Source organism: Pipistrellus hanaki, assembly GCF_964339955.1.
Source record: "Pipistrellus hanaki genome assembly, chromosome: X".
Classification (NCBI taxonomy): domain Eukaryota; kingdom Metazoa; phylum Chordata; class Mammalia; order Chiroptera; family Vespertilionidae; genus Pipistrellus; species Pipistrellus hanaki.
The window spans coordinates 5,108,922-5,168,023 of NC_140524.1; the positions used below are offsets into that span (position 1 = coordinate 5,108,922).

The following is a 59,102-nucleotide window of genomic DNA, read 5'->3' on the forward strand; positions in this document are numbered from 1 at the left end:
AGTTACTTTCATCCCGAATGTCCCAGGTTCCTTTGAAGCTGCTGCCCCAGTGCTGGAGCTCCTGGGATCCAGGGAAGAGGAGACTAATGCCTGGCTTGGCAGGCTGAGGGAAAGAAAGAACCACATAGTCTATGAAGAGATCAGTGACCCAGAGGAAGATGACTAAGTACGTAAGTGGCCTTTGCTTCCAGCCCACACCACTGCAAACCACACTGTTCTCATAGTCACACCTTGTCATTCCTTCCCAAAATCGTTCCTTAGCCAAGACGCTTGGAGTGCAGCATTGACACTAAATGACCAGGCTTCCCTCCCTCTTTCTACTCCCTGCTCTGTGTAGCAGGGATCTCCCTACCCAGGATGCCCTGGGCCTCCCCTCTGGTCAGCTCCTGAACTATAGGGCTCAGCTGTCTCTAGCCTAGCAACACATACAACAGGTGAGAGTCCCTGTGGCATGAGCAGAAGATTCACTTTGAGGAGCGGTGGGCGATGTGTGCACAGCATGTGGTGGGGAGGAATCTGAGTGCTCAGGGTCCTGCAGTCAGATGAGGGGTTGGGTATTAACGATCCGGCAAGGGGAGCTCACTGCCATTTCCTTTCCTTCTCTCTCCTTGTCTCCACCTCAGGGATGTGACAAATGCCTATGAAGACAAGCAGAACGTGGTGGCCCTTCGTGACCATGGGCACGACTGTGAACTGCTGGCCATCAGCAGTGCAGCAATTAAAAGAAAGGTTCCCAGTCATTAAGAGTTTGTTTCTTAATGCATGACAAATGATCTGTTAGATGTTCACTTTACAAGGTGTAGTAATGCCTGTTCTTAATGCATGTTTGTGTCCGTGTCTCCATGCACTTACCTTGGGAAACAACACTGGCAGGTGTTTCTGCACAGAGGTGACTTGTAAGGCACTCCAGGAGTTGGATTCCAGAAGCTTTCTCTGCATTTCTACACACCCACCCAGGTACATGCGTGCGTGCGCGCGCGCGCGCGCGCACACACACACTTCGGTTTGACTGTGGGCATCTTCTATTTGCTTTCTCTACTAAGTGTTCTGGGCATGCTCCTCTTGCTCTGTTCTGCAGTTGTTCTCTTTTGCAAACCCCAACTACTCATTTACCCTGTATCAGGTACTGTTAGTTAATAAACAAAAGTTTTTCTCGGTTGCTCCTCTTCTTCTTATGCACAAACCCTGTGCACATGTGTGAGTGGTTCATTTGAACACATAAATAGAAGTGGAATTGCTGCACTAACCAGTTTTGCTAAGTGGATAGAACATCGGACTGCAGACGAAAGTTTCCTGGGTTTGATTCTCACAAGGGAATGTACTTTGGATGCAGGATACTCCCCAGCCCAGGCCCTGGATGGGGCTTGTGCAGGAGGCAATCAATCAACGTGTTTTCCTAACATCAATATTTCTCCCTGTCTTTTTCCTCTCTCTTCCACTTCTCTAAAAATTAATACAAAAATATCCTCGGGTGGGGATTTTTTTAGAAAAGAAGTAGATTGTTACTTCAAAGGTTTCATTCATTCAACAAACACATACAGGCCCTTGACCAAGAACTGAATGCTGTCCTTGGTGCTGAGAAGACATCAGGGAACAAGGAAAAAATGTCGTCCATGTGAGCTTGACCTTCTTCTGGGGGATATTACTGGTTTCTTTGTGTTGAAGCCCTTAACTTCACTAACTGTCGGATCTCAGGCTCAGGAGCTGATATTGTCTATTGTGGGATGTGTGGGAGGAGACAGAATTGCTCTGGACTCTGTCCCAGAACTCAGGGGAGAAGATGGGGAATCATTTTCCCATGACTGGGACCTCCAGGGCAGAACATGCAGAGAGGGAGAGCCAGTGTCCTGGTGATAGTGTGGGCAGGTGAGGACGCAGGTGCACAGGGTGTGTGGGAGAGTGCCTGGCATGCAGGCAAGGGAGACCCAGGACCCAGTGTGTGCTATCACAGCCCCTGAAGGAGAGCGTGCCCGGAAGGAAGGTGTGAGGGCTCAGTATATCTAGGAGCTGAGGGCCCCCACAACTAGGAGCACGCTCTGGGTGGCTCAGCAGTGAGAGGGAGTCCTGCCTGGGTCAGTGAGGAAGCTGCTCCACCTCTGCCTCAGCTGAAACAAACTCTCCTTTACCCTAATACAGAGCTGCGTTCTTCAAATTCAATATTCTGATATTACACATTGGGTACATTCTTGTCCATGTGAAAACAGAAGCGAATCCCCACAATAGCAACTGAAAGATTTCATTTATCTTCCCCCTGGGAAGATGGGACCCACCGAATGGATGCCCAGCCAGTAGAAATGCAAGAAAAGACGACTTCAAATCACTTTGAAGTCAGCACCATAAATGTTTTTCCTCAGGTTCTGTGGGTATATAATGCTTTCCTCCCCCGCACCTCATGCTTGCTCCGTGAGGCAGGTCCAGATTTTGAAATCTCAGGAGACTTTTTTGTTTGTTTGTTTTTTCGTGGTTTTTTTTTTGTTTGTTTGTTTTGTTTGTGTGGTTTTTTTATATATATATTTTATTGATTTTTTTGTACAGAGAGAAAGGGAAAGAGATAGAGAGTTAGAAACATCAATGAGAGAGAGTCATCGACCAGCTGCCTCTTGCACACCCCCCTCAGGGGGTATGTCCGCAACCAAGGTACATGCCCTTGACCAGAATCTAACCCGGGACCTTTCAGTCCCCAAGCCGCCACTCTATCCACTGAGCCAAACTGGTTTCAGCAGGAGACTAGGGTTTTACCCAAACCCAGAAATCACCCTGTACATGGATCCAAGTCCACACCCCATTAGCCTTCTCACACACACCCCCAAAGCCTGATGCCCCATGTGGATGCATATGCTCTTCTGATGACGTGCTAAATGACTGTTTATACCCTCCTGTCTGTTTCGTTTGTGTTTCAATCATTTTTAGGCTGGGTCTATAGCTAATCCTTATTCCCAGCAGAGAACTGGAAAATGCAGGGATGTGTGACAAAGAGCAGTGCATGATCACAAGAGGGGCCTTCTGAGCTTTCTTCACCAAGACCCACAATACACAACACATTTCGCAGTGACTCTAAGACAAATGGTCCATGAAACTATACTGACCCTTTGCACATGTGATACAGCCTGGTATTTTCTATTCTGTTCTGCAATGTGCTATGTTATTCCTTTGTAATTTATTAAATACATGGAAGTCTGCTCCAGTAACATACAGCATTGTATTGGCCTGTTCATGAGTTACAACTTGCGGCTTGGAAGCCCTTTTGCATGGTCCCTGTGTGTGTCCCAGGTGACTTCCTGCTCTGAGTCCTGTAGAGAAGGTGAAAGGAGGCCACATGATGCTTTCTCAGGCCTGGGTCTCCTGGGGAATAAAGACTGTCTGTGGACTCAGGGCCTCCATACTGACAGCACCATGTTCAGGCCTCATAGTTCAGATTAGTGAAGTAGAAGATAGGGTAGAAAAAATTAAGCAATCAGAGAATCAAAAAGAAAAAAAAACTTAAAAAAAAAACTAGAGGACAGTTTAAGGGAGCCATGAAATAATATTCATATAATAGGTGTGACAGAAGGGGACGAAAGTGAGCATGGCATGGAGAACATGTTTGAAGAAATAATTGCAGGAAACTTCCCTAACCTGGTGAAGGAAAAAGCCACACAAGTTCAGGAGGCACCGGGAGTCCCAAGCAAAAAAAAACCCAAACAGGCCCATGCCCAGATACATAATTACTAAAATGCCAAAAATTAAGACAAACATAGAAACTTGAAGCAGCATGAAAAAAACAATTTGCTACCTACAAAGGAGCGCCCATAAGGCTGTCAGCTGATTTCTCAGATTCTCTGCAGGGGGATACGGAAAACTAAAAGGGGTCAGGGAAGAAAAGGGGGTACATATGTAATACATTAAAAAATAAAAATGGAGCCCTGGCCAATTTGGCTCAGTGGATAGAGTGTCAGCCTGCCGACTGTAGGGTCCCAGGTTCAATTCCAGTCAAGGTCATGTACCTTGGTTGTGGGCACATCATTAGGGGGTGTGCAGGAGGCATCCAATCAATGATTCTCATTGATTTTTCTAACTGTCTATCCCTCTCCCTTCCTCTCTGTAAAAATCAATAAAATATTAAAAATAAATAAATGGACACAAAACTCTGGGGGGGGGTATGTGTGGGAGGGGGCAATGGTAAAATATGTACACAGATAATAATTTAATAAAAAATTAAATTAAAAAAGAAAAAGAAAGATGGGGCAGGAGGAGGTTCTTTCACTAAGACCATCAAAAATGAGAGAGTTGAGTGGACAGGACATGAGGGCACACTAAACTATCATAATATTTGAGAGAGAGAGAAACCCTCTGCTCCGTATACCTATGAAAACCCTGGGGCTGATCAGGAAGAGGTAGTGGTCTATGACAGGGGAGTCCACACTTCCACACTTCTCCCAGGTCACAAACAGCACTTGAATCAAACCTCTTTGTTTTTGCTCCCGAACCTGCCTATCAAGATTGGTTTTCATAACCTCATACAGCTGAACCCACTTGTTCTGTTCCAATGGAAAGGAACAGAGAAGGTAGCCACCTCCTACACTCCATTTATTAAACTAAAACAATAGCTCTAGCACGAAGGCTCAGTTAGTTGGAGAGTTGTCCCAACATCCAAAATGGTAGCAGGTCTGATATTCCATCCTGGCGCATAAAGACAGGAAGAGCTGGATCTCTCTCTCTCTCTCTCTCTCTCTCTCTCTCTCTCTCTCTCTCTCTCTCTCCTGACAAGTAAACAAGCATATCTTCTAGTGAGATAAAAAACACAGTAACCGATTAATTTTTTTCTTTATTAAAATAAAACAGAATTAGATACATATTGGGGTGGGGGGAAAGCCAAAACCGGTTCGGCTCAGTGGTAGAGCGTCGGTCTGCGGACTGAAAGGTCCCGGGTTGGATTCCGGTCAGGGGCATATACGTTGCTTGCGGGCACATCCCCGGTGGGGGGGTGCAAGAGGCAGCTGGTCGATGTTTCTCTCTGATCGACATTTCTAGCTCTCTAGCTCTCTCCCTTCCTCTCTGTAAAAAATCAATAAAATATATTTTTAAAAAAAACAAAAACCATTACACATAGCAGAGAATAGGGCAGAGGCCAAGAGACCATCTGGGCGTGCCCATGAGGGAGCCAGGAGTGGCCCACTGCGCCTGCGCTGGCCACCTGGCTGCAGGCGGGAAAGGCGGCGGCGGCGGCGGCCATCTTGGAAGACGTTCCCCACTCCACACTGGCCTCGCCACTCTCTCCGGCTCCGCGACCCGTGTGTTCCCGGCTCCGAGCGCAGGTCACCTCAGAAGCGGTAAGGCAGCAGAAGGCCCCCACGTTGCGCTGAGGGGTGTCTCTCCTCCGGGCTGACCTGGCCCCGCTTCCCCCGCGGGCCTTCTCTCCGCCGGGCCGGACACGGGGGCGTCACGGAGAGACCGGAGCCTCCGGACTGCGCCAGGGGGGCTCCGCGGGCCCAGCAGCGGGGACGGTCACGGGTGAGGGTCTGCACGGCTCTCGCGGGGCTGCCTTCGGCACAGCGGAACGAGAGTTCCCTCGTCCGTCCGTCCGTCCGTCCGTCGGTCCGTCGGTCCGTGAGGAGCCGCCATGCTGATCCTCCGGGGGCAGACCCCGCGGTGAGCGGCCGCAGCCCGGGCCGGTGTCACCGAGCTGGGAGCCACCGCAGGGCTATTATAAGGAATGTGCTGTAAACACAGGGGTGCAAATATTCCTTCTGATTGGTGTTTCTGGGTTTGTACGATATATTCCAAGAAGTCGGATCACTGGGTCAAATGGCAGCTGCACACTGTTGTCCACATTAGCTGTACCAGTCTGCATTCCCACCCGCTAGGCAGTAGGGTTCCCTTTCTCCACATCCTCACCAGCAGTTGTTTGTTGTGTTACTGATGGTAGCCATCCTGGCAGGAGCGCGGTGATAGCTCATTGTGGCAAAGGCAGAATCTTAATTCCAGGACACTCTGAGTTTGACCCTGCCTCAGGGCTTCATCCACAAAGACCCTGGGCTGGGTGACCTCAGAGACTCCGTGTATCCCTTCCAGATCACAGCACACCCAGAGGCATGAGCAGAGACAGCTCCTTGGATAACAACCCCATGGAGGACTCCCAGGATTCAGAGGAGATACGTGAGGTGAGGGCACTGGGGCGTATCAAGAAGTGTCGGGGCACAGGGCAGGGTGACTACATCTCTGAGGACATGAGGTCACAGGCAGGGAGGACAGCGAGCAGCGTACCATGGTGGGCGGAGATCCCGAGCCTCAGGAGCTTCCCACCCTCACGTGGCACTTGCCCAGCACCCCTGAAGAAAACAGGTCATCCCTGTGACCTTGGCTGCACTTGGTGACTCTCAGTCCATTCTGGAAGGTGGGAGGAGAGCCCACCAGCAGCATGGATCACCTGCTGCATGCAGGGGAGAGGCTGAGCCTGGTTACCCTTGTCCTCTCAGTTCCCTGTGACATCACCAGGGGGAACTATTAGCTCCAGTTTACAGGTCCGACACAGGTTCTGCAGCGCAGGAAGAGGGCAGGCTAAAGGGCAAACATTTTCACCTGACCGGCTGCAGGGATTCATTTATTTCTCCTTTTCCTAGCAATTCGATGAGGTTCGCCAATATTTCTCTGAAGAAGAGTGTGCAAAACTGGGACGTTTAGGCCAAAGAATTTGTGTGTACATGAAGAAAAACTATGAGTACCTGATTGGGCAAGGTAACAGGAACTTCTGGATTTAGGCATGCCTGGGAACACAAGACCATTCTTCTTTCCCTTTATTTTTTAGTGTTTTTTTTTAATTTCTTTATTGATTAAGGTATTACATATGTGTGTTTGTTCTTCCTCCCCAATCCCCCCATTCATGCCCTCACCCACTGGTGTCTGTATCCATTGATTGGGCTTATATGCATGCATATAATTCCTTTGGTTGATCTCTCCCTTATCCCCACCATCCCCTACCTCCCTGAGGTTTAACATTCTGATAGATGCTTCTCTGTCTCTGGATCTGTTTTTGTTCATCAGTTTATGTTGCTCATCATATTCCATAAATGAGTGTGATCGTGTGATATTTATCTTTCTCTGACTGGCTTATTTCACTTAGCATAATGCTCTGCAGCTCCATCCATGTTGTTGCAAATGGTAAGAACTCCTTTTTTACTGCAGTGTAGTATTCCCATTGTGTAGATGTACCACAGTTTTTTAATCCAGTCATCTGCTGACGGGCACCTAGGCTGTTTCCAAATCTTAGCCATGGTGAATTGTACCACTATGAACATAGGGGTGCATATATCCTTTCTGATTCGTGTTTCTAGTTTCTTGGGATATATTCCTAGAAGTGGGATCATTGAGTCAAATGGGAGTTCCATTTTTAGTTTTTTCAGGACACTCCATACTGTTCTCCACAGTGGCTGCACCAGTGCACATTCCCACCAGCAGTGCACGAGGGTTCCTTTTTCTCCACATTCTCACCAGCACTTGTCATTTATTGATTTGTTGATAGCCATTCTGATAGGTGGGAGATAGTACCACGTTATTGTTTTGATTTACATCTCTCAGATGATTAGTGACTTTGAGCATGTTTTCATGTGTCTCCGGGCCTTCCTTCTGTCTTCTTTCGAAAATATCTATTTAGGTCAGTTGCCCATTTTTTTATTGGGTTGTTTTTTTTAATATATTTTTATTGATTTCTGAGAGGATGGGAGATGGGTAGGGAGATAGAATCATCAATGATGAGGGAGAATTACTGGTCAGCTGCCTCCTTCACACCCCACACTCGGGCTTGAGCCCACAACCCTTGCATGCACCCAGACCAGGAATCAAACTATGACTTCCTGGTTCATAGGTCTATACTCAATCACTGAGTCATGCTGGCTGGCCCCTCTTTCCCTTCACATGGCTTCTTAGGCTCAGGAAAATCTACCCCATTTCATTTGTGCAGAGAGAAATCCCTGGGCAGCTTCAGAACCTTCTTTTTTTATTGTATCCTGAACAGGGCTCAAGGTCAGGAGTCGCCACAGAGATGCTCATACCTGGACCCTGCATTTTCACTCCCAGTGGCCTTGTTCCATCCCCGCACCTCATAACCTTTCCCGTCCCTGTTCCCTCCCTGCATCCACCCTCCTCTCAGGTTGTCTCTTAAGCTTCTATTTTGCTTCTCCCAGGTCTCATTAACACCGTTACAGGTTCCATGCATCCAAATAATCAAACGACAGAAGCTCGTAAACATGATTCTGATGAAGCTCAGGACCCCGGGAATCATGGTTAGTAACAGGAAGGGCCTGGAAATAGTTCCTAAAGACCAACTTCTTTGAGATCCATTGCTCAGAAAAGGTTCTAGGGGGTCCTTCTTTTGCCATTTGTAAGCCATTTTATTTTAATTTATTTTATTGTTGAGAGTATTACAGATGTCCCCCGTTTCAGCCCCTTTGCCTCCCTCCAATCCTCTCCCATCATCCCAGACCTTCGCCTGTCTGTTTTCTGTGTGCATGTTCTATGGCTGATTTGTACTTCTGCATCCCTTTACCTTTTTCATCCATACCTGCAAACATCTGGCAACTGTCAAAATTTTCTCTGTATTTATGAATCTGTTTCTGTTCTTGTTCATTCAATTTTATTTTTAGATTCCATTGTGTCCATTGGTTATGCTTATATGCATACATAGAAATCCTTTGGTTGATCTCTTCCCCTCCCCCACATCCTTCGCTGCTTTCCCACTGTAATTTGACAGTCTGTTTGGTTCAATGCTTCTTTGTCTCTGTATCTATATTTGTTCATCAATTTATAATGTTCTTTTTATTCCACAAATGAGTGAGATTGTGTGATATTTATCTTTCTCTGACGTTTTTTTTAATATATTTTATTGATTTTTTACAGAGAGGAAGGGAGAGAGATAGAGAGCTAGAAGGGTCGATGAGAGAGAAACATCGACCAGCTGCCTCTTGCACACCCCCCACCGGGGATGTGCCGGCAACCAACGTACATGCCCCTGACCGGAATCGAACCCGGGACCTTTCAGTCCGCAGACCGACGCTCTACCACTGAGCCAAACCAGTTTCGGCCTCTGACTTTTTTTGTTTAGCATAATGCTCTCCAGGTCCATCCATGCTGCTACAAATGGTAAGAATTCCTTCTTTTTTATAGCAGCATAGTATTCCATTGTGTAGATGTACCACAGTTTTTTAATCCACTCATCTGCTGATGGGCTTTTACTCTATTTCCAAATCTTAGCTATGATGAATTGTGCTGCTATGAACATAGGGGTGCATATGTCCTTTCTGATTCGTGTTTCTAGTTTCTTGGGATATATTTCTAGAAGTGGTATTACTGGGTCAAATGGGAGTTCCATTTTTAAATTTTTGAGGAAATGCCATACTGTTCTCCACAGTGGCTGCACCAGTCTGCATTCCCACCAGCAGTGTATCTTTTTTTCTCCGCATCATCCCCAGCACTTGTCCTTTGTTAATGATAGCCATTCTGGCAGGTGTCAGAGGGTACCTCATTGTTTTGATTTTCATCTCTTGAATGATTAGTGACTTCAAGCATGTTTTCGTGTGTCCCTTGGGCTTCTGTATGTCCTCTTTCAAAAAGTGTCTAAGTCCTTTGTCCATTTTTTATTGGATTGTTTATCTTCCTTTGTTTAAGTCATATGAGTTCCTTATAAAAGTTGGAGATTAAACCCTTATTGGAGATAACATTGGCAAATATGTTCTCCCATGCAGTGGGATTTCTTGTTGTTTTGTTGATGGTTTCTTTTGCTGTGCAGAAGCTTTTTATTTTGATGTAGTCCCTTTTATTTATTTTCTCCTTAGTTTCCCTTGCCTTAGGTACTGTATCAGTAAAGTTATTGTTACAACATATGTTTGATATTTTGCTGTCTATGGCTTTTTCTAAGATTTTTATGGTTTTTGATCTTACGTTAAAGTCCTTTGTCCATTTTGAGTTAATTTTTGTATGTGGTGTAAGTTGCTGGTCTAGTTTCATTTCTTTGCATGTATCTGTCCAGTTTTCCCAACACCATTTATTGAAGAGATTGTCTCCACTGTATGTTCTTGCCTCCTTTGTCAAATATTAATTGAGCATAATGGCTTGGGTTGATCTCTGGGTACTCTGTTATGTTCCACTGGTCTATTTGTCTGTTCTTGTGCCAGTGCCAGGCTGTTTTGAGAACAGTGGCTTGGTAGTATAGCTTGATATCTTGCATTGTGATCCCTCCAACATTTATTCTTTCTTAAGATTACTGCAATTATTCAGGGTATTTTTTTTCCAGGGTCTTTTTTTATTCCAGATGAATTTTTGGATAATTTGTTCTATGTCTTTGAAGTATGCCATTGGTGTTTTAATGAGGATTGCTTTGAATTTATAAATTGTGTTGGGTAGTATGGACATTTTAATGATGTTGATTATACCAAACCATTAACATGGTATATTCTTCCATTTGTTGATGTCTTCCTCTATCTCTTTTTTTAGTATCCTGATATTTTCTGAGTATAGGTTTTTTGTCTCCTTGGTGAAGCTTATTCCTAGGTACCTTAATTATTTAGTTGCAATGGTAAATGGGACTGCTTTTTTTAATTTATCTGTGAGTTCATTATTGGTATATAGAAAAACCATAGATTTCTGGGTGTTAATTTTTTATCCTGCTACATTGTTGAATTGATTTTTTAAGTCTAGTAGTTTTTTTCTGATGGAATCTTTGGGGTTTTCTATGTATAATATCATGTCATATGCAAATAAGGACAGTTTTACTTCTTCTTTTCCAATATGAATGCCTTTTAGTTCTTCTTGTCTGATCGCAATGGCTAATACTTCCAGTACTATGTTGAACAGAAATGGTGAGAGTGGACATCCCTGTCTTGTTCCTGTTTGTAGGGGGATGGTTTTAGTTTTATCCAATTGAGTATGATGTTGGCTGTGGGTTTGTCATATATGGCTTTTATTATGTTGAGGTATGATCCTTCTATTCCCACCTTGCTGATAATTTTTATCAAGAAATGATGTTTGATCTCTAACCAGTTTAGCTCAGTGGATAGAGCATCAACCTGCGGATGAAAGTTCCCAGGTTCTATTCAGGTTAAGGGCATGTACCTTGGTTGTGGGCACATCCCCAGTAGGAAGTGTGAACTAGGCAGCTGATAGATGTTTCTATCTATGTTCCAAATTCTCTATCTCTCTCCCTTCCTCTGTAAAAAAATTTAAAAAAATCAATAAAATATATTTTATAAAAATTATCTCTAAAAAGAAAGACATAACAAAGAAAGGATATTAGCTTTTTCTGCATCAATGGATATGATTATATGATTTTTATATATATTTTATTGATTTTTTACAGAGAGGAAGGGAGAGAGATAGAGAGCTAGAAACGTCGATGAGAGAGAAACATCGACCAGCTGCCTCTTGCATACCCCCTACCAGGGATGTGCCCGCAGACAACGTACATGCCCCTGACCGGAATCGAACCTGGGACCTTTCAGTCCGCAGACCGACGCTCTCCCACTGAGCCAAACCGGTTTCGGCTGATTATATGATTTTTATCTCTAGACTTATTTATGTGGTGTATCACATTTATTGATTTGCGGATGATTCTTGATTTGTGGTGTATTGTCCTTGCATCCCCAGAATAAATCCCACTTGGTCGTGGTGTATGATCTTTCTAATGTAATGCTTGATCTGATTGCTAGAATTTTGTTGAGAATTTTGGCATCTATGTTCATGAGGGATATTGGCCTGTAAATCTCTTTTTTTGTAGTATCTTTATCTGGTTTTGGGATTGGGGTAATGCTGGCTTCGTAGAAAGAGCTTGAAAGTTTTCCTTCCTCTTGAATTTTTTGGAATAGTCTGAGAAAGATAGATTTTAGTTCTTTGAATGTTTGGTAAAACTCCCCTGTGAAGCCATCTGGTCCAGGGCTTTTGTTTGTTGGAAGTTTTTCTTTTATTGCTGTTTTAATTTCCCCCACAGTTATCAGCCTATTCAGATTTTTTTATTCTTCCTAATTCACTTTTGGAAGGTCGTATTTTTCTAAGAATATGTCCATTTCTTCTAGGTTGACCAGTTTGTTGGAATAAAATTGCTTATAGTATTGTTTTATGATGCCTCATATTTCTGTGTGGTCGTTGTCATTTCGCCACTTTATTTCTGATTTTTGTTTATATGGGTCCTCTCTCTTTGCTTTTTGGTGATCCTGGCTAGAGGTTCATCAATCTTCTTTATTCTTTCAAAGAACCAGATCTTGGTTTCATTGTTCTTTTGTAATGTTGTCTCTTGTTTTTGGTTCTATGTCATTTATTTCCGCTCTGATCTTTATTCCTTCCTTCTGCTCACTCTGGGCTTTTCTTCTTGCTCTCTTTCTAATTCTTCAAGTTGAAGAGTTAGATAATTTATTAGCAGTTTTTCTTTTTTCTTTTTCTTTTTTTTTTTTTTTTCTTTTTTTTTTTTTAGGTAGGCTTGTAAAGCTATGAACTTCCCACAGTGAAAAGCCACTGGAAATGGCTTGGATGAGCCTGCAAGTAGGGAGGGGCAGAGTCTCAGAGGATCACCAGGGTGGGTCAGAAAGTGTGAGCCAGGTGATAGAGACTCAGATATGGTTCCCTGTCTGCTGGTTCTGTGGCTGGAGGGATCAGAAGAGGAACAAGGTCCTCTGCCGGGATTTCTGTCTGGGAGAAAGCTGCTCCTCCAGCTCCCGTCCTCATTTCAGGTAAGTTACTTTCATCCCGAATGTCCCAGGTTCCTTTGAAGCTGCTGCCCCAGTGCTGGAGCTCCTGGGATCCAGGGAAGAGGAGACTAATGCCTGGCTTGGCAGGCTGAGGGAAAGAAAGAACCACATAGTCTATGAAGAGATCAGTGACCCAGAGGAAGATGACTAAGTACGTAAGTGGCCTTTGCTTCCAGCCCACACCACTGCAAACCACACTGTTCTCATAGTCACACCTTGTCATTCCTTCCCAAAATCGTTCCTTAGCCAAGACGCTTGGAGTGCAGCATTGACACTAAATGACCAGGCTTCCCTCCCTCTTTCTACTCCCTGCTCTGTGTAGCAGGGATCTCCCTACCCAGGATGCCCTGGGCCTCCCCTCTGGTCAGCTCCTGAACTATAGGGCTCAGCTGTCTCTAGCCTAGCAACTCATACAACAGGTGAGAGTCCCTGTGGCATGAGCAGAAGATTCACTTTGAGGAGCGGTGGGCGGTGTGTGCACAGCATGTGGTGGGGAGGAATCTGAGTGCTCAGGGTCCTGCAGTCAGATGAGGGGTTGGGTATTAACGATCCGGCAAGGGGAGCTCACTGCCACTTCTTTTCCTTCTCTCTCCTTGTCTCCACCTCAGGGATGTGACATGTGCCCATGAAAAGAAGCAGAACGTGGTGGCCCTTCGTGACCATGGGCACGACTGTGAACTACTGGCCATCAGCGGTGCAGCGCGCACACACACACACACACACACACACACACACTACGGTTTGACTGTGGGCATCTTCTATTTGCTTTCTCTCCTAAGTGTTCTGGGCATGCTCCTATTGTTCTGTTCTGCAGTTGTTCTGTGTTGCAAACCCCGACTACTCATTTACCCTGTATCAGTTACTGTTACTTAATAAACAGTTTATTGCTCCTCTTCTTTTTATGCACAAACTCTGTTCACATGTGTGAGTGGTTCATTTATACACATAAAGAGAAATGGAATTGCTACATCAAAGATTTCATTTGTTCAACAAACACCTGAGAGCCATATCCTGGGTACTGAGCGCTGTCCGTGGTGCTGAGAAGACATTAGGGAACAAGATACAAATATCCTTGCCCACCTGAGCTTGACCTTCTTCTGGGGGATATTACTGGTTTTTACGTGTTGAAATCCTGACTTCACTAACTGTCAGATCTCAGGCTCAGGAGCTGGGAGAGTCCATTGTGGAATGTGTGGGAGGAAACAGAGGTGCTCTAGACTCTGTCCCAGAACTCAGGGGAGAAGATGGGGAATCATTTTCCCATGACTGGGACCTCCAGGGCAGAACATGCAGAGAGGGAGAGCCAGTGTCCTGGTGATAGTGTGGGCAGGGGAGGACGCAGGTGCACAGGGTGTGTGGGAGAGTGCCTGGCATGCAGGCAAGGGAGACCCAGGACCCAGTGTGTGCTATCACAGCCCCCGAAGGAGAGCGTGCCCGGAAGAAAGGTGTGAGGGCTCAGTATATCTAGGAGCTGAGGGCCCCCACAACTAGGAGCACGCTCTGGGTGGCTCAGCAGTGAGAGGGATTCCTGCCTGGGTCAGTGAGGAAGCTGTTCCACCTCTGCCTCAGCTGAAACAAACTCTCCTTTACCCTAATACAGTGCTGAATTCCTCAAATTCAATATTCTGATATTAGACACTGGGTACATTCTTGTCCATGTGAAAAAAGAAGCAAATCCCCACAATAGCAACTGAAAGATTTCATTTATCTTCCCCCTGGGAAGATGGGACCCACCGAATGGATGCCCAGCCAGTAGACATGCAAGAAAAGACGACTTCAAATCACTTTGAAGTCAGCACCATAAATGTTTTTCCTCAGGTTCTGTGGGTAGACAATGTTCCCTCTCCGCCCCCACTCCTCCGTCCACCTGCTCCGTGAGGCATGTCCACATTTTGAGATGTCAGGAGACTAGGGTTTTGCCCAAACCCAGAAATCACCCTGTACATGGATCCAAGTTCACTCCCCAATTAGGCTTTTCTTCCCCCCCCCCCAAAGCCTGATGCCCCGTGTGGATGCATATGCTCTTCTGATGACGTGCTAAATGACTGTTTATACCCTCCTGTCTGTTTCGTTTGTTTTTCAATCATTTTTAGGCTGGGTCTATAGCTAATCCTTATTCCCAGCAGAGAACTGGAAAATGCAGGGATGTGTGACAAAGAGCAGTGCATGATCACAAGAGGGGTCTTCTAAGCTTTCTTCACCAAGACCCACCATACACAACACATTTCGCAGTGACTCTAAGACAAATGGTCCATGAAACCATACTGACCCTTTGCACATGTGATACAGCCTGGTATTTTCTATTCTGTTCTGCAATGTGCTATGTTATTCCTTTGTAATTTATTAAATACATGGAAATCTGCTCCAGTGACATACAGCATTCTACTGGCCAGTTCATGAGTTACAACCTGCGGCTGGGAAAACCCTTCTACATGGTCCCTGTGTGTGTGCCAGGTGACTCCCTGCTCTGAGTCCTGTAGAGAAGGTGAAAGGAGGCCTCTATTTTTCTCTGAGGCGGTTTCTTGTGAAATGGTGACTGTGAGACTTATTTCTCCCCTGGGCCAGGCCTGACCAGGGGTGGTCGTGGATGGGGGAGGCATCTCTGGTGTCTGGGCAAATACTCCAGTGTTTCTTCTTTAGTATCATGCTACGACCACAGTCAGAACACTTCTGGCTTTTCCCTCACACTAACCTATTCTCTATAACAGTGGTTCTCAACCTTTCTAATGCCGCGACCCTTTAATACAGCTCTTCATGTGGTGACCCCAACCATAAAATTATTTTCATTGTTACTTCATAACTGTCATTTTGCTACTGTTATGAATTCTAATGTAAATATCTGTGTTTTCCAATGGTCTTAGGCGACGCACAGGTTGAGAACCACTGCTGTAGAGCCTAAGACCACTCCCTTCATCTTTTCCATCTATCCCTCCAGCCCCCTCCCCTCTGACACCTGTCAGTCTGTTCTCTAAGAGTCTGATACTATTTTGTTTGTTAGTTTGTTAGTTCATTTTGTTCATTAGATTCCACATATGAGTGAAATCATATGGTACTTATCTTTCTCTGACTGGCTTATTTCATTTTGCATAATGCTCTCTAGATACATCCATGCTGTTGCAAAAGGTAACATTTCCTTTTTTATGGCCGAGTAGTATTCCACTGTATAAATGTACCACAGCTTTTTATCTACCCATAAGGTATATTTTAGAATCTGCTGGTCAAGCTCCATGATTTTTTAAAAACTCTATTGGGATTCTGATTGGAATTCCTTTGAATTTATAGATCAATGGGGGGGGGCGGATAGTGACATATTTACATTGCCGAGTCTTTCCATCCAAGAACCTGGGCTATGTCTCCATTTTTAAGGTATTTTTGTGTTTTCTGTAATGTTTTATTATTGGTTGCGTCCACAGTTTGTACATTTTTTTTGTTCGATTTAGTTTCTGTTGTTAATCTCTATTTCTCCCAAGAACCTATAAGGGTGGTGGGAACCTGAGGATCAGAGAAGTGCTCAGACCCTGCATCCTATTGACACCTGAAGGAACTGTTAGAGAAAACAGATCTTCAGTTTCTCCATTAGAGACAGAGGGTTGGAGGGGCACTGCTAGGGGTGTATGACCTTTACCCTGAAAATCAGCCAACCAACCACATATGAGAAGCACAGTCATCATAACTTTTCTACTTTTGATGGAACAATAGACTTTAAAAATCAGGAAAGTACTGGATGGGGGACAGAGAAAGAAAGAAAACTGGGCCGAAACCGGTTTGGCTCAGTGGTAGAGCGTCGGTTTGCGGACTGAAAGGTCCCAGGTTCGATTCCGGTCAAGGGCATGTACATTGGTTGTGGGCACATCCCCAGTAGGGGGTGTGCAAGAGGCAGCTGGTCGATGTTTCACTCTCATCGACATTTCTAGCTCTCTATCCCTCTCTCCTTCTCTATGTAAAAAAAAAAAAAGAAAAGAAAGAAAGAAAGAAAAAGAAAGAAAACTGGGAAACAATGAGAAAACTACACTGGCTCCATAATATTGCCTACCCTGTTTCCCCGAAAATAAGACAGTGTCTTATATTAATTTTTGCTCCCAAAGATACGCTAGGTCTTATTTTCAGGGGATGTCTTATTTTTCCATGAAGAAGAATATGGTACACATTTATTGTTAAATGAAAATAAAGGAAATTTATTACCTGTATACGGTATAGTAGTACGGTAGTTGTCAACAAAAACCGGACAAACTGTGAATCCTACAGTATCAAGAATTTACTCATTTATTCAATGACAATCATGTCATCATCTTCTGGAACATCATCATAACAATCCAATTCCTGAATTTCCTGGTGAATTTCTTGTGACTCCATTTCTTTCAGAATCAGTGAACCAAATCTCTCATGTTTAGCCTGGGGGGGGGCTTATTTTCAGGGGGATGCCTTATATTTCACTCAGAAGGAAACCTGTAAGTAGGTCTTATTTTCGGAGGATGTCTTATTTTTCAGGGAAACACAGTAGATTTAGTCCAGTTCATTTCACTCTGTTGGCTTTATTAAGATGTATTCTTTCTTAGGGAAACGTGCTTATTAGAACATTGTTTTTGCGCCAATGATATAAGCCTATGGTGCTTTGAGCAACATATTATGTGTTTTATAGTTTTATGTGAATATTATATTCATAAAATGTATGAATCAAGATATCATTGTATGGGCCAAAACCGGTTTGGCTCAGTGGATAGAGCGTCAGTCTGCGGACTGAAAGGACCCAGGTTCGATTCCGGTCAAGGACATGTACATTGGTTGCGGGCACATCCCCAGTAGGGGGTGTGCAAGAGGCAGCTGATCAATGTTTCTAGCTCTCTATCCTTCTCCCTTCCTCTCTGTAAAAAATCAATAAAATATATTTTTTTAAAAGAAAGATATCACTGTATGGGACCTGGTTCAGACACTATATAAGAGGGTAGGACACGCTGACCATCCTCTTTCCTTTAGGGTGATTAACCAGGTAACAGATAGGCTGAAGTAGTTCCCTCTCTACACATGCGCTTCTTTCCATTATTTCTGTGATGGGTTGAGGGTTCCTCAGACCCTGATGTGCTCCTTTCTTGGCATCCCCCACACCTATCTTAGGGAGCCCTTCCTAGGTAGTAGGTAGGAAGTTCAGTCATTAAAGGTTATTAGAGTGCCACCTGCTGGTGTAAGAGTGTTATAGGCCCAACTAGCCCTTTAGTTCTGGAGGTAGTTCTTGCTTTTTCCATCCATTTATGCTCTGCTTTGAGTTTCTCTGGATATACTCTTATCTTCTTAGTTGGTTCCTCCTGCTTATTTTGGCTTCTGATTCCTTTCACCATTTTATATCTTATCTGAACTTCTTTCTGGTTTTTTTTTAAGGAATTCTTCAGAATTTCTTTTTTTTAATATTTTTAAAAAATATATTTTATTGATTTTTCACAGAGAGGAAGAGAGAGGGATAGAGAGTTAGAAACATCGATGAGAGAGAATCATCGATCAGCTGCCTCTTGCACACCCTCCACTGAGGATGTGCCCGCAACCAATGTACATGCCCTTGACCGGAATCGAACCTGGGACCCTTAAGTCCGCAGACCGATGCTCTATCCACTGAGCCAAACTCGTCTCGGCGAATTCTTCAGAATTTCTTATTTTCCAGTACAGCTGGTTTCCCCACTAATGATGGTTCACCTTACAAGTTTTCACATTTACAATAGTGCAAAAGCAATATGCATTCAGTGGAAACCGTACTTCAAATTTTGATGTTTTCCCAGGCTAGCAATATTTGATACAGTGCTCTCTTGTGATTGGCAATGAGCCACAGGTTCATCAGTCACACAATCATGAGGGTAAACAACTGATACTCTTATACTGTGTTTTCAGGGTGTTTTTTAATTCTGTTTTGTGTTTACACATAAATTACATGATAGTCAAAACTTTATTATAAAATAGGTATTATGTTAGATGATTTTGCCCAACTGGAGGCTAATGTAAATGCTCTGAGCGTTTGAGATGGTCTACTCTATGGTATAATGTTCAGTATTAAATGAGTTTTCAACTTATGATGGGTTTATTGGGGCCATAGCCCCATTATAAGTTAAGGAACATCTGTACTTTATTAATTCTTCTGTCATTTCAGTGGATCACTGGGGAGGTAGACAAGTTAACTCAAGCAGCCATTTTCAGATAGACTTTAAGGATGTTTTATAAAACTTCCTACGTAAGTATGAAAAGTTGTTTTAGTTTGATTATATTGTGTTCAGAAAATCTCCCTTACATTTTTCTACATTACATGGGGTTCTCAAAGTTGTATTTGTGGCCTATGACATGATCAAATGTTTTAATGTTCATGGTTATTGGTTGGGCAGATAAATTGTTCACTTTCGTTAAATAACAATTCTTGGAGTTTCATTATAGAGGTGAAAGTGGCAGCTTCTAGCCAATCTATGAGGTGCTGGAGGAGAATCTACAAATGAACTTTTTAAAAATTATTTTATTTCATTTTATTTTATTTTATTTTATTTTATTTTATTGTTGACAGTATTACAGATGTCTCTGATTTCACCCTTTTTGCCCCCTTCCACCCAATAACTTACCTAAGGCCCACTCCTGCTCTTTCTCCTTTTTCTCTTTTTTTAATTCTTTATTGATTAAGGTATTACATATGTGTCCTTATCCCCCAATTCCCCCCCACCTCCAAGTTCATACCCCCCTGGTGTCAGTGTCCATTGGTTAGGCTTATATGCATGCATACAAGTCCTCTGGTTTTTCTCTTCCCCTTCTCCCCACCCTCCCCTGCCTTCCCTCTGAGGTTTGACTGTCTGATCGATGCTTCTCTGTCTCTGGATCTGTGTTTGTTCACCCATTGATGTTGTTCATTATATTCCACAATGAGTGAGATAATGTGATATTTATCTTCCTCTGACTGGCTTATTTCGCTTAGCATAATGCTCTCCAGGTCCATCCACGCTGTTGCAAATGGTAGGAGTTCCTTCCTTTTAACAGCAGCGTAGTATTCCCTCTTTCTCCTTTTTCATTCTGAGATTGGAGTTTTTTTAAAAAAGACTGTTACAAAGAACAGCTCTTGCCTCTGGTGATTTTAACTGCAATTTTATCTCCTTGGATTTCTCTATCAATTTGATTCCAATTTTCTGTCTTCCAGGAGTGCTTCAGTATTTCTGGTGGCCCACCAGCACCTTTTCTTGTTTTCCTGTACTGTTAAAAAATTATCCTTGTCCAGCCATCGTGGCTCAGTGATTGAGTGTCGACCAGGAGGTCATGGTTCAATTCCAAGTCAGGGCATATACCCAGGTTGCAGCTCAATCCCCAGTAAGGGGTATGCAGGAGGCAGCAGATCAATGTTTCTCTCTCATTGATGTTTTTATTTCTCTAGCCCTCTCCTTTCTCCCCTCCTCTCTTTTTCTCTCTCTCTTTCTAAAAATCAATAAAAATATTTTTTTTTAGTCTCCAAACAAACAATACAAAGAAACCATACGCAGAATAGTGCGTGAGAGGGAGGAAAGAGGGAGAATTGCTTGGCTCATTCCCAGTTTCTTTTCTTAATGGTCAAAATGTACCCAACAGATACTAACTCCCCCATATTTCTAGATTGCATCATCTGGCCCCTGGGGCAGCTGTTTTGGAAACCAAACACCACACTTCAAGGTGTAGTGTTTCATACATTCCAAAAATGGTGGAAAGAGCTGGAAAGTCCAACTGTGCAGCTCATTGACCTGTCTTCACAGCAGCATCCAAGTGTGAGAACCACATACCCAGGCAAGTCCTAAATTCACCTGTTAATTGTAGTAGTCAGCTGTGCTGGCTAATTGCCTTAATCTAAAAGAAAAATTAAACTATCTTTATGACAAGTGACTGAACTATTTATAGCTTTGAGCCAGGCACCCAAGTTAAACTCCCAGGTGAGAGAGTGGTGGGGTGCTTATCTTCCTTGACATTATATTTCAAAGAGATGGGTCCAAGGCTCTTAAGAAAGTCATCCGTGGGTTATGGGCTGGCAAGAGACTTATTTAGCTTTTAAAAAGATGTACATAACCCTAACCCGTTAGGCTCAGTGGGCCTGCAGACTGAAGGGTCCCAGGTTCTATTCCAGTCAAGAGCATGTACCTTGGTTGCAGGCACATCCCCAGAAGGGGGCGTGCAGGAGGCAGCTGATTGATGATTCTCTCTCATTAATGTTCCTAACTCTCTATCCCTCTCCCTTCCTCTCTGTGTAAAAAAAATAAAATAAAATAAAATAAATAAAAAAAACAGTAAAATATACTTTTAAAATCAGAGAAAAATAAAATCTTGGCTATTTAAAAAATAAAATAAATAGCCAAAGCCGATTTAGCTCAGTGGTAGAGCGTCCGTCTGCGGACTAAAGGATCCCGGGTTCAATTCCGGTCAGGGGCATGTACCTTGGTTGCAGGCACATCCCCGGTGAGGGGTGTGTAGGAGGCAGCTGGTCGATGTTTCTCTCTCATCGACGTTTCTAGCTCTCTAGCTCTCTCCCTTCCTCTCTGTAAAAAATCAATAAAATATTTTTTAAATAAATAAATAAAAATATGTACATACATATCAAAGTGAGTGGTTTGTAGCTGTCTAAATATTCAGTAAGGTTCAAAGTAAAGCAACTATCAGAATTGCAATAGAATGAATTTTTAAATTCGATATAGTACTCTCCTTGGGGTCAAAAAAGAACTTTAAATTTAAAAAGCGTTTACAATGGTGAATGATTAAAGCAGATTCTTGCTTAGCAATGCACAAAAATTCTCCTTCTTCATGTCACCAGGTTGTGCCACCACATCATTAGTTAATCTTTAAACTTCTACTTACTTTCTTGTATTTCTCCAACATATCCCCTGACAAAAAGCAGGCTGAACTAGAAAAAAAAAAAAAGAAAGAAAGAAAAAAAAAGACATAAATTCCAGGGCTAGCCAAGCCTGCTCACAGGAATCAAATGAGAAATCCAAGGACCACCCTCAAGAAATGTTTGCACTGGAAAATCCAAGACTGCACCTAAAACCCCTTCCCAAGCCAAGGCGGGAGGAACTTTTCTTCATTAGTATACTAAAAATTACATCCAGGGGTGTTTAACATTAAAATGAGACGTGTTATGTGTACTAGTAGCTAGCTATGTTCCAAACATGTTTGGGAACTGCACATGCTCCCTTGGAAATCCAAAATGCCTCTGCCTGTTAAGGACAGCTTCTGCAAGGCAATGGGAGGGGGGCTGGTCCTACCCCTGCACAACAGGGGACCTTTTGAGTGTCAGAGGACCTCCAGGTCCTTGACTCACCCAGGAAAAATGTCGAGGAAGAATTGAAGTGAGAACAAAGCAGGTTTATTCAGACAGAGGAAAAGAAAGAGGCCAGGGTGTGAGCACCGCTGTGAAAGGAGCAAGAAATATGCATTCAAGTGGACATAGGCCAAACCACAAGTTAGGTGTTCTGTGGTCAGTTACTTCTTGGAATTTTGTTTCTAAGGGGAGGGTTGTCTCCAAGCTTTGTGGCGCCAAATTCTGACTCCACCTTCTGGTTGGGAGGGGGCCTTGTTGTGACTTCAATGACCACCACAGGAGTTTCCTGCCATTAACTGTTTCCCTTTGATCTAGGCCAGAGGTGGGGGCTCCAGTGAGAGGATATGGGCTCTTACTTCCGCACGTGTGTACACTTGCCTGTGTGCATTAATAAAGTTCAGAACTTAGGGCTAACTTAGGACTCTTTTCAATTTGAAAATTCAAGTCTTTCTTCGTATAATTTTCAAGTGTCAAAAATTATTCTTTTGATTTTTTTTTCAATCAATTGGAAATATACAAACCATTCTTAGTTCAAGGGCCAAAAATAGATCGTGGGTTGAATTTGGCCTGTGGGCCATAATTCTCCCATTCTGGTGCTAGAACGTCAATTCCAGGGCTAATTGTCTGCTTGATTTGCTGCTGTACCCCTGCACCTAGAACACTGCCTGGCATCTAGTAGGCTCTCAATAGATGTTTCTGAAATGAGCAAATGAATGAAACAATGAGTTGGGTAGCAAGTTACTGAAGGAGTGGAGAAGTGAGCAAACATATGAGAGTCAGCTCAATACTCCTCTCAGGGTCTCAGTTTACCCCTGTCTGAACCTAAGCAAGCTCCACCAAGAAGTTTTAGAAAGATCAGAAGGCTGAGGCAAGCGTTGCAAGTAACATCTTTATTTTCCCCATCTTTATTACACTTGAGTGTAATCCTGACATTCTACCAGGAGAAGGCAATACAGACTGGGTTGGGCAGGGCCTCTCTGAGGACCTGGCCTCCTCCTGCTCCTGTGGAGTTGAGATTAAGACCGTGATCCAAGCTCAGGATCCCTGGGGAGGACACTGGACCACTCTGCAGTCTCTGTGGCCGCCTACTTCTGACAGCCATGTTAATGGGAACCAGCCACCTTCACACACCAGACAGGAGGGACCTGGTAGAGTGGCCCCATCTTCTTCCACACACAGAGATGCATGCACACAGGAGTCTTGCTGGAACAGGGCACAATCAGTGTCCAGACACATGGCTCCGGCCTGTGGCCCAGTTGAAAAACATGAAGCCTAGACTGATCACCATGAAGAGGACCCCTAAGACACCAAAACACAGAGCCTGTGGACAAGAGGGAGAGATGAGACTGGATGGGACACCACAGCAGAGCTCCTCCTGAGAATGTTCTTCAAGGCCCTCCAGAGAGTCCCCATTCATTTCTGACTCTCTTTTGTGCTCCTCTTTCCTTAAATCCAGACCATTCCTTGAATCTTCCTTCTACCTTCCTAGAACCTTTTAGGGAGTATTCTCCTCCATCTTCCTTGAAAGTTCTCCTGACTCTATTCTAATAGTGCACTTTCCATCTGGAGAACACTCCCTCAATGCCAGGCCTCATTGAGTGCCCCTTCTGTCTTCCCAGACCCTGATGGTGCTGTTTGCTCAGCTCCTTCCTAAGACAATCTTCTTCATTCTTTCAGACTAACCACTTTTCTGAATGCACCATCTTCGCCCAAGCCCCTCTTGAAAAAGTTCCTTCTATCTCTAGCCATCTTGGAGTGCTCCATCCTCAGAACACCCACCTTTCCCCAGCCCTCCCCTGGAAAACTCACCTGGATCTTGGGCCAAGAGGAGAGAGGCTCCACCTCAGAGGGTACAATGCGGAGATAGAAGACACTGGGAAGGATGAAGATGAGGCTGGGGGCTGAGGTGGACCCTGAAGTATAAGCAGGAGGAATAAGAGCCTATGTAAGTTTGGGGTACAAGGCCCATATTCAATGGGGACTGAGGTTTGGGTACTGACCGATAACCCCAAAGATATCCCGGATGGTGGGTACGTAGATGACAAGGACATTAACCAAGACGAGCAGAATCACGGCTATGGCCACGTGCCGTAGCCAGCTGAAGGCTTTGCTTGGGAAGAGCAGCTGCTGTAGGGCCCGGCGGATCTGTAGCCAGAGTAGGGTGGGACACAAGTCAGTGCCAAAATGCTGCCTCCCTCTCCTTGTGGTCATCTGTCTTTGCCTCCACCCTCTGTCTGAGATCCCTGATTTCCCTTCCATCTGACTGTCTCCACTTTATCTGACCATCCATCTGTGCCTTCAACTTCTGAGTGAGCATCCACCTCCCTTCTGATAATCCATGCCTTTTTCTTTCTGCCAGATCATCCATCTATGCCTCTACCCACTGTATCTCTATCTCTCCTCCCCTGACTACCCACTTGTCCTTCCATCCTATCTGAGATCCCTGCCTCTTTCCATCTGACTATCTCTCCCCTCTTTCTAATCATTCCACCTCCTCATCTGAGAGCTTTGTCCCTCTTACACCTTGTTACTTCTGCCTCCACCCTTTTTCTGTCCAGCCTGTTTCTTCATTCTGACTGTCCATCTATGCCACTACCCTGTCTGACCATTTTGCTTCCCTCTTCTGTCTAGGCAGACATATGTACCTCCTTCCTTCAACTACTACCCCTGTGCTGGGGCTGACTGGCAGACCCTCAGTGATGGATGAATGATTACTCTGACATATGTTTCTGTGAAAGAGAGGCTAAGGGGCTAATTGGCATAAGGAGCCAAAAAAACCTTGATTGCCTGCCTCATTAGCCGTTTATTGTAACAACAGCTTGAACTAAAATTAACCTCTGGATACAATCAGCAGGGCAAGTATCCCTGAGGAACCACATGCTTCTACAAGGTTGTGTCTAAAGACTAAACATAGATATTCTAGTAAAATACCTGGGGGATCAGACTTGTTTGGAAAAGTCAAGGCAGGGGCTGCCGCCTTCAGCAAGGTCCCTTCAGAGGCCCCTGACCTTTCAAAGAATCCTCCTCACAGACATTCCAACCAAGTCCTTTCCCACACCCCTGTCCTCCCAACTGTCCTGTGCTTTCCCACACCCCTGTCCTCCCAACTGTCTCTGTCCTACCATATATTTTTGCCTTCTCTGTCAATCTGACAACTGCCTTCCCTGTCTGTCCATCCCTGCCTCCTCCATCCATCCCTTCATCCACTCCTATCTCCAACATCCATACAAACATCTATGCCTGTACCCTCTCTACCCATGTCCCTCTGCTCCATGGCCCCCCTTGGTCCCCACGCACAGGGAATAACACAACTGGCACAGTGAGAGTGACTGCAAGCAGCACCGCCAGGCGCACACAGAGGATGAGCAGGTCCTTCTGGCTGTACATTTGTAGCATCTCTGCCTCCACACTGCCTGGGCCATGGGACATGGGACAAGGGATGCTGGATGTGGTAGGAGAACCAGAACCAGTGTCCCTCCTCCCACCACCACCCCCCTACACACACACACACACACAGAGTAGCAAAATATACATATGTGATGCATACCGTTCATTTGGAAACTGATGAGTCCGGAGTCATGGAGGGAAAGTGGTCAGGCTCCTGCCCCACCAGCCTTCCCAGTCCCCACCCCAGCTGCCACCCAACCCTGGATCCGGCTCCACTCACTGTAGAAGGTAAGGTATCCAAAGGTGGCTGTAAGTGCATACATGCAGAACATGGCACCGATGGACACGTTGGCTACAGCTTGCATTCTGCGCTTGGAGGGCCTAAGGTACAGAGGTCATAGAATTCTAATGCCCATATCCCTGGACTTAATCCAGGCCCCTCAAAACCAGCTTCCACCCTCCAGGTCCCCTTCTCCCAGAGCTGGCATTCAGCTGGCACACTCTTGGATTCCCATCTCTACCTCCCTTGTGTAACTAGCCAAACCTCCCCTCTCTGTCCATCCATATCTCATCCCATAGGACCATCTTTGCCCATCTCCTCTGTCTGACCATCTCTGCCTCTTCCTTCCATTTGACTGTCACTGCCCTTCCCTTATCTGACCATCCATACCTAATTATCCACACATCTCCTATCATATCATCCCTGAGCCCTTTTGTCCTGTCATATCCCTGTCCCCATCTGTGCATGCCACCACCTCCATCTGATCATCTCTGCTGCTCCACTCTGTCCATTAATAACTGTATTGGATGTTTAAAAAGTAAAATATTTGAGCCCCAATCAATAAACAGTCACTTTCCTGTGTCTCCCAAGACCTCCTGACCACCTCAAAACCCCCCCGCTTTGCATAATCTACAATCAACAATCAAGTTACAGTCCCAGAACTGCTGTAGGGGTTGTCAGGCATTATGTTGGTTCATCACACGCCCACTTTCCTGTCCACTCACCGGCAGAGCTCCGTGTAGATGGGCAGCACCTCAGGGTGGCAGACAAAGGCAAAAGCCATAATGGGCACTGTATAGAACATCTGGGGGAATGTACATCAGATCAGAACCTACAGGGTTCCATCCCCTACTCTCCATATTCCTGGTCCCACCACTGTTCTTCATATCAGATATTTGGAAGCCCCCAATGTCCAATACATGGCTCCAGAGGGCCTGAGTGTGGTGCAAGCCCTACATACGCACCTGTGAGTCCATTGTGAACATCTGGGCCTCACAGCTTATGTTGAGCCCCTGGATGGAATGGACTGAGGGGCTCTTACTCTCTGCTGCTGTCTCATTGTGGCCCACATCACAGCTAATATGGAACTTCTTATAGATGACCTGAAGAAGAAAGGATGGGAAAATGAGGTTACAGGGAAGAGTGTGTCCCAATGCCCCAAACTCTCTCTCCGCTTCTTCAAGTCCTTCTCTCAGACTCACCGAAATGAGGAAAAACAGCATGCAGGTCAGAGAAAGACCACTGGTATATCCAAGGTAGCCTGTAAATAGCAATAACGCAGAAACTCAGAAATCCAGGGACCCCCTACAACAAGCATGTCAAACTCTCGGGAAGCAGGTCAAATGCCTTATTTATGTGGCCCACCAACAACGAGTTTGACATGCTTGCCTTACAGCAAATATTAAACCCCTAGTCTAGCCTTCAAGACCCCCTCAGCCCAATTATGCCACACCTTTGCATAAGTTTTTACTTCTGCCTGGACCAGCCTTTCCTCCAGAGCAAACTCTTATTCATCTGTTAAAACCCACATCAAAAAAGCTCTCCCCTAGTGTTCAATAGCCCTTGAAAATGGGGTTCTCTCAATCTGGCTACCCTTCTCTAACCCCACTATCCAATGACCAACACAGGAAGCCTCTTACCCAAGTGTCTCATGAGGGCCAGTGGCAGGATGATTAACACACTGACCATGATGATGAGAAGGTTTCCATTCAAGAACCAGCTCCTAGATAGATAAGTAAATATAGTGACTAGTTGCCAGCCAAAAAAAAATTGTCAGGTGGACATAGAAGATGGCTGGACAGACAGATTTCTGCCCGTAATCAGGAGATGAGCCAACACCTCAGCTGGGAGAAGTCATTCAGGTGGTTACAATGATGGCACAACAAGATTGATAGAAACAGCCAGACTAATTATCAGACTATCTGCCAGACACTGTCAGAGAGGTACATCTAAGAACACATGCACAGCTAGACAAAACTGTGCTGTCAGACTCACAAGTGAATACACAACCAGATGGGTAAACAACACCTCCAAATCAGTCATACTCCTGTAGTCCAACACAAAGTTCCAGACACAGAGTGAGCCATGACCCTGGTGTCTGACAGGTAGAACAATAGTCTGATGATTTGGCTGGCTGGCAGACAATGATGCAGAGTCAGACAAAAAGTGAGAAGCACATGTGTGGTTGTTTGAACAGCTCAAGGTTTGTTGAACACCTGAAAGTAGCTGGGCTAATTTGGCCACGTGACCAAAGACAGAAATAGAGACCATATGAATCAGCCAGCTGGCCACACTATTGGAACCACACTCAAAGAAAGACTGGGATCTATATAGATATTGGAGGGAGGTGCTCAAGCAAGACAGTTAATACAGAATCAGTTGAACAACTGCTCATTTGTTCAAAAAAATTTTATTGAGTGCCTACTAGGTTACATCTCATACATACACATAATTACACTGACATAAACCTACAAAACATCATTGGCCACGTATACAGTGGGAGCTAATTAAATAATTAGACACACCTAGGTACACAGACTGCCGGCTACCTGGATGGTTTCAGAATCAAACCAAAAATCTAACAAGATACACAGAATCAACCATCATATCCAAACAACTGGACAGATTCAAGCCAGTATATGGATCCAGGATTTTAAATATGCAGTTATTTGAATGCATACTCAGAACAACAATCAAGCGTACATGGTTGGAACAATACAGAGGGCATGTACAGTTATAGGTGAGGATCACTCACACACAGCCAGAGAGAATTTGCCATAACAATGGTCACTAAATTAAACAGAGATGTAGTCTATTGGCACATACATTTGGAGGAAATCACATATACATAGTTGGCACCTCAGTATACATCACACACATACATACACACTGTTGGAGTCAGTGACCACACACTTATAAGCGAGACAGATTCAGCCAGCCTGATGGACCCAGAATCAAACAGAATCTGTTGAACATGGAAAGTCAGAGAAAACAACAGTCACAGAAATCAGCACAGTCTATTAGACTCCTATAGTCAGAGCAACAGTCACACATACTGCTGGCATCACAATACACAGGAATCACAGTCTGATCAAAGTGGCCAACAGTCTCAAAGTAGACCATTTGGGACACAGAGTTGAAGACAGCAGCCAGACCTGACAGGCGGAGTCAGTGACCTGTGAATCTGAGTCAAGGGGTGTTGTTCACTTACCCATTAGGGTCCATCTCCAGGAAGGTGCCAATAACCAGGGGGAGTTCGGATTTGATGATGAACAGGTAACTGGACATGGCTGGTACAGGTGGGGGGAGTTTAAACAAAAGGATTTCCCTCACCCCCTTACCCCATTTTCCCCAGCCCAGCCTGGGGAAGCCCACCACACCCCAGCCTCTTCCCCCAAGCTGATCCCTCCACCTCCAAGAATCCTCACCCCCAACATTGTGCAGACAGATGACCATGGCCACCACCACCTTCCCCACAGGCCCCAGTGCCCTCTGTCCCAGCTGCTCATAGGCTCGGATGCCTGCAGGGGGGACAGGAAGGAACAGGTTATGGTCCAGGAAGCCAGGGGTTGGGGGCCAAAAGGTCTGGGAGTTGGGGAGTTGGGGTTTAGAGTAATTGCATCTGATTGATGGGGGCTGGGGATGAGAGTTACTTACAATTGGGCTTGGGTGGAATCTGGGAGGTGGGCTCTGTGATCAGGAACTGTGGCCAAGGAGAAGGTAGGAGGTGGACTGGAGTTAGGTAGTGGGGATTTGGGGAGCAAAGCACTATATACATAGTCTGAGACCACATACACATGGTCTGAATCCCTCGTCAGAGTAAAGTCTGAGATCTGGAGCAATGAAAGCTTGGGTCTGAGGACCAGGGGGTCTCGGGGTTCTACAGCTAGCTGGCTTCCATGGTTGTGGGGACTAGAGACTGAAGGGAGGAGTTAGAGGAGGAATGTAGTGGTCTGGGGATGAGGAGGGTCTGAACAATGGGGTTTATGGCCAGACTGAGGGCTGAGGGCTGGGGATTGGGAATTGCGGATCTGGGAGATGAGGTCTGAGGGCCAGGGCCAGTCTGGGGTCTGGAGTCCAGGAAGTTAAGTGGGTTTTGGGGTCCTGGGTCCAAGATCTGGGGTCAGGGTGGTATGTCCAGAGTCGGGGGTTTGGGTTGAAATCTGGTGTCTCAGGTCAGGGGAGTGGGGCAGGGGTCTGGATTGAGCTCAGGGGCTCACCTACAACGCCAGCACAGGTCAGCAGGAGATGGATGGAGTAGGAAGACAGAAGAGCAATGCACAGCAGCAGGACCCTGTGGCAGATGGCACAACTCAGACTTGGCCCCAAGGCCTCCCGCCTGCCCCCAAACACCCCTGCCCCCCAGGCTGCTTAGGACTCACAAGAAGAAGAGGACCCCTGTGTGGGCCATGGCATAGGCCAGCCCCAGGATGCCGCTGCCCATGATGGCGTTGCTGAGGTTGAACACTGACATTCCAAATGATGTCTTCCCCTCGAACTGTGGTTAAGGGGCAAGGCCCAGGAACACATGGATAGGGGAGGGAGCAAGTCAGGAGATCAGCTCTGGGGCCCAGAAAGACCAGGGAGGAAGTGACTGGGACAGGAAGAAGCCCAGGAAGGGCCAAAGGAGAAACCAAGAAGTTAGTAAAGAAAAGGAGTTGAAGATGGGAAGGAGCTGGGGAAAGGAGAACCAGGAAGGGGAAAACTAGGAGAAATTTTGGAGGGGAGCATCTCTAAGTGGAGAGGAACCAGAGAGGGTGGAGCAGCTACCAAAGGCAAACAGCTGGGGAGGGGAGTAGCTGGGAAGAGGGAAGAGTAGGGGAGGAGATGAACTGAGCAAGGTGCAGCTGGGACAGATCCTGTAGGGTCACTCACATCCATGAACTCAGCTGACTTCCTCCCAGGAGCAGAATTATGGCTGTGCAGAAAGCCCTCACGTTCCTGCCTGCAGCTGGAGAGGGCAGAGAAATTGGGGCTGATGAGAGGTAATCCTGACCCTCTGGCCCAGACCCTCAGGCCCTGACTCACCCCACAGCACCCGCAGGCAGGTCTCCATTCATCTTTGGGTCCTGCAGTTCCATCCTGTGGGCAGGAAAAGGGGGTGGGGGTCAGAGGTGGAGCAGGGGCTACAAGGTGGGAGAGCTAGGTGGAGGGGTAGGGGTTCAGCTCGATGCAGACAGGTAAAGAAACAGAAACAGAGATGAGGTGAGGGGGAAGGGAACAGAAGGATGACAGAGACAGGGAAGTAAATGGAGAGAACTGAAGAGTAAAAGGCTGAGATGAGTATTTGAAATATCAGGGGGATCGCTTTGTCAAGTATACAAAGCTATACACCTATGATGTACACCTGGAACTGACACAAAGCATACTGAATGTAAACTATAAAATTTCCTTTACAGCCGAAACCGGTTTGGCTCAGCGGTAGAGCGTTGGTCTGTGGACAGAGGGGTCCCAGATTCGATTCTGGTCAAGAGCATGTACATTGGTTGTGAGTAGGGGGTGTGCAAGAGGCAGCTGGTCGATATTTCTAGCTCTCTATCTCTCTCCCTTCCTCTCTGTAAGAAAAATCAATAAAATATGTGTGTTTTTTTAATTTTCCTTTACAAAGTAAATTTTTTCAAAAGAGTGAGAGGCTGAGAGAAGAGATGAGAGCGAGAAAAGGGCATCAGAGGAGAGCTACAGTTACTCATACTGGGAGAGATAAATATGGAGGAAAGAGAAAGACAGAAATAGAGAGAAAGCAGCCGCACCACAGACGAGATGGCCATCGGGAGCTGAGATAGCCTCTCCCCCAAACCTTCACACTCTATCTTCTTGCTGTGCTATCTCTTCCCTTGCCAGATCTCCCTCCAACCGACCCCCACCCCCAACATCCCTTCACCCTCACCACATGGCAGATCTCCACTCAGGCCACGTGTCTGCTGACTGCCCCACTTCTCACAATGCCTCCTGCCCCCCTCCTTCCCGCCTGGGCCCCAAGCTTGGGCCCCAAGCCTAGCCCAGAGCTGATGCAACCTGTCCACTGGGCTGGGGGTAGGAGACCCCAGCCCCTGACTTGGCGAGCTCTCTGCCACAACTCTGAATATCCTCACTAGATGCCAGAAACAATTTCCCAACTGAGCCCCCTTCCAGGAACAGAAGTGCCCCGGAAACCCCCATGAGTCTCCCTTGTAGGAACCAGAGGTGTTTTCTAGATTCCCTGTCAAGTCTTAAACACGCTTCTTCTGGCAGAAGGAACTGTGGTCACTTCCAGACTTGAGACCCTTCCTGGACTCAGGGTGTCTCGGGAATCTTGCCTGAGCCCTAATTTCCCCTCCTGAGGAGGAGCTGTCTCCGAGACCTCATCAGAAACCCCTTCCAGGACCTGATGTGTTCCTGGAGTTGGGGGTGTCTCTGATCCCCAGGCCAGCCTACAGTCCCTGTCTTCCATGCCCCCATCATTGCTAAAACTGCCTCCAAGAGACACCCGCCCCAAGTCTTGAGTCCCTTTCCTGGGACTGGGCGGGCTCTTATGAAGCACCATCCTCAGCCCTGAGCGCCCTCTGAGGACTCCTACCCACTCCTGAATTCATTCTTAGGGACCAGTTACCAAAGGACCCCTCTCCCATTCAATTCCCCACTAATGCTAAAAAGATCTCCGGGGATCCCCCGAGGCCCCTCCCGGGACCTCCACTCGTGCCTTGAGGTCTCCAAACCCCACCCCCACCCCGGCCAGAGCCCCCCTCCTCACCTCTCTGCTCTTCTCAACTCCAGATAGAGTGTTCAGGGACAGCTGCCCCGCGCGCGGCTCTCTAGAACCTGCCCCCGCCCAGCGCCAGTGGCCAATCAGATCAGAGCAGCCCCTTCTGGCCCGCGTTTTTTGTGTGTGTGTTTTTTTTTTTTCAAGGAAGCAGTTTTCATTTTAATTCTGTTTCCCTCCTTGTGGCTCTGGGCGGGCAGTAGTGAGGAGAGGACACACATGGAGGGAACCTGAGGTGTGTGTAGGTCTTGGTTGTGGGGAGGGGCAGTGGACAGAAAGACAGAGGGAGGAGATCTACACCCAAAGAAAAGGCCAGGCAGGCAGAGAGAATTGACTGAGGGGTCAGCCCCACGGTGGGATGGGAGATGGATGGAGGGAAGAGATGCGGAGAGGAGAGACAGAGATAGTAAGAGAAACAGTCACAAATATAGACAGGCAGGCACAAGGACAGACAACAGAGAGGACAGAAAGATAGACAGGGTATGGGGGGTGGTAGACAGACAAAGGGGCATTCACTGGGAGAAAGAGACTACAGACAGACTCAGAAATTAACGGGATGGGCCTGTGCAAGCACTGAGGGGCAACAGGCAGGCCCAGTCGTAACCAGGAGGCACAACTGGCAGATAGGTGGACACAGCCAGATACATTCCCAAACAGAGGTTGGAAACAGGCACACCAGCCCAGAGAGACAAGGGGACACGGGAAGTGATGGAGGCAGAGGGACAACTGGGGGGACAGATGACAAGAGGCAGAGAAAGTCAGATTCAGGCAGAGGGGTGCACAGGGTAGATGGACAGACCTGGGGACAGTAGTGGGAAAAGTGTGGGATAGACAGACACAGCCAGGCCACTATAAATTGACCTGGCCAAGAGAGGACCTTAGATCTTGGAAGTCCCCTTGGAAGTCCCCAGAGAGAGGCAGGGAAGACATTTATGGTTGCATAGGGAGGGTGGACACACACAGTCTGCAAACTAGGCACACCCTGAAGTCCTGGACCAAGCCCAGGCATTGGGTGAGGCCTACCCACACCCTAACCTAAGAGCTCTACTGTGTGTCTGCCTGTTGTATACGGGGGGGAGTGTCTGTGCACTCCCATCCAGGCATGTGGCAGGCATATGTCACCAGGAGGAAGTCAGACAGGGTGGACTTGGGGTCCCAGCCCAAATCTACTGAGCTGCTTAAGGCCCTGGTGGACAAAAGGCCCCTCCACCCACCTGTCCACCCCCCACAGAGAGCACAGAATTCCCGGAAAGGCCAGGGGCTGGCTGGGGTTCAAAGCTAACCTAGATGCCCCCACCCCAAGTGCAATTGGAGGAGGGCAAGGGATGGGGTGTTTACTTCCCCACCGCAGGAGAGAGACTCCCCCACACTCAGCTCCATCCAGGGGCTCAGAGATACAAACTTTCATGCAGACCCACAGCCACACACACAGAATATGTGCTGACAAATATGAATGGGGAGCCCAGGCCATGGTAGTCACACACTCACAGCCACACAGAGTGACTTAGTCTCACAGACTTCATCACCCACAGCCCCAGACCACACCCAGAAAGCAGAGAGTGGCACAGGAGTAGGCTCACACTGAACCACCATAGACTCATGGACACCATGGCCCACGGACTCACAGCCACACACAAAGTGCATAGACAAGGCTGATTTCACTCAGCCAACAACAGCATACACAGACCTAGGGCCTCACACACACACACTTCCTCGTTCAGAGAGCCCTCGGGCCAAAGTCCAGATTCAGGCTTTATAACGATACCTGTGTGCATATGAACTCATGTGTGAACTTGGGACCACATGCGGCTCTGGTGGCAGAGAGAGATACTCACAGCAGACATGATTGTACAGACAGAGAAGCCACAGCCACAGACTCGCACACAACTGTATTCAAGCAGGTAGCTGCACACACAGTGTACACAAGTAACTATTGATATATCAAGTCAGAGAAGAAACATAGACAGGCACGCTATCAGGAAAATCAGAATATAGAGTATTCTCTTTCTATTGTTATGAAACGGAAATACACCTAAAGCTGCATAAAGAAGAAACAAGGGAATCAGATGGTACATATACAGTGGCACCAAAGGAAACATCCATAGTGCCCTGATCAGTTGATTAGAGCATTGCCCCCCTGGTGGCTTCGGTGTCCAGTCAGGGCACATACAAGAATCAACAAATGAATGAATAAATAAAGCGGAACAGTTGATCTCTCTCTCCCTTCTTCTTCTCCCCTTTAAAAAAAAAATCTACCAATAAATAAAAATAGCAACAAAAAAAAAAAGAAAAGAAAGAAATAGCCATAGAGCACGCATACCTGTAGCAGCCACTCACCAAGAAGAGACAGAAGCACAGTGGCAGAGAAGAAAGATGTGCATACAGGCGAAACCGGTTTGGCTCAATGGATAGAGCGTCAGCTTGGGGACCAAAAGGTCCCGGGTTCGATTCCGGTCAAGGACAAGTACCTTGGTTGTGGTCATATCCCCAGTAGAGGGTGTGCAAGAGGCAGCTGATCAATGACTCTCTCTCATCAATGTTTCTAACTCTCTATCTGTCTCCCTTCCTCTCTGTACAAAATCAATAAAATATATTTTTTTAAAAAAGATGCACGTACATAGGAGACAAACACAGTAGAAACACACTAATCACCCACAAGCATTATAAAGGAGACACATAAACATTCAAGGAGCTCACACACACACACACACTCTCCCCTATATATCCTGACCTTCTCTGGTGTCTCTCTCCTCTGATACCCCACCCCCTCAGAGCCATTACACATCTGTGCCACAGGCAGGCCTGGGAAAGAGACACCTGTTAGCAGAGGCCTTGACCCAGATGGCTAAGGGGGGAGGGGGCGGGAGCTAAGCAGCTGTCTAGATTTCAAGAAAAGTCTGTGGCAGAAACTGGTTTGGCTCCGTGGATAGAGCATCGGCCTGCGGACTGAGGGGTCCCTGGTTCAATTCCAGTCAAGGGCATGTACCTTGGTTGCGGGCACATCCCCAGTGGGGCGTATGCAGGAGGCAGCTGATCAATGTTTCTCTATCAACGATGTTTTTAGCTCTCTATCCCTCTCTCTTCCTCTCTGTAAAAAATCAATAAAATATATTTTTTTAAAAAGAAAGAAAAGTCTGTAGTGCCCAAAGAACTAGGTCCTACCTTGGACAAAGGAACACATACCCCCATCTACCACCTCCCCCAGCAGCTTCCTACTCTGATCACTCCCTCCCCTCCCAGGCCCTCCACCATTGCCCAGCACAGGGCCACCAGACACGTAACAAGTGCGCAATAGATGCCACTTATTCGTGTCATATTATCATCATTATTTTGTTTATTTCTGCCAAGTGAACTCTTCTAAGAGGGGGACTAACCTTCACCCAGCTCTACACCCCATAGCTCAGCTAAGCCTCAAGGCACTGCAAACAGCAGGTGCTCAACATATGCCGGTAGGCAAACAAAGAGAAAGGGAAGTCTGACTGTGCAGGGAAGCTTGCTTTGGAAGGAACAGATGTCTTTAAACTTGACCTAGGTATTGACGCTGTGTCAGGGATCAGAATGCTTTATTAGTCCATCACAGTAGGGCCCTTCCTCAGAGTCATTTAAAAGTTTTATTGGTTCAGGAAAGCAGGCCCTTGGGTGACATTTGGAATTCCTAGTGCATCTTTTAAAAGTCCGTTTGGGTTCTTGTCAGTCCTTCCAAGTAGACCCCTATTTTTCATTAAAACGGGTCTCTACTCAGCAGCCTTCAGGGGAGGGAGCAGAGCGCAACAGTTAAGAGAGGGAGCTTTCACAGCTCTGCCACTTTGTAGCTGCGTGGCCGGGAGCAACTTTGAAACCCGACTGTTTCAGCTTCCCCTGGGGCGAGAGCCGTGGGGGAGGTTGAATGAATACTGGTAAATCACTCAGAACAATGCTTGACAACGTCGTAATTGCTCAATAACATATTTGCTAAAGGAATTCATGAAGACAACTCCTGCTGGGAAAGCCGCCTCTCAGGGGTTGCCCTTAGGGTTCTTATCTCCCCTTTCATGCAGGCCCCCCACTGAGTGACTCTTTGGTCCCTCCAAGCAGCCCCAGGGCAGCGAGGCGGCTGAGTCAGTGAGCAGCCCCCACACCTGGACCACCCGCGTCCTTCCCTCCAGCTGTGAGGCGCTCTCTGCTCTCGGTGCAGAGCCGGCTTGGCAGCTTCCCTTCCTTGACCGCTTCAGGAGGCCACGGAGAGGACACCTTTATTCTCAGTGGGGTATCAGGTGGAAGCTGCATGCAGACACCCTACTTCAGGAAGAGCCTGGGGGGTTCAGAGCCGGGTTCCTGTCCTCCTATCCCCTGGCCTTGCTGGAGGAAGCAAGTTTCTTTGCAAAAAAAAAAAAGAAGAAGAAGAAGAAAAAAGAAACATCCTCTTTGTGGGAGGCAAGAAAACAGGACATGGAAAGCACCCCACAGGGTGCACATGTCTGCAGGGTCTCCCATGCCTGGCAGCCTCTCCTCTCAGTGGTTCAATGGCTGGTGCTGGACTCCTTGCTGTCTCACAATTGTTTACTTCTTTCTGCAGGCACCCGTGTTCCCACCCCCCCCCACCAGACCCGGGGCTCTCCTTGCAAGCTTTTACTTCTTCCCTGGCTCTCAGACTCCAGGAGGTGTCTCTCCCTGTCTGGATCCGTCTGTCATCTGGCTACACCTCCCAGGGCCCCACATAAATGCAAAAGACACTGCTGAGGAAACAATGAAGAAAAAAGTAACCAAAGGATGGATTCAGCCAACGTGCTACCTAACCCCCACTGTGTGCCAGGCCCTATTCTAAGTGTTTGGGAGGTAGCAGTGAACAAGAAAGTCCACGGACGCTCGCAGTTCTAAGGAATGATGGTTCAATCATTCAGTTCTTTTTCTTTTAATAGCTTTGTGTGATTTATTTTTTAAATATGTTTTAGCGATTATTTGCAGAGAGGAAGAGAGAGGGACAGAGAGTCAGAAACATTGATGAGAGAGAAACATCCATCAGCTGCCTCCTGCACACCCCCCACCTGGGGATGTGCCCGCAACCAAGGTACATGCCCTTGGCTGGAATCAAACTTGGGACCCTTGAGTCTGCAGGCCGATGCTCTATCCACTGAGCCAAACTGGTTAGGGCCATTCGGTTCTTTTAATACTCACCAAGCCTGCTTCAACTTCAGGGTCTTTGCTCTTGGGGTTCTCTCTGCCTGGAGGGTTCTTTCTCCAAATGTTGGTAGGGTGTGCTCCCCTTCAGGTCTCAGCCCAAAGGTCACCTTCTCAGAGAAGATTTCTCTGACACAGAACAGCTCAATTCCTCCCCATTTCTGTCACCCTCCCTTATGATTCTTCATAGCTTTTATACCACCTGATACAACATTAGATACTTACATATTTAATAGTATGTTTAGCCCTGGCCGGTTGCTCAGTGGTGAGAACATGGGTTTGATTCCTGGTCAAGGGCACCTACCTCAGATTGCCGACCCAATCCAACCCCTAGTCAGGGCACATGTGGGAGGCAACCAATTGATGTGTCTCTCTCATGTGGATGTTTCTTTCTATCCACAGGTGAAGATTTTTTAATGGTATATTTATATTTAGTACAGCGATTTTAGTAAGTAAATGTATATTGGAAGGGCATACTGTCCAGGGTTGGGTCCTACCTTCCACCCTGAGCTATGGAGATAGACTCTACCCACCATGACCCTGACCTGGACTAAGTGGGTTAGAAAATAAATCTCTTACTTATTTTTATTCATCTTCCCTTTTTATTATTATCATTACTCTTTCTTACATGTATGGCTAGCTCACAAGTATTTCAATGTTTAGTATTACAAGTGTTTGGGGTCTTTGTTTTAGAAGCTTGGTCTTTATTTCAGGAATTGATTTTTGCTGTAGAAACTTAATTCATGTTATGTCAATTAGCCTATGGTAAAATTGGTTTTGTTGATTATATGTCATGTCACTTAAAGTCCCAGTTTCCAAAAACATATTTGCAATGTTAAGGGAGGACTTACTATACACCCTCCCTTGTCTCCTTTTCCTCGTCTATAAATTGGGGATAGTCACAGTAACTTGCTCATATGGTTGTTGTAAGGATTAAAATGAGTTTAAGGAAAGGGTTCAGCGCTGCACCAGAACCTACTTGTACAGATTGTTTGATCGATTTTCAGGAATTTTGTGAACTGGTTGTTAAACACGCTGCTATTAAAAGCAAAACGATATAAACTTACAGTTAAATAAATTATATATTTTTAAAGATAACAAATACTCAAAACTCACTTTCTTATTTCACTATTCTCTATGCTCTTGGGTTTATGTACACCTATTTTAACTAAGATAAAAAATATTACACAATGGTGCACTTCAGTGTACTGTGACAACATATCAATGACTTGAAAACTAGCAAGGTGACAGTTGTGTAAACCATGGACATTGGCAAATGTTTGAAAGCAGGACTTCCTCCCTCTCTCCCCTCAAACAGTTGTTAACCATTTACCAGCACACCACTGAGAGCACTTAGCCTAGTGCCTGGCACACGGTAAACTGTGTAATAAATGCTTCCATTATATTTGCCTTTGCTCTGGTGGGGATGTATAGGGTTGGGTTTTGTTTGTTTGTTTGTTTGTTTGTTTTTGTGGGTCACAGTTAAAAATGTTTGAAGAAGACAGAATTGCACAAGGCCAGTGTGTATAATAGTTACGCCCTCGGCCTGTAAGTTCTTTAAAATATATATAAATTATTGATTTTTTTTTTACAGAGAGGAAGGGAGAGGGACAGAGAGCTAGAAACATCAATGAGAGAGAATCATCGATCAGCTGCTTCCTGCACCCCCCCTACTGGGGATATGCCCGCAACCAAGGTACATGCCCTTGACTGGAATGGAACCCAGAACCCTCCAGTCCGCAGGCCGATGCTCCATCCACTGAGCCAAACCAGCCAGGGTGACCTGTAAGTTCTTTAGTGAAAGGTTTTAAGCCAGCCCTGTCCATTATTCTTGTGCATCTAGATTAACACACCTTTGAGATATCAGAAGTAATACCCTCTGAAGGGGGTATTCACCATCAAGAGAAGACATAATCTTAACTGTCCTGTAATGCAACCCCTGCCTTGCTTTCTCCAATTTTCCATGTAAGCTTGCTGCTTAGTTTCAAATGCATAAAAGAAGCTGCAAAACTGTTATCCTCAGGAACATTTGAGATCTTGCTCCCCGGCTATGTTGTCGGTTTGGCTCAAATAAACTCTTATAAAATCCTCCACGGAGGTATTTAGTCTCCTGATAACTCTGTGAAATCTTATTTGTAGTACTTATTTCCCCATTTCACAGGTGGAGAAACAAGTTCTAAAACAGGCAGCATCACGTTGAGGAAGTGAAATGCTAGTGCACTTGAACTCACATTCCCTCCCTAATTTCACTTCGCGGCACTCCTAAAATGAATGGGTGCTGTCATGTCTCGTTGCATTCTGGGAAATGTAGTCCGCACACCGCCCACTGAGAAGGAAGGAGCGGGGGAGAAAACCGATCTTCGCCTTGGGACAAAAGAACAAAGGCAGTTTGTGTGTGTGTGTGTTTGTGTGTGTGTGTGTGTGTGTGTGTGTGTGTGTGTGTGTGTCCCCGGTGACGTTTCCATCACGCATGCGCGAGTTCAGCAGCTTTGGTCATGCCCTTTGCATGCTGGGAACAGCAGTCCTCCCGTCCAGCTACGTCGACACAAGGTGACGGGACACGCGCTGTAAGTTCGGGTCGGTCCGGACCTCGCGGGCGCCTTGGCATTCCGCGATGACAGGATCGCCCCGCCGCTGAAGCCCGCAGGCGTGCGCGATCGGCGCTCAGAGCAACTAAGAGCAGAAACTGAGGCACTCAGATTTCCCACCGATCGGACTGGGGCTGCTGGCGGACCGCACTCTTGCGTCCCGCTCCTCCCCACTTGGAAAGCTACGGTAGGCCCTGGGGCACGGAGGGCAGTTGAGGCACGACTGCACTGTCCCGCCCGCGAGGGAAGGAGAGAAGTTCGCCGTCGTCGCTGCAGCTAGTCGTCTGGCCGGCTGACAGCGGGGAGGCTGCAGACCCAGGTTTGCGAGTAGAAGGGGACTACTATCGCGGGGTGGGCTGGGGGAGGCAGGGGTCCAGGTATCAGCGGATCCGCCCTGAGGGGGATCTGAAGGCCACAGTAGGGACATGGTCTTTGAGTTACTACAGAGGGAACAGTGGTGAGACCAGAGGGCTGTTCATTGGGGAAGGCATGAGCGTACGGAGCTCTGGTGGGGCTGTGACAGAGGGGCCACTGGGGGTGTGGTTATTGGTTAATGAGATGGTGGTAGAGTGAGCAACTAGAAGGTAATGGAAGGCAAATGGGGGTGTGATCCCTAAGGGCGTGATGGAGGTATGATTTCTACAGGTTAATGAAGAGTGCAGGGGCATGGTAATTGGAAAGATAACGGTGAGGCTAGGCAGGGAATAATAGAGACCAATGGGGGGTCATGATCAAGGAACTAATGAAAGCAGCGATCAAGAAAAGGAAATGAGAAACGAACAGTATTGTAGTCAAAGGCTTTTAATGGGTGATCATGGTATGATCATTGAGGAATTAATGTTAATTGAACAAAGAAAGGGTAATAGTAAGTGTAGGGAGGTGATCATCAAGTAATTATTGGGGGGGGGCAAAATGTGCAGTGAGGGGAGAATGGGAAACTGATCATCCAGGATTAACATTAGTGTGTGGTAATGAAGGAATTACGAGGTACAAATGGTGTGATCTATAAGAGATCAATTGGAGGGCTGAATTAATGGGGATTGATAAATCATAGCAATTGAGAGCTTAATGGGAACTAATAGCCCATGATCCTCCAGGCATTAATGGGTATTGATAACAATGTAGTAATAAAGGAATCACTGGGGGCCTAATCATTTCAGGGATTAATAAAAAGTTAGTAGGGAGAGAGATATTAAGGGGAATGAAACAGGGATTAATGAGGGATGAATAGGGCTATATTAATCTACGGGCAATGAGGACATTTGGGGAGACAGTGAGATGTTAAGGAGGATAAGGTGGGCAGAGAAGGGTTATAGAGTCTTGGGGTGGAATATGTGGAGTGTGGGTGACAAGAGTGGAGGTTGACAGGATCAGTAATGATTCATCTCTGCGATAAGTTTGGGGTTTGGGGGGGGGGGGGGTCTGTGCGGTGAGTGACGGGTTCCGTGGGAGGAAGAGGTGGAGCCTGGGTTCTGTCTGGAGTTCTTCAGGCTCTGTGAGGTCAGTGGGATCGGTGACAGGGTTCCAGTCTTCTGATCTGCTGAGTGAGCTGTCACATGGGTCAGTTGAGCCCAGTGTGGTTTTTCACTGTCCTACAGAGTCAGGTGGTGGTCCACTCACCTGGTTACTGATACAGGATGGCATCAACTTACTGTTGGCAGGTTCCTGGGCAAACAGTGTGCGAGATGGGACGGACGTCAAAGGACAAGCGGGATGTCTACTACCGCCTGGCCAAGGAGAATGGCTGGCGCGCCCGCAGTGCCTTCAAGCTGCTACAACTCAATGAGGAATTCCAGCTCTTCCAAGGTCCCCACCTGCCAGGCAGATCACTGGGGGATGGGGCAGGCACAGGGAACAGGCAAATGAACTAGGTCTGCAGAGCGATCTGTGGTGGGTGGGCTAGCTAGAAAGGTCTGTGAGGCAGGGACCAAGCAGGAAGGTGTGCAGATACTCAAGAAGTCTTGGGCCCCTGGGCAGAGATAGATGTGAGAGCTCCCCAAGGGAGAGGGATGAATTTTGAAGGATCCCCTGGTTGGAGCAGTAGGTGAATCTGACACTACACCTTCCTGTGTGTCCTCAGGTGTGACACGGGCAGTTGACCTGTGTGCAGCCCCGGGCAGCTGGAGCCAGGTGCTGAGCCAGAAGATTGGGTGAGTGTGGAGTGCCAGATGGGGGTTTCCTGGAGGGCAGGTTAGGTGCGGGGGCGGGGGGGGGGGGGGGGAAGGGAGGGGATGCTTGCGGCGAGCCAGGAGTGAAAACTGGGCTGATGTGGGTCATGTTGTCCACAGGAGTCCACAGGGGTCTGGCCATGTGGTGGCTGTGGACCTTCAAGCTATGGCTCCACTCCCAGGTGTGTTACAGATCCAGGGAGACATCACCCAGGTAAGAGCTTGGCTGAGGGTGTGGGAGGTGTTTCCTGGGTGAAGATCCTCTCACCTGGGGGCTACAGAAAGTGGAAGAGACAGAAACAAACTGAGAGAGACAGAAATAAAGTATCGAGAGAACCAGAGACAGTGTGACTGGGAAGCAGAGAAACAGAGCCAGCAGGCTGTCATCCCAGAGAGATGGCAAAAAATTATGGGACTGGGTCTTCAGAGACCAAGTGTGGTCTTAGACAGGCAAAGCATGAGCTTTTGTCTGACTCTGGGCCTATGGGCTAGGGCAGTGGTCGGCAAACTACAGCTCTTTGGCCCCTTGAGTGTGGCTCTTCCACAAAATACCACAGCCTGAGTGAGTCTATATTGAAGAAGTGGCGTTAGAAGTTTAAGTTTAAAAAATGTGGCTCTCAAAAGAAATTTCAATCGTTGTGCTGTTGATATTTGGCTCTGTTGACTAAGGAGTTTGCCGACCACTGGGCTATGGCCATGGACAGGTGGGGTCAGATGGCCACAGCATGTGGGGGCCTTGGGGCTACTCATCCGCCCTCTCTTCCATAGCTGTCCACTGCCAAGGAGATCATCCGGCACTTTGAGGGCTGCCCTGCGGACCTAGTGGTGTGTGACGGGGCTCCCGATGGTAAACACGGGTTGGGAGACCAGGTGGGGGGTCCCATGTGTGTCTTTCTGTATCTCCCATTTTATGGCTTCTTTCACCGTGTCAACTCCCTGCCTCTCCTCCTCTGCCAGCTGTTTCCCACATCTGGCAACTTCTCCCTACTCTGCTACCTGCTCTCTGCCTCTATCTTCTCCCTCCTACCACTTCAGTTTTGTCTGTTGTCCACCCTTCCCTCCTTTCATATCTTGTCTTTCTTCTCTCTGAAGCTCTCCAATCTATCTTACAGCCCATTCATTTTTGTCAGTCAGTCATCCATTCAGCACACATTTACTGAGCACCTATTGTGTGTTGGGCACTGTTCTAGATGTTGGGAAAACATTTGTGAATAAAACTCCACTAATCTCTGACCTCATAGAACTGGTGGTCTAGTGGGAGCAGATGGAAAAGAAACATGACTGAGCTCTGTGGCATATCAAGAGGGATAAGCACCATGGGGAAGTCAATGAAAAGGGGAAGGAGGGGGTACCTATTAGAATATTAAATAAAGTGGCTAGGAAAGGTCTTCCAAAGACCTAAAGGTGAGAGAGTGGGCCAGAGGCATGCCTGGAGGAAGAACAATCCAGGCAAAAGGACCAGGCTGTACAAAGGCCCTCAGGTGGGAGGGTGCTTGGTGTGTGTGAACACCCATGTGGAGATCAGTGTGGTTGGGTCAGAGTGAGGAGAGTGGTAGGCGGTGAGGTCATGAGGTGACAAAAGGACAGACCCTTGTGTGGATCCTCATGGGACACAGTAAGAACTTTGACTTTTTCACTGAGATAAGAACTCGGAGAAAACCGTGAGAGGGTGATGAGCAGTGGAGGGCCATGCCTGACTCTGGGCTGTGACTGGATCCCCCTGGCTGCTGTGAGCAGTGTGAGGGGCGAGGATGTAAGCTGGGGGGCCTGGGGAGGAGGAGGCCATTGCAGTAATCCAGGTGAGTGATGACAGTAGTGATGACAGAAGAGGGTCAGTTCAGGAGATCTTTTGAAAGTAGGGCCAACAGGATTTGCAAAATGGCTTGACTATGGGTGTGAGGAGAGAATAGAGCTTGTCAAAGGTAAGGAAGGTTTTTGGTCTGAACAACTGGCAGGATCAGGTGAGACAGGGAAGATGGCGAGAGGAACAGGTTTGGGCAGGAAGGGCAGGAGTTTGGTTTTGAACAGCTCAACTCTCAGATGTCAACTCTGATCTGAGTCTGGAGTTTAAGAATCTGAACTGGAGATAAAAATGATGACAAAGAGAATTGCAAATATGGTTATTTTGAGAGTTAAAATGAGCTCCTAGAGGTTAGGAGCTCAGAATGTGCATCTAGTTAAAAGGTATTAATTTGCATGCAGAACCTTAGCAGTAAGAGAGCCGGGGAAATGTGTTTAGCCTTCTCACCTCTCTGGGACAAAAAGATAGCTAGAACTGGATGGCCCCCCTAATGCCATTCCTCTTGCCGCAGTAACTGGCCTCCATGATGTTGATGAGTATATGCAGGCCCAGCTTCTCCTAGCCGTGAGTAACCCTGGCTGCCCTTGCCTCAGTTTGGCCCCCTCCTGGCTCTCTCTGTCTCAGCCTTAGCTATCTGCCCTGTCCACAGGCTCTAAACATTGCTACGCACGTCTTGAAGCCAGGGGGCTGCTTCGTAGCCAAGGTAAGCCTTGGGAAATCTAGTGGGGGACAGAGATGGGTCCCTGAGGGTCGCCCTCCTGCCTCCATCTCCACCTCTCCATCCTGCAGATCTTCCGAGGCCGGGATGTGACACTGATCTACAGCCAGCTGCGGGTCTTCTTTTCCAACGTGCTCTGTGCCAAGCCTAGGAGCAGCCGGAACTCCAGCATCGGTCAGTGGGGTGGAAGGGCTGGGTGGTCAATGCTATCTCAGGGACATGTCCTGCCCCGAGGTGGAGATGACAGTCGCCCCTCACTCTACTTTTCACCCACAGAGGCCTTCGCCGTCTGTCAGGGTTATGACCCCCCGGAGGGCTTCCTGCCGGACCTGACCAAACCCCTGCTGGACCACTCTTACGGTGAGAGCCAGAGCCTTGTGCTTGTCCCTGGGGACACTGCCCCCTTGTGGAATTTGTGTTTCAGGAGGACTCTCAGCCTCACCCTCTGGTAGAGACTCTGTTCCTAGAGACTCAGCCGCACCCTCTGGTGGAAATCCCCCCACCATCTGGATATTATATCCCAGGAGGATCTTCAGCTCAGACCTCTAGTGATAACTACTCTTGGACCTAGTGAAATTCTGTCCCAGGAAGGTCTGAGCTCTGCCCCAGTTGAGACACCTGCCTAAGGAGTTTATAGCCTAAAAAGATTCGGTCACACCCCCATGTGGAAACCCTACCCTTGTGGGAATTTTGCCCCATGAGATTCTTATGCCTGGCCCTTTTTTTAGAGAGAGGCAGGGAGAGGAATACAAAGATAGAAACATTTATGAGAGAGAAATATCGATCGGCTGCCTCCTACTTGCCGCCTACTGGGGACTATGCCTGCAACCCAGGGATGTGCCCTCACCAGGAATTGAACCGTGACCTACTGGTTCATGGTTGATGCTCAACCACTGAGCCACACCAGCTGGACTCACCTGGCTCTGAGTGGGAAAGGGCACAGAGCCTGCTCATGTAGCAAGCATGATTGAGTGAGACAAGGTTCAGGCTGTATATGATAGAAAGGCAGATAGACATGAAAGTACAGTGTGGAGCCCTGGCCGGTTTGGCTCAGTGGATAGAGCATCAGCCTGCTGACTGAGGGGTCCCAGGTTCGATTCCGGTCAAGGGCATGCACCTTGGTTGCAGGCACATCCCCAGTAGGGGGTGTGCAGGAGGCAGCTGATCAATGTTTCTCTCTCATCGATGTTCCTAACTCTCTATCTATCTCCCTTCTTCTCTGTAAAAAATCAATAAAATATATTTTTTTAAAAATAAAGTACAGTGGGGCTGATATTTTAGAAGGGCTGATCATGGAGGGCCTCCCTGAGAAAGTGATCTGAACCTCATGGTGGAGGAGTGTGAGAGTAGCTGGTGGATAAATGGGAGACCTCGGCACCCATGCTGCAGCCCAATTCATGACCGATCCCAGGCACCCCGGCCTTGTCCTGTCTTATTTCTCCCTGCTTGTCAGATCCAGATCTCAACCAATTAGATGGACCCACCCGCATCATTGTGCCATTTGTAGCCTGTGGGGACCTGAGCTCCTATGATTCCGACCGCAGTTACCCTCTGGACGTGAGTGCCCAACTGACAGTAGGCAGAGGGAGGGAGGGTGCTCTCGTAGGTTCCCAGATCCCCACCATCTCCCCACTGTGTGCCCTTGCAGCTGGAAGATGGCTCAGAGTACAAGTACACGCCCCCCACACAGCCCCCCATCTCACCGCCATACCAGGAAGCCTGCACGTTGAAGAAGAAGGGGCGGCTGGCCAAGGAGATCCACTCCCAGGACTGTCCCGTCAACACAGCGGACACATTGCCCCAGCCCCTGGCTGCCCCACAGCGCCATACCCTGGTGGCCTCTGAGGTTTGAAAACATGTGGCCCAGGGCACTTCTGTGCCCTTTCTCTGTACCCATCGTGACCCCTCCCAGTACTCCTCTTTCTGCTCCCAAATCATGTGGCTTCCGGGATCAAAATTCTCTTCCCTGCCTCCCAATGGCTGTAAAAATCAATGGGTAAAACCAACTGTAATGAATGGAAAAGCTTAGCCAAGCATCTGAGACTCTTTTCTTTTCCTTGAGTAGGTGGAAGATGGTGGAATGAATTGTTCACCTTAACACATCAAGGTAAATCTGCCTTTTTATCTGAGAGTTTGAGTAAAGGACACCTTTAAGAAAAAGATCAGTAAATTGCACCTGTGACATTTTTACATCAACTGATAAGATTTCATTCAGCAAACCTTTACTAAGCATCTGAAATTGTATGTCAGGAACTGCTTTAAGCATTTTACATATTACATGTTGAGGCATTAGGTAAACATTTATTAAACCTGTACTGTGTGCTGAGCATTGTTCTAGGTTTGGAGGTAGAGTGGGGGGAACAGGGAAATACCATGGCCCTGGTAGAGCTTCTAGATTGGGGAACAGGTAATAAATAAAACAGTCTGAGTGCTGGAGTTGCCCTCCACACATATATACACCTGTATAGCTTGCATTTCACTATGTATTTATATAGTTAGCATTGTAATATAATGTGTTTTATATAGACACTAGAGACCCGTTGCAGGACTATTCCTACAAGACCCCCACCTCTCCTGCCCCCCACACCTCTCCCGCTCGTCCATCCCACCCCACCACGCCCAGGGCCACCGCCTCCGTGGCCTCATGCACTGGCACTGCTGCGCATCGCACCCCACAAGCCCGACCTGCCGCCCGCCTCTGAGGCCGCTGCGCACCCCGCCCCACCCCGCACCTGCCGTCAGTGCTTTCCCTCCAGCAGCCGCCTTGCTTTCCACTTTCCCTCCCTCTTCCTTCTATGCTGTCTTCAGTCTTCACTCCTTCCTCCCTCCGTGTATGCAAATTAACCGCCATCTTTGTTGGGTTAATTTGCATACTCTGATTGGCTGTGGGTATAGCGAAGGTACGGTCGATTAGCATTTTTCTCTTTTATTAGTGTAGATATCTATAATAATAAAAGCATAATATGCTAATTAGACCAGACAACCTTCCAGACAGTGCCGGGGCTGTGAGGGAGATCATGGAATATGGAGCGCTAGAGGGAAGCTCGTGCCAGCAGCTAGGGGAAAGAAGGCCTACTGCACAAATTTCATGCATCAGGCCTCTGGTATTTTATATATAATATGTAAAAGTAATATTGGCCCTGTTGATGTTGCTCCGTGGTTGAGCATTGGCCCCTGAACCAGGAGGTCAGGGTTCGATTCCCAGTCAGGGCACATGCCCAGGTTTTGGGCCATATCCCCAGTAGGGGGCATGCAGGAGGCAGCCAATCAATGAGTCTCTCTCATCATTGATGTTTCTCTCTCTCCCCCTCCCTTCCTCTCTGAAATCAATTTAAAAAATATTTCTTTAAATATTGGTTATGAAAAAGTTTAAATAAAGCAGGGTAAAGAGAATCGGGAATTCTGGGGGTGGGAGTGTGCACTTTCTAAAAGTGTTGGCATGAAAGGCCTCACTGAGGTAGCGTTTGAGCGGAGACCTGAAGGAGATGAGGGAGGGAATCCATGCATCTATCTAGGGAGAGCATTCCAGGGAGAGAAAACAGCAAATGCAATGGCTGGCCCTGAGGCCGAACTGTGCCTGGTGTGCAAGGGAGCAGTGAGGGGCCAGTTTACCTGTAGCAGAGTGGGCTAAACCTGTAGGGCCAGAGTTTCTCATCCTGAGGCCAAGTTAAGGGACATCCCCCTGACAATGGCTTATAAATAAGTACTAAAATTTCCTGGTTGGCACTATTTATAGTTCCCCGGGACTAGAAACAGTGCAAACATCCATCAACTGAAGAATAGATTGTTAGCCCGGCCAGGTGTGGCTCAGCGGTTGAGCATCAACCCAGGTTTGATTCCATCCCCAGTAGGGGCCATGCAGAAAGTAGCCAATCAATGAGTCTCTCTCATCACTGATATTTCTCTCTCTCCCTCTCTGAAATCAATAAAAATAAAAAGAATGATTTATTAAATCATGGTTTATTCACAGCAGAGTATTATCAACAATGAGAATGAATATCCTATGATTATATGAAATAAGACCCTAATATTACTCATTAAACGGAACATATGTATTTTATGCATTTTTCTGTATGCTTATAATAAAAGTAGGGAGGAGCCCTAGCTGGTTTGGCTCAGTGGGTAGAGCGTCAGCCTGCAGACTGAAGGGTCCCACGTTCAATTCCCATCAAGGACACATGCCTGGGTTGTGGGCTCAACCCCCAGTAGGGGGCGTGCAAGAGGCAGCCAATGAATGATTCTTGATGTTTCTGTCTCTCCCTCTCCCTCTCTGAAATCAATAAAAACATATTTTTAAAATAAAATTATAATAAAGTAAAAGTAGGGAGGAAACTTCACCAAAGAAAGTGGGAAAATGCATTTTTTGTTTAAAACTTTTTCTTTGCCCTTTTCATAGCTGGCAGTCTGCGACGACGTGGAAGCTTTTTGTCGTCAGGAGAGCCAGAACTTGTGTTAATGACCTGTTTTTCAAATATCTCGTCACTGGGCTTCCAGTGGGAACCTGCAATGGCCACCAGGAACACAGCCAGGAAAGAACATCATGGAATGTTCGTCTGAACTACAGAAGGGGTTGTTGACTGAGATCTTACCTCTTCTCTGAGTCTTCCCAGGGGTATCCAGGAATTGGATGGAGGAAAATAGTACATCTTTATTTTCACTAATATGACTAAAATTTAGCTATATTCCCAAATATGAATTTCTAGCAGTAAATCATGATTATAAAAGCAGTGCCTGCACCTTTCCTGCCAAACCAAATCAGATCAGTTCATTTTTATAGTAGACATTGCATCATGAAATATTGTTCACATTCGAATCATGGGATATCTTATCATTTGATTTATTAATAAAAATGCCATCTATTATTACATCCCAATGTTGTTTCATTTTAATATAGACGGCAGCCCTGGCCGGTGTGTACAGTGGTTAGCGTTGACCTGAGCACCACAGATGGCATGTACCCGGGTTGCAAGTTCACTCCCCACCCCCAGTTGGGATGCATGTGGGAGGCAGCTAGTTGATGTTTCTCTCTCACATTGATGTTTCTCCCACTCTGAAAAGCAATGGAAAAAATATCCTTAGGTGAGGATTAAAAAAAAATTAATACGGATGGTCATAATTTTTCCCGTTTCATTGAGATATAATTGACATGAATTTAAAATGTGCAACATAATCTTTTGATATGTATGCATATTGTGAAATGTTCACCACATAGTATATTGTGAAATGTCTGTTCACAGAGTTAAATTTTTTTTCTCTGATGGGTATTTTTTAAAATATATTTTATTGATTTTTTACAGAGAGGAAGGGAGAGAGAGAGAAACATCGATCAGCCGCCTCCTGCACACCCCCTACTGGGGATATGCCCACAACCAAGGAACATGCCCTAGACCGGATTGAACCTGGGACCTTTCAGTCCCAAGGCTGACACTCTATCCACTGAGCTAAACCGGTTTTGGCATGATGGATATTTTTTTTAAGATCTCTCTTGGCAACTTTCAAATACACAATACCATATTATTTTTTAATATGTTTTTATTTCAAAGGAAGGGAGAGGAAGAGAGAGAGAGAGGGAAAAAAAAACATCCATGATGAGAGAGAATCATTGATCACCTGCCTCCTGCACAGCCCACACTTGGGATCAAGCTGACAACCCAGGCATGTGCCCTGACTGGGAATCGGACCATGACCTCCTGGATCATGGGCAACGCTCAACCACTGAGCCACACTGGACGGACCACAATACCATATTAACTATAGTCACCATGCTATACATCACATTCCCATGACTTATTTATAACTGGAAGTTTGTACCTTTTAACCACTCACCCAGGTCCCTAACCCCACCCCCACCTCTGGCAACCACCAATCTGGTCTCCGTTTCTCTGAGTTCATTTTTTAAAGATTCCACATATAAATGAAATCGCCTGGCTTTGGTCTTTGTCTAACTTAGCTCCCTAATCCTAACCCTCAGGGTCCATCCATATTGTCACAAATGGCAGGCTTTCCTTTTTTATGGCTGCACATTCTAGCAGTCAATTCTTATGTGGGATGGGCATACCTGCAGCTTTAGTATTTCATTGGATGCATACACTACATTTTCTGTATCAATCCATCCGTCAGCAGACGCGTAGGCTGTTTTCATATCTTGTCTGTGTTGAATAATGCTGCTGTGAACATAGAGGTGCAGCTATCTCTTTTGAGATAGTGTTTTCATCTCCTTTGGATAAATGCAAGAAGTGGGATTCCTGGATCATATGGTAGTGCTATTTAACTTTTAGAGGAAGGCCTGTACTATTCAACTGGTTTAATAGTAATCGTTTGTATCTGAGTGTGTTTTTTGCTCTGTGTGTGTGTGTGTGTGTGTGAATTCTCACCCGAGTATATTTTTTCCATTGATTTTTAGAGAGAGTGTAGGTAGAGGGGGAGGGGGAGAGAGGGAGAGAAACATCAATGTGAGAGAGATGCATTGGTTTGTTGCCTCCTGCAAATGCCCCAACCAAGACCAAGAATCAAAAGCCACAACCCATTGGTGAGCAGGTGGACGCTCTAACCACTGATCATCACATTGGCCAGGGCTACATGTGTATGCTTTCTAAAATATTATTTAGCCGAAACCGGTTTGGCTCAGTGGTAGAGCGTTTGTCTGCGGACTGAAGGGTCCCGGGTTCGATTCCGGTCAAGGGCATGTACCTTGGTTGAGGGCACATCCCTGGTAGGGGGTGTGCAAGAGGCAACTGGTCGATGTTTCTCTCTCATCGATGTTTCTAGCTCTCTATCTCTCTCCCTTCCTCTCTGTAAGAAATCAATAAAATATATTTAAAATATTATTTAATAGGTGCACAGATCAGACCTGGAGAGTATTGTGCTAAGCAAAATAAGCCAGTAAGAGAAAGGCAATATCACATGATCTCACTCATATGTGGAATCCAATGAACAAAATAAACATGAACAGAATAGATTCAGCCGAAACTGATTTGGCTCAGTGGATAGAGCATCGGCCTGTGACTGAAAGGTCCCGGGTTTGATTCCGGTCAGAGGCATGTACCTTGGTTACGGGCGCATCCCCAGTAGGGGGCGTGCAAGAGGCAGCTGATCGGTGATTCTCTCATCGATGTTTCTAACTCTCTATCCCTCTCTCTTCCTCTCTGTAAAATATCAATAAAATATATTAAAAAAAAAAAAAAAAGAATAGATTCAGAGACATGGAACAGACTGAAATCTCAGAGGGAAGGCAGGGGAGGGTGGGTGGGTGGGAAGAGATCAACCAAAGAACTTGTATGCATATATGCATAGCCCATGGGCACAGACAGTAGGGTGGTGAAGGCCTGGGGTGGGGGTGGGCTAGAAGGGGTCAATGGGGGGGAAAGGGAATATATGTAATACTTTCAACAATAAAAATTTAATTTTTTTAAAAAGAGGTCCAGCCGAAACCGGTTTGGCTCAGTGGATAGAGCGTCGGCCTGCGGACTGAAAGGTCCCAGGTTTGATTCCGGTTAAGGGCATGTATGTTGGTTGCGGGCACATCCCCAGTAGGGGGTGTGCAAGAGGCAGCTGATCTATGATTCTCTCTCATCGATGTTTCTAACTCTCTATCCCTCTCTCTTCCTCTCTGTGAAAAATCAATAAAATATTTTTTTAAAAAGAAAGAAACAAAGAAAGAAACAAAGAAACATCAATGATGAGAGAGAATCATGTATCGCAACCAAGGTACATGCCCTTGATCGGAATCAAACCCGGAACCCTTCAGTCCACAGGCTGACACTCTATCCACTGAGCCAAACCGGTTTTGGCAATAAAATATTTTTTTTAAAGAATCCAGCAGTGTCAACACTACAGTCTATGAGATCCCAGGAGTGAGCACACTTCCGTCTCTGTCACAGGACTGTTCACATCTCAATTTCCAGGAACATAAACACTGCCTTCTCGACCTCAAGAGTGTACTCCCCTCAGGCTATATGTCCCTAGTCATTCTGCCCCATCAGTCTGGCATCCAAAGTATGCACATGCAAGTAGCTGTGACAGGAGCAATGTCTAATCTCCAATCTCTGTGACCCAGTGGTGTCTACACTCCCGTGTGTGTGGCCCAAGAGGGACCAGTCTGGCCCAGACCGTCTCTGACCTCAGGGGCACCCCTCTCCATCTGCCCAGCCCTGACTGTGACCCCAGGAGTGTCCACACCCCTCTGTGTGACTTCCGAACTTCCCGTACCAGTCAGTTTGCCCACAGAGGTACACATGACTTCAGGCCGCGTGTCCTCAGTGGAGTGCTTCAGGCTGAGTGGCTCCTGGAGTGTTTCCACTCCAGGCTGTGGTGACAGAAATGACTGCTTTCCATTGTGTGTGGCCCCAGGTTGTCCATAACCCAGTCTGTGTCACCCCAAAAGTATACATGCCCCAGTCAGTTTGACCACAGGTTTGTCAATCCTTCAAACTGTATAACAACAATGGGTGTCCATTTTTCAGTCTTTGTAACCTAAGGGGTACCACACCCTAGTCTTTCTCAACCCACAAGGACGTCTACAACGCAGTCTCCTCCTCTTCCTCCTTCTCCTCCTCCTCCTCTTCCTCCACCTTCTGCTCCTCCTCCTTCTCCTTCACCTCCTCCTTCTCCTTCACCTCCTCCTCCTCCTTCACCTCCACCTCTTCCTCCACCTCCACCTCTTCCTCCTCCTCCTCCTCCTTCTTCTCCTCTTCTATGTAAACATATCCTCAGATGAAGAAAAATAAAGTATTTTGAAGTGAGAGAACTGTTCTGTAGCCTATTTGTGGTGGCATTTAACCAACTATTTTTTGTTTGTCAAGCTTCAGAGAACTGTATGCTACAAAGGGAAAAGTTTACTGTATGTAAAATATGTCTCAATACATATGACCTTTTTTTAAGTGCAATACTTTGCAAGCAATAAAGAATTCTATGTGCACAAGAGGGTTGTGATCGTGCCTGTTGTTATTTCTCCTCTCTGTGTGGTGTCTGCACAGACATGTCTCAGGAATGCACCTAAGGAAAAGGAGACGCCTTGAACATCCTGAAGTTCTTCAAGGCAGGGCTTTGTTACCCTGGCTGGTGTTGCTCAGTGGTTGGAGTGTTGGCCTGTGCACAGAAAGGCCTCAGGTTGCAGGTTCGATCCACCTGCCCTGGGCAATGGGTGCAGGAGGCAGCCAATTGATGTGGCCCTCTCACATCAATGTTTCTCTTCTACTCATCTTTCCCTTCCTCTCTCTCTGAAAATCAATGCAGGGAGTGTCCTCAGGTGAGGATTTTTTTTTTTTTAAAAAGGTAGTGCTTCGTTTATTGACTGTTAGGACCTGAACTGTGCCTTCTCAAAATTCATATGTTAGGCCCTAACTAATCCCCTAGTGCACATGTGTCAAACACAAGGCCCGCGGGCCAAATCCGGCCGGCCAGGCCTGGCAATGTGGCCCGCACCGCGCTGTCATCACTGCACTCCGCTGTCAGTTTATGACATTGTCAGTTTATGACTGTTCAGTAAACCATTCGGCCCGCGATTTAGGCTGGATTTTAGATTTTGGCCCCTTCTCTGATTGAGTTTGACACCCCTACCCTAATGGCTGCATTTGTAGATGGGTTTTTAAGGAGGTAATAAAGGCTAAGTGATGTCATAAGAGCATCTATCTCCTAATCTGATAGGACTAGTGGCAATATAAGAAAAGGAAGATACACCAGTGTGCTCTTTCCTCACACACATGCACAGAGGAAAGGCCATGTGAAGACAGTAGAAAGGTGGCCGTCTACAAGTCTGGAAGAGAGTCCTCCCCGGAAAACAACCCTGCTGGCATCTTGACCTTGGACTTCCAGCCTCCCGGTCGATGAGGAAATAAATGTTGTGTAAGCCACTCAGTCTGTGGTATTTTGTTATGACAGCCTGAGCAGACTCACATATTGCCTCTCAGTTTCAGATCTGACTTCAAGATATCTCGGCCGCCGAAACCGGTTTGGCTCAATGGATAGGGTGTCGGTCTGTGGACTGAAAGGTCCCTGGTTTGATTCCGGTCAAAGGCATGTACGTTGGTTGGGGGCACATCCCCGGTAGGGAGTATGCAGGAGGCAGCTGGTCGATGTTTCTCTCTCATCAACATTTCTAGCTCTCTATCCCTCTCCCTTCCTCTCTGTGGAAAATCAATAAAATTAAAATTAAAAAAAAGATATCTCGGCCATGTGTGAGGGAAGCAAGCATTCGGGTGAAAGAAGGGAAAATTCGGCACATCTTCTTTGTCAAGTTGAAGGTGAAGATGTGAGGTAACAGGTGCACACATGGCTGAGCCTGGTTATCGGTACACATGTACTCCTGAGAGCCTGTGCCTGACATGTGTGTGGCATGAGTGCAGGTATTTCTATGGGTATTTTCATGCCAGGGGGGAGGGGTGGAACTCATGTGTGTCCATGAATGCACAAGCACCCAGTAGTCTGGACCGTGGTGTCTTTGCACAGGGACCTCTGGGCAACCATGAATGTGTGTGTATGCAGAATGCAGGTGTAACCGTGGGTTCAGGCCTGGGCATCTGTGCACATGTACCCCAAGGTGCTCATAAATGTGTGTTTTACACAAGTGTATATTTGTCCATGGGCCTGGGTCTTGGTGCTTGTGCACATGGACCCTGTATGAATGTTTATGTGTGGACGGGTACAGGTGTGTGCATAAGCCTGGGCCTCCATATCTATGCATGTGTAACAGGTGCCCATGCATGTGTGTGTGCATGGTTTCAACATGTAAAATATGTGGGTCTGGGTCTGGGTCAGGGCATGGATGTATGTGTATCCCCAGGGGCCCATGCTTGGGTATGGTCATGTGTTCAGATGTGCCTATCTGTGGTCTTGGATCTTGGTGTCTGTGCACGTGTCTCCTTGGGGGCCCACATATGACATATGTGCATGCATGTGTGGTGGGATGGGTGTGTAGCTTCACTTCCACCTACACCTGGCTGGGACAGTAAGGAAAACCAGGGAATGCCCTTCCCCTAAGAATCCAGGTTTCCACAGAGCCAACGAGGGGGAGTCAAGACCACTTTCCTTTTCTCAAACCTTGATACTTGGGCCTTAACCAGTTTGGCTCAGTGGTAGAGCGTCGGCCTGCAGATTGAAAGGTCCCAGGTTCGATTCCAGTCAAGAGCATGTACCTTGGTTGTGGGCATATCTCCAGTAGGGGGTGTACAGGAGGAAGCTGATCGGTTTCTCTCTCATTGATGTTTCTGACTATCTCTCTCCCTCTCTGTAAAAAATTCAATAAAGTATATATTTAAAACAACAACAACAACACCTTGATCCTTGGGACAAAACTGGAGTTGGGAAAGTCCCCTTTCTTCATTAAACACTGTGCTCCTGACTTGAGCACTGCACTGGGCTCTGTTGCAACCCAGAGGCAATGTGGCCAGACTCCAGACTCCCGGAGGGATGAGCAATGCTGGTAAGTCACCACGCGATGACGCATAGCTGCCGGGAAACCGCTCGGAGCAGGGAGAAGAGCCTCCAGTAAGGCTTCCTGGGGGGCAGGGGCGGAGAGAGGGGAGCCCATAGCAACGGAATGGGGAGCCTGGACACGCAGGTGTGGGAGTAGGGAGACAGAAGTCGGGGCAAGGAAAACTCAGAAGGCAAAGGCCTGGAAGCGGGACTGCAGTTTGTTGGGCCAGGAAGCTGCCTGTGGCTGAGAGAGGTGACCGAGTGTCCAGGCCTGAAAGGGTCCCAGAGATGAACGGGGCTGGTGGCAGGAGAGTTGTCTCTCGGTCCCTGGAACGGGTAGCCTACACTTAGGAAGATTCTCTGGGCCACAGATTCCTGGTAAGCCATCTGCCCTTTCTGGCCTCAGGACTCTTACTTTCCTTTTGCTCTTGTTGTTGTTGGTAATCCTCACCTGAGGACATTTTCCATTGTTTTTTTAGAGAAGGTGAAAGGGCGGGGGAGAGACAGAGATAAACATCGATGTGAGAGAGACACATCTATTGACTGCCTCTCGCACAAGCCCAGGGCCACGAATCCAGCCTACAAACAAGGTACACGCCCTTGACCAGAATCAAACCCACTACTCCAGTCTGCGGGCTGATGCTCTATCCAGGGCTAGGCCTCAGTATTCTCTCTTTGTTGTCAAATAGCTCGCCTGTCTGCAACCAAGGCCCAGGGAAGCATCTAACCTAAGAGTAGCTCACAGATAGTGAGCAGACACGTGGCTACTCCCCAATATTGGGCCCCCTCCAGCTCCTCTGCCACCTCTGAGTCCTCACACCCTGCCTCCAGGGACAGCGCTCAGAAATGGGCTGGGGGAGCCATGCCCACCGGCCCATCAGCAGCAGGTAGGCCGGACCTGGTGCAGGCACAACCTGGACTAGGAGGGGGCACCTCCACCACTAGCCCCGGTCCCCTACCAACCCACTGGGGTGCCACGGGGGAAACACAGGCTATGGTTGAACAAGGGATGACCACTGCTCCAGAATTCCAAGTCTGACTCAGAGGCAGAGCAGGTTTGGTGAGGGCAGAGGGGTCTCTCCTTCCAGTCTCAGCACCCTACCCCAAAATCCCCTCAGGTGCAGTGTCAGGACCTATCTGTGCCCCCACCTCAACCCCAAACCGATGGCTTTCTTTTCTTTTTTTAAATATGTATTTTATTGATTTTTTACAGAGAGGAGGAGAGAAGATAGTTAGAAACATCGATCAGCTGCCTCAGGCACACCTCCTACTGTGGGATGTGTCCACAACCAAGGTGCGTGCCCTTGACCTGGGACCTTTCAGTCAGCAGGCTGACTGTTCTATCCACTGAGCCAAACCGGTTTCAGCCTGATGACTTCTCTTAGTCACCGCTGACTGTGGCTGTCTGGCAGCAGGCCACTAGTTGCACAGGCTGTGCCCTGACAAAGAATGCCCGGCCCGGGAGGAGAGTGGGGACAGAAATGCAGCCTGGGCCCCTCTTGCCTCCCTCTGGTTCTGACTTTGGGCTGCCTCCCTCAGGAGGAAGGGGCCTCTTTTTGAAGTTCACCAAAGCGCTATGTGAGCAAGCTAGTGGCGCCCCTCAGCGTGCAGGTCTTTAAAGGCAGAGAAGTCTGGAGATGAGTCAGAAAGTGGTCACAGTCTGAGGGCTGGGCACGCCTCAGCCCAGGCTGCCTCTGAACCGGAAAAGTCTCAGCCATTGTCTAGACCAGTCCTCTGCGCTGTCGGGAAAGACTCTGAACGGCTTTTAACAGGGACAGAACTAGCCCCAGGTGTCCCTTCAATGGAATGCTGATGTATAGCCGACCCAGCTCCTCTGTCTCTGGGCCTGTACAGACAAGAGTTAACATGTGCAGGGCTGGCAATTCCCATTCGTAAACATGCAAATGCGTTTGGTCCTGTCGAGATACATTTTATTCTGCCCTGTGGAAAAGATGATTATAAATATTCTAGTGCAGTGGCTGGCAAACTCATTAGTCCACAGAGCCAAGTATCAACAGTACAACGATTGAAATTTCTTTGGAGAGCCACATTTTTTAAACTTAAACTTCTCCTAACGCCACTTCTTCAACATAGACTCGCCCAGGCCGTGGTATTTTGTGGAAGAACCACACTCAAGGGGCCAAAGAGCCGCATGTGGCTTGCGAGACGCAGTTTGCCGACCACGGTTCTGGTGCATCTACTGGCAAATTCATTTCAGTATCACGGTAGCCTATACATGTATCTGTTCTGCAGATTCTCCTCCAAGAATTGCTAACATCTTGCCAGTTTTTTCGTTAATAAAAGACCTCTGATGCATGTGCATTTTACATTTGTGTGAGCAGTGATATTATCATTTCAGAAGTTATCCTTTAACTGCATCTACCAGCTCATAGTATAGCGAGGTCACCGAGAGGGAGGAGACTTGCTTCAAGTGACTCTCAGGGGCTGGGACTGGGAGACGGAGCTTAATCCAGAACATTCTGGACTCTGCCCTGCTCCTGGAGGGAGGGGGCTGTGGAATGGGGAGCTGTGACACATCCCCCCACTCTGAGAATGTGGAATGACCCCTTTGGCCTCCCACATTGGTTCCCACCCTTTGTTCTGTGCCTCCATTCAGGTCCAAGACACAGACAGTCCCCCCTCCAGTGGGAGTTTGGGTGAGTTTATTGAGGACATGTGGGTGCTGAAATGCTCCATTGCCATCCTGGACGCTGTGCTGGTGACACCTGTGGGAAGGGCTGTATTCTGGGGTGGGTTGTTTCAACTGCTGGGCCTCCTCAGTTTCCTTATCCAAAAAATGCATGTAATATGGTTCCTGCCTGACAGTGGTGTGGACATTAAATGAGTTAGTGGATG

General features: G+C 47.1%; 2 protein-coding genes across 8 annotated transcripts; one reads left to right on the forward strand and one right to left on the reverse strand.

Annotated features, from left to right (window-relative positions):
* Nucleotides 1-22,865: 22,865 nt before the first annotated feature.
* On the reverse strand, nucleotides 22,866-32,472 carry SLC38A5 (solute carrier family 38 member 5). 5 transcript variants are annotated; one of them, XM_084870041.1, is made up of 16 exons: nucleotides 32,394-32,465; nucleotides 30,692-30,745; nucleotides 30,539-30,614; nucleotides 30,046-30,161; nucleotides 29,884-29,957; nucleotides 29,092-29,184; nucleotides 28,875-28,953; nucleotides 27,304-27,386; nucleotides 26,866-26,924; nucleotides 26,629-26,766; nucleotides 26,389-26,468; nucleotides 25,664-25,764; nucleotides 25,294-25,409; nucleotides 23,997-24,141; nucleotides 23,806-23,909; nucleotides 22,866-23,317 (listed from the first exon to the last, which is right to left on the reverse strand). In XM_084870041.1, the coding sequence occupies exons 2-16, from the start codon at nucleotides 30,742-30,744 to the stop codon at nucleotides 23,216-23,218; spliced, it is 1,419 nt and encodes a 472-aa protein (XP_084726167.1). In that variant the 5' UTR covers nucleotide 30,745; nucleotides 32,394-32,465; the 3' UTR covers nucleotides 22,866-23,215. The 5 variants fall into 5 exon arrangements, with proteins under 5 accessions (XP_084726167.1, XP_084726168.1, XP_084726169.1 ...); XM_084870042.1 differs by having other exon boundaries at nucleotides 22,875-23,317; nucleotides 24,070-24,141; nucleotides 32,394-32,470; XM_084870043.1 differs by lacking the exon at nucleotides 26,389-26,468 and having other exon boundaries at nucleotides 22,875-23,317; nucleotides 24,070-24,141; nucleotides 32,394-32,472.
* Nucleotides 32,473-39,807: 7,335 nt separating this feature from the next.
* On the forward strand, nucleotides 39,808-49,910 carry FTSJ1 (FtsJ RNA 2'-O-methyltransferase 1). Of its 3 annotated transcripts, none has more exons than XM_084870617.1 (13): nucleotides 39,808-40,466; nucleotides 41,809-41,953; nucleotides 42,228-42,297; nucleotides 42,436-42,529; nucleotides 43,084-43,162; nucleotides 44,628-44,680; nucleotides 44,766-44,819; nucleotides 44,906-45,008; nucleotides 45,111-45,194; nucleotides 46,288-46,391; nucleotides 46,483-46,680; nucleotides 46,900-46,941; nucleotides 49,231-49,907. In XM_084870617.1, the coding sequence occupies exons 2-12, from the start codon at nucleotides 41,833-41,835 to the stop codon at nucleotides 46,930-46,932; spliced, it is 993 nt and encodes a 330-aa protein (XP_084726743.1). In that variant the 5' UTR covers nucleotides 39,808-40,466; nucleotides 41,809-41,832; the 3' UTR covers nucleotides 46,933-46,941; nucleotides 49,231-49,907. The 3 variants fall into 3 exon arrangements, with proteins under 3 accessions (XP_084726743.1, XP_084726744.1, XP_084726745.1); XM_084870618.1 differs by having other exon boundaries at nucleotides 39,920-40,466; nucleotides 46,294-46,391; nucleotides 49,231-49,910; XM_084870619.1 differs by lacking the exon at nucleotides 39,808-40,466 and having other exon boundaries at nucleotides 49,231-49,909.
* Nucleotides 49,911-59,102: the final 9,192 nt, after the last annotated feature.

Bases quoted from the DNA above. Each gene is read 5' to 3' on its own strand.
- SLC38A5 (XM_084870041.1), bottom strand. From the start codon at position 30,744: ATGGAACTGCAGGACCCAAAGATGAATGGAGACCTGCCTGCGGGTGCT. The intron at 26,767-26,865 runs GTGAGTCTGAGA...TTTCTTCTTCAG, and splicing joins TGCTGTTTTTCCTCATTTCG to GTCATCTATAAGAAGTTCCA. The intron at 24,142-25,293 runs GTGCGTGGGGAC...CTCTGGCTACAG, and splicing joins TGCCAGTTGTGTTATTCCCT to ATCCGCCGGGCCCTACAGCA.
- FTSJ1 (XM_084870617.1), top strand. From the start codon at position 41,833: ATGGGACGGACGTCAAAGGACAAGCGGGATGTCTACTACCGCCTGGCC. The intron at 43,163-44,627 runs GTAAACACGGGT...CTCTTGCCGCAG, and splicing joins GTGTGACGGGGCTCCCGATG to TAACTGGCCTCCATGATGTT. The intron at 44,820-44,905 runs GTAAGCCTTGGG...TCCATCCTGCAG, and splicing joins GGGGCTGCTTCGTAGCCAAG to ATCTTCCGAGGCCGGGATGT.